This window comes from Anas platyrhynchos, chromosome 5 (assembly GCF_047663525.1).
Source record: "Anas platyrhynchos isolate ZD024472 breed Pekin duck chromosome 5, IASCAAS_PekinDuck_T2T, whole genome shotgun sequence".
Classification (NCBI taxonomy): domain Eukaryota; kingdom Metazoa; phylum Chordata; class Aves; order Anseriformes; family Anatidae; genus Anas; species Anas platyrhynchos.
In genome coordinates this window covers 8,891,890-8,962,979 of record NC_092591.1, presented here as the reverse complement: position 1 = coordinate 8,962,979, position 71,090 = coordinate 8,891,890, and the positions used below count along the sequence as shown (strand labels likewise).

Here is a 71,090-nt window from a genome sequence, read left to right as displayed (position 1 = left end):
CAACAGCTAAAGCTACTCTCCTGGCAATATCCCACGCACTAGGCTTGTGTTATCTGACTGCAAGGCACCTGTTTGGTATCACCTGTCTCTAAGCTAGAGTAATTAAGGAAATGGAGAACCTAACATTCAAAAGCACAATGCCACTGACATTCATCTGTCACCTAACCTGATCCCCATGGTCACATGCATTTCTTTTTGCAGTTGTGCAGGACTACTTGTGCCCAGAAAACAAGAAGTTAGGGTGATGGGGCTCCAGCCACTCTTGGAGAGCATGTACTACTCATGGATATGGAAGGCACATGCCCAAATCCCTTCTCCTCATGGCACAACACAAACATATCTAGCAGCGCATTTCTCTAACCCCCAGGCTACAAGATACTTGGGATAAGGGTTTTCCAGGAGCAGGGAAGGGCACCCAGTCTCCCCACATCTAGCTGGATCTCACACCAGTCCCTTGGATCCACGGAGGAAAGGAACAGCAACAAGGCTTTATTCCAAGTGCTTGGCTGGGTCAGCACCAGAGACCCCACAGGCTCCATCCCTCATGATCTGGCTCATTGTTCCCTAAATTAATTGATGCTGGTCCTTCTCTCTTGGTGGGTCAGGTAATAGCTGGGCTCTGCTTGCCTGAGTCACAGCCACTTCCATATAGTGGCTGCACTCCCCACCTGCACATCTCTTGCTAGTCGACAGCAGATTGCCACAACTTAGAAAATGCATGTAAGGGACTGAATTTTTAAGGAAAATCAACACTGTCTGGGTGTATGGAAATCCATGGGTGTTATTCATAGCCTCTCACCATCTTTATGCAAATGTTGCATGGAAAACATGACAGCCAGAACCTCTTGGGGTTTGTCCATGTACGACAGTCATTTAAATTAAAAAAAAAAAATTGTAAAAACTGGGCCCAGTTCCCTCAGCTTATTGCTTCAGGATCAGACTTTCTGGAATTCTGTGAGATCTTTCAGGATCAAAACAGCCTAACAAAGGTAGGGTGCTGTTACCATCATGTCTTCAGTTGTCTTATTTTCCCCGTAGGGAGAAGTAATTAGGGATGCAGTTTGTGTCTGGGGGCAGCATATTCTGCAGAAATGCTGCTTATTACTGCGTTGCATTTCATCTGCAGAGGGGAAAAGCGATGAGAATATGCCTGAAGGAGCAGAAATGTGGTAATATGAATCTAATTCTACTCTGCCTAGGAGAACCTCATGCAGACAAGGACTTGATAAAAGAGTCAACACTGAATAAAAATTCCCAATTACAGCCCTATCAAAAGCAGCACTTATGCAGCAAGATGTGTTAGCTCTCACTGTTTTTAGAGAAGCCTGTGTTACTGTGTGCTTACTTGGCTTTTTTATAATGTCTGCACGTCTCCTCTCCTGAAGTCATTGATTTCTTTCCACCAGCACACCGCTTTGAATAGCTGGGTGGCCTAAATTGCTGGGCAGTTGGGTAAAGGTGCTGCAAAGTCATTTTTGAAATGGCTTTTTTGGAAATTCCCAACCCCCAAATTAATGACTTACTGGGTGTGCCTCTGCTAAGAAATCACTCATTTTCATTCAGGGGAAAAGAAGTGATACTTTTTCCTCATTCTTTCAAATTTTATCATAGCATCATCGAAAAAAAAAGGCCAAAAGGGACATCTGAAAGTCATCCAGCGCTGGGACAGAGCCAGGACAGACCGAGCGTCTAAAATCCCTTTGGACTTTACTTGGCCTGGCTGTAGGGGCAGAGCCACACACAGCACTGTGGTGTAACAGCTGCTCTGTAGTAGGCAATTTGCAGGATCCTCCTCACCTAACATTCAGGCAGCCCCAGCACAGACCTCTTTCCCTCTGCACCCATGGAAGTTTAATTTTGAGGCTGAGGTGTGCCCAAGAGCAGATGCACCTCCCTCAAACATACTCCTAGTGGGGCTTTCACAAGACATCAGTGTGTTGGCACCAGGCAGCACAAAGGAAACAACCCAAACAACCACTTGGAGCTGATGCAGAGCCCCGAGAATCTCAGTGGTGAGGGACAGTGGGTGCAGCCAGCACAGAGGCTGCTGGAGGAGGGGAGGTGGTGCAGGGGAGGTCTCTCTGTGGATGCTCTCACCCCTTCATCACCATCAGCCCAGCAGGACTGCTGACTCTTCAGTATTGGAGATGGTGCTGCATGGTTATACCACCAGCAAGAGGTACCAAGCAAGTCCATCAGGCAAAACTACAGGTCTTTGCAAAGGGTGTCAGCCTGCTGTGGGCAGCCAGGTCCTTGTGTCTCCATTGGTGACCTCTCCAGAGAATTTGGTGTCCATGGTGCCATGCCTCTGTGGCCAAAGCATAACCACTCCTTCCCAAAGTAGGGTAAAGGTGTTTAAAGCTGTGCTCTAATCAGATACCTATCTTCTTTACAGCCATCAGATTTCCAAGCAGGTGTGTTTTGTAGTTTCTAAATCATCTGGGTGGGAAGCTGTGCGCTGCTAGCATTACTGCTGCATGAACCCATGAAGAACCCATTTTTCATCTCTCTCTCTTTTCTTTCTTTCTTTTTTTTTTTTTTTTTTTTTTTTTGGTAGTGTCCTTAATGCATCCTTGCTATGGGCACAGCATGGTGCCAAAGAAAAATAAAATCAATAAATTTCATTGAGGGCATATGACCCTGTACTAGCTTCCAGGAAGAGTGAGCATTTTTCATCTGGTATTTGAATTTAAAAAGTACTCATGATTGACTCTTGTTTTTTTCTCTCTACAGCCCCACAGACCTGCCACACCAGTCCTGTATCTTTCCTTCTTCTTGAGGAGCTCTGGAACTGGGCTTTGAGAGGACAAGTGCTCGTACCAGGAGAGGGAACGCTGCCTTCCTCCAGCCACAGCCACTGGTTGGTGAGCCCAGGGACTGCTCCTTGGGCAGGACTTCCCCGAGCAGGGATCCACCCTTTTCTGAAGTCACACCTTACAAAGAAGTGGAGTCGTGGGGAAGGTTGTGACAAGTGGGCACAGGGCGATCTAAAGCTGGTCAGCTACTGAAGGCTGTTTGGTCTTCACTTAATGAGTGAAGCGAGCAGTTCAGCCACAGGCAAAAGGTGTTGTTAGTCTCACTTCTGCAGTTTCAGGATCCAGGACATTTGTTTTTCTGCAATTTGATATCAACACAGAGCACTCAGATCACATCGATCGATGTAGTTAGTGCTGGTAACATGCAGCTAAGAGAGGAATCTTTGCAGTCCAAAGCAAATTTAGCAAAATATATAAATGTGAGGAGGGGGGGGGGGAAACTTTAAAGACATCACTTGTGTAAATATGTACATAAAAATTTAAGCCACTTCAATAAAGTACACACAAATAGTTTGCAGCCTGTCTTGAGCCCTAGCTGTTCTACTGTGATTTCTAAATAGAATATGATTAATGTTCAAAATAATCCAATAGATGAATTCTGCCTTTTGGATTGTTTTACCAGGTCAAAGGCCGTTATTGCAGTAATTGAATAATCCCACGGACCTTTGCTCCAGACATTCACTATGGAAACTAAGCAATGAGGACTGGCTATTCTATTTTCCGATCATCTAGACAGCATTTTAATGGGAGAGAAAAGTCTGATGCAGTTAAAAGCCCCTCTAAAAGCAGATTATGGGGAAAAAATAGATGCTGAGATGAGATGTAGGCTGGTGATTCACTTCAGAGTGCTGTAAATGTTAAAGACTCTGATAATCACTTTGGCAGGAATGCAAAGACATGTAAATGCTTTTTTCCCTTCCTTCTCTACCCGGAGAGGCAAGGGGGAGGGGTGTTTGCTCTCCACCAGACCAGAGAAAAGCTCAGATTTTTAAAGGAGAAATCAGAGTGTTGCTCTGAGAACACTTTGAGGCTATCAGATGAAAAATTCACTGTTGTTAGAAGCGTTGCGTGTCATATTTAGATAACAATGAACACAGTGTTGTTTATTAATTATAGGGTAGGATCGTCTAATGACCCCAGCTGAGACCATGACATGGTGTGCCAAGTGTTGTACACATATCACACAGGGAGCTGCAAGCACAGCCAGGGACACCTTACCTCGAAATGGACTCATAAAAAACCACTGCTTGTTTCACCTGCTTTTACATTCTTGCAAATCCATTGACTCCTGTTAAGATGCTCCTGACTCTCCTCAACTTTGAATGCAGATAAGCCAGAGGAAAATGCTATTGGTGTCCTCACTTTATATGAGAATGGAGCAAGGAAAAGATAAGCTATTTGTCTAAAGCCACAGGAGTAATCTATGGAAAGATGGCATTGACTCCAGCTGCAGTGTATTAATTGTATAGGCCTTTTTTCCTTCTGTCAGAAACTGTCTAAGCTCACTTCAGGATGAGTGAGAGTTTGCCAGAAACACTCAACTGTTGTTCAGTGTGGGGTCTCCAGCCCTTCTCCTCCCCACCCCTGGAGATTTTCCTGGCGTCCCGGTGGGTTCACATCCATAGCAGTCCTTTTGCAACCACCAAGAACGATGCTGTAGAATTTGGGAGATCCAGGGAAAGCAATTGCAAATTGAAATGCAGATGTGAGGCATGATCCAAGCCCTTGACCATGCACGGCTGCCAACACAGCGCTTCTTAGGCCGGTAACTGAGCCAGCCAGACTCAGATGATGTTGCTAAAAACTTAATGGAATTTGGTCGCAGGATTTAACCATGAGAAGTCCAGCAGCTCCCCAAGAGGCTACGCAGTCAGCTTTGAAACATTGCAGATCCATTTCTTTATACATCTTCAATAGACTAAAAAAAGCTAGGTCTGCTGAATAGGTATTGCTGCATTACCGGGAGGGAGCCATTTAAGATCTGGCATGGTGAAGAGCAAATGTTTAAAAGACATTAAAAGACAAAGACATAAAATACCTGTCAGTCTTTAATGAGGTTATGTGAGGACTGAGTGGTCATCACATTATTGAGTAATCCTTAATGCAATGTGCACTGAATCTATAATTAAAGCAGCTTCCACCTTTATCTCGCATGCTGAATCTCGATTTCTTCCAGTTCTTTCAAAACCCCTCTCCAGTTTAGAAGCGCACCTGATGTATCCATGTGCCTTGAAAGTATTCATTCCGATGAGCCTACTGGAACCATGAAGGGCTCACTCAGAGTTGTACAGGAAAAAGGGAAGCTCAGACCCAAAGTCACATTTCCTAACTCTATTTTAACTAAATAAACTGGGTTTCAACAGAGTGAGGTGCCTTTCCCAACTCTTGTTACCCACCGTGTCTCGATGCAGTATGGCTCCTGGCTGCTCATGCTCTTCCCCTATGGAGAAAGTCTTCTCTGTACCTTCTTTAAAAGCTGCTCTTTCAGCCCAGAGGCCCTCAGGTCTCCCAGAAATCTTCTTGCCTTCTTTCTCCCCAGTCAAAAACTCTCCCAACTCTCCCAGCTGAGCCATTGTGAAACACTCCAACAGCACCTGTTGCTGACAAAAGCAACTCAGGGCAAAAATAATTACCTATATTTCTAGAAATTACAGCTGGGAAATGCTTACTCAGGCTTAATGGCTGCCAAGATACCCGCAGAGATAAGAAAATGAAAGAAGCTTATAGGTCCTAGAGGGCAAATTCTCACAAAGCAAAACCAGTGAGAGTGGAGTTATGCCTGACTGAGCCCTCTGCCTGATTTTCTTGGGCAAATGTGTAATTGTTCTGAAAGCACAATGAAGAGGTATTTCTTTGTAGCCCAAGATGTCAGATAAAGTCTTCATAGTCCAAGCACTGACCAATAATTTGGGGATTTCCTTCAGTTCCTAACTCTACCCCAGCTTCCCTGTAAGACCTCCAACAAGTCCCTTAGATGCAGATCCCCCTCAAATACTGAGTTAAGCCGGCATGCATGAAGGACCTCTACAGTGGTCAAGGTCTTCCTCAGGGCCTAACCTGTACAACCTTTCCTTTCTCCTGATGACACTTGCTGACTTAGACACGCTGGTTCCGGGTGGCAGAGCCTGTCTCCTCTGCAGCATCCACCATACGAGAGCTCCGGTTTCTATTTAGGCCTCCAATTAGTCTTCAGCACCACAGCACAGTAGTCATAAAGTACAGATGGTGGCAATGCTTTCATGTCTAAGCAAGAAGTGCACAGAGCACTTTATCTTCCCGTAGCAGATAACCTAAATAAAGCCTTAGTTTTCCTCCAGATATTGAGCTAGAAGCGTGCGCCAGGCGTAGTTTCCACAAAACAGTAATTTATCTAATCATGTAGCCGTAGAGCAGAGCCATGTTGATAGCTGGCTCAGCACAAAGAGATAAACATGTCAAGAGTTTCTCCTCAAGTAGGAGCAACGTCTGGGCTGTGACTGTGGGAACCACGTTGCCATCCCCAAGAATTCAGGAGAACTGGCGCGATTTCACAGCGCCACTTGTGTGCAAAACGAGAGGCTTTTGAAGGCAGGCGAGCAGAGGCCAGCTTTCTAAACACCCCGAGTGTGTTACAAACAGCTCCCAAGAGCTGCAGCCAAGTCCTGCTGAGCTCTTTCTGCTGCGTGCCGTCCGAGAGGGCTCTGCATGTGCCGTGCCTGCTGCCCAGATCCTTTGGGTAACACCCAACCGATGGGATGGGGTCAGCCCTGGGCTTTGGGTGGGCTGTGGCATACAGCATGGACTTCTCTTCCAAACCAAGACCTGTACGTGGTCATTCTTCTCCCATCTACTGCGCCCATTTTCCACAAACATCCCGGGACTGTAAGCTGGAGGGTGCCTTGTTATGGCCTGACCAGCAGGGATGCTGGGGGACACCTCAGGGAGTCTCCCTGTCCCATGTGGGACATCTCTTTGGGGACAGATTTTCCTACCAGCCCTGATCCTCACCCCTGCCCTGCTGCTTGGTAAAAATCTGGGGAGCAGGAGGGCTGAAGGGAAGTCACCCACCCTAGAGGACTGCAGGGGAGGGGATCTGGTGAATTTGCCTGAGCAATGCAGCAGAAGTGGAATTGAGCACTTTGAGCAAACGGTCACATTTTGTTCCCTGCTCCTCTAACATATAAAGCCACTGCAGCTAACTGCAAAGGGATATTTTTGCAATTCACTTTTACCGAAATTAATGGGAATTAAGCATTAAGCAGCTAAATGCATTTCTGGCTCTGGCCCTAATTCTGTAATGCGTCCAGTGCCCCATTAAGAAGACAAACTCTTTAAATGCCACAGAGCCTCTGAAGCAAAGGTGACTGATGAGTTGGTAAATTGGAAAAGCAATTCATTCCGTCTTCAGTTAGAGAACTGCGTCCTGCATCTGACATTGGTTGCATTATATCAATGTTCTTCTGTTTTTGGACATTGTGCTCTTGGGGAATTTGAGCCATGTATAAATCAACCAGGTTTACATTTCATTTTTTTATTGTTATTATTAAATTGAACAACTACTGGAAGTCAGAGTTTTAGAAGAGTGCTTTCAAATTAATGTGAAGCTTGAATTATTCTTCTTCTGCAAACCAGTGGGAAGGAGTAAAGTTCTTTCTGACTGGCAGCCAAAAGCCACTTAAATTAAGGAAGAATCAAACCTTTTGCCAGCTTTGAAAAAGTCAACACATCTGTCTGAGTTATGAATTAGGGATGCAAAGTTTAGACCAAAAATATGGACAGAACTATATCTGGATCTTAACTTGTGATGCAGAGGACTGGTATCTGTTACTCCTACTTTTATGTTCATCAAAACAATGTTGAAAATCACCTCTACCTAAGTAACTTAAATAATTAGTGGAATACTAACAGTCCTGGAATCCCTTGATACTTCTCTTTCATTTAGGCTTTCTTTTGTTGGTTTGCTTACACTAAAACTCTGGTTTAAAATTAAGGGCAATTTTGCTCTGTACTGAAAGAACTTGGGATCTTCTGTTTCTTGGGGATCTGTTGCGTACATTGTCTCAAGCTGTGCAAAAATTAAATTTTAATAGGAGTTTTAATTATAATTTCATGATGATGTATATACAAATTATATGTATAATTTGATTATAATTTCATTATAATAGCCATTACCAGCCCTGTAGGTAACATTTACTATGAGTAGGCTTCAAAGCATTTCACAAAGGGAGTAAACATGTAATTAGCACCATTTTACAAATGGGGAAACTGAGTCAGGAGCTGACTTGTCCAGAAGAAGACAAACTGTTAGCACCAGGTACCAACCACATCTTAGTCCTCTGAGTGCAGCTCCTCGTTCTGAGCCAAGGGATGTTTGGATGCTCTTGCACCTTTCTGGCAGGATAAGCTAGGTTGTGGATTTGGAACCTGCAGCCTTATTTTCCAAATGTTCTCCTCTGTGCTTCTACAACGGAAAGTCCTAGACATCACCCACCCTAAAATAAATAAATAAATAAATAAAACTTTGGCGATGCGTGCTAATTATTATTGTGGCAAAACTTTCTATCTTCAGCAATCAGTCATGCAAGACATTGTAATGGAAGCCTTTAGTTACCTGTCTAGATGTTAAAAAACAACATCTTTGAAGTGACTAACCCTGTTTAGACATCTTGAGGCTTCCTCTGTACAAACCACTGTCCCACCTGTAAGCATTTTGCTACTGGGCCACCTCCCGTGCTCCCTGCAGCTACAGCAGCTGCTTATCCATGCAGACATGCCGAGAGCTGATGGTATTTTTTGCCAGGTCATCATACCAAAGAGATAAGCAGGTCTGTATTGGTGAAAGAAATGCATGGGCGAAGAATTCATCCTGGCTTAATTTGCTGTTGATAACCCACTTGCTGTGACATGGCTCTACGCCAAGTATTTGACTGAATACATTTTCAGATCTTATGAAAGCAGAGCTACATAACTGATCCACAGTGGGATCCAAAAGGTATAAAAAGGTGTTTATTAAAGAAAATAAAGCTATGAAAGGTTGTACAAGAACAGATAAGGATATATATATTAAAAAAAAAAAGAGAGAGAGAGAGAGAGAAAAAGCAGAAATGAAGGGTTTGACTGTGGCAGTAACTGACCTTCATGACATCTGAGTGATTAATGATGACTTCTGTCAGCTCAATACTAGCAAAAGATTGAGCTATGATTCTTTTTCATTACTTTTTAACAATTTCTCTTTTTTTCTTCTGCTCTGGTGAAATGACAGCACATTCTCTGGAAAAGAGAAGATAAAAACAGAGTTCAAATAAATTGAAAAGGAACGGGAAAAGTATGGAGTAAAAATACATCTGAATGAATCATGCATGCACTGCTGGGAAAGATGAATTTATATGGGAAGGTTGGCATATTTTTAAATTTTCCTGCCTAGATTTTGACAGCAAAGCTCACACGTGGCTTTTGCACCAACCCTTGTGTGTCCATGCTGGAGGCTTCTGTCCATGCAATATTCTCCTCTGCTGCTTTGAACAATCCTCCGGGTTCCAGCCCAGAGGGGAAGACGAACACAGTCGTCACAGCAGGCAATGTGTGAAACATGACCTGTGTCCTCGCAGTAACTTCCATTAGCCCAGGGAGGTGAGAAGGGAGGGAAAGGTGATTTGTGCCATTTTGCTTGAAGACCTTCAACACAGAGCATTGCACTGAAGCATAGGATCCCCAGCTCTCAATCCTGGCTCTTTATCAGCTTGCTGGGTGGCTTTGGACAATAAATAAATAAATAAATAAATGGAATAATTAATTAATTAACCACTTGGTATCTTTGCTTCCTTCTCATAAAGAAGAGACTGTCTGGATGTTGTTTGTGGATCATTCCAAGATTTCTGTGTGTGCAACGGGTGAATAAAGTCCAGCAGATGTCAAGCTCTTATCCAAGAGGAATATATTTAAGTTATGACGTGGTAGCATAGCATGAGTGAGATGGGATGGGATGGGATGGGATGAAATTGGGATAGGATAGGATAGGATAGGATAGGATAGGATAGGATAGGATAGGATAGGATAGGATAGGATAGGATAGGATAGGATAGGATAGGATAGGGAAAAAGGGGGGAAAGGTGCGGGAGAAACAGAGCATAAAACATAGGACCGAAGAATGACACTGGGGCCTGTCATGGTGATGCTGCATTGAGGAGAAAGAAAGAGAGAAAAAAAGAGAGAAAAAGAGGGAAAGAGAGAGAGAACGAGAGAAAGAGAGGGAGAAACAGAGAGAGAAAGTAAGAGAGAAAGAAAGAAAACAACAAAACCACTCAGTATTTCCCAGGTGTGACTTTCAGGATGAGGACATGAGAAACTCCTTGCTGTTGCCCAGCTCTTTCTCAGCTCTCTGCCCGTCCCCAGACCTCAATTGCAAATCTCCCGAGGGATGTTCCACAGGTGTAAATGCCTTAATCCCCTGGCTTTGGGAGTGAAGGGGATCACTGATCTAAGCCATCTGAGGATCTAGCATCTACATGTATGAGCCCAGAATGGTTTGACCTGAGAAGGAAATGCCATCCCAAACTGGGTGTGCCAGGGTGGTCAGAAAGAAACGAGCAGCCCGACAGGTGAAAGCTGTCTCAGAAAAGCTGATACTTCTGCAGAAGTTACATCATTTGCATTTGTTATTCTTCATTCATTCCTAAAATCTAGGTTCCGGGATGTCTCTGTGCTTTTGCTAGCTAATGGGAAGCCTGCGTGTCTCACTCAGACGTTATTAATTCCAAGTGAATACACTTGTTAGCTTTCCCTGCTTACCCTCCTCATGTTCTCACATAAAAATGACTCAAAAAAAAAATGTATTTCCTGGAACAGTCTTTGACAGCCTGTTTACCATCTCAAATTGATCACCCATCACAGACTCTTTCTCTGCCACTCAGTATTTCAGGGCTGGGCCAAGAGCTCCCATTAAGCAGGGAAGATTTGCACACCATGTCTCTGAGCCAGAGGAGCCCTTTGAAAGGTTAAACGCCGAGGTCTGTGGCTCTCTGCCTTGGCTGGAGGCTGACACGCTGCAGGCAGGAGCGAAAGGCAAAAACACTCTTCAGCAGGCAGATGCAGGCACAGGGACTGCATGCTCAGAGCTGAACGCTGGTGGAAACGGGAGCAGCTCTACTTCTGAAGGTGAACCGAGCAATTTCTGCTTCCCTTTTTTTATTTCCCCCCAACGGAATTTTTCAAAACTGCAATAAAAATGCGATTTTCATTTTGCCTTGATGTGAATAAAAACACAAAATGGGTCACAGTTGTCATTCTTTTTTTTTTTCCCTCCTTTTCCTTCCCCCCCCAGTTCCGTTATTGCCAGATAGGAGAATGCAGGATGGAAGAGCAGAAAAGAAGGAGAAACTGCCACACAGGACCTAAATGAGTGAAAAAGGCAAATGATATTGAAATGAGGAAAATTTTCATTTTACAAAATCAAAGCAAAATACAGTTTTGCTTTAAAACTCTGAGTGCAGAACACGTAGATAAATAGGAGCTCTCATGCTATTTTAAAAGTAATCTCTTATTTCAAGACCGCTGCTCACTGACAGTATTTCAGCTTCCACTCGAGTGCCTCTTATCCAAATTTCCATCCCGATTCCTGTGGCACAGAAGGTCCCTGGGGGTGGCTTGAGCCAAAGTGAGGGTGATGGGGGGATATGGGATATATGGAAATACACATTCCTGCTTCTAACAGAGTGTTACCTGGGGCCCCAGTCCCATTGCAGGTACTGACCCTTCGGTGTTGGTGGCCGAGCAGCAGCCAGGGGTGTGCATCCATGAAACGAAGGGTCTGTGAGCCAGACCTTGACCCGATGCTGCTTTCGGGTGCCAGGAACTGTGCTGAGTCAGTCTGGGGCCAGCACGTGATCTCGTAATTTCTTTAGAGCATTTACTTTCATTAAAACACACCGGAGAGCAGCAGGAGGCTCGGATCAGTCCATTTCTGGGTAGGCTTGTGCAGCCCTTTGTTTCCCGCAGCATTAATTATCCATGGCTAGCTGCGTGGGGGTGGCGTAAAAGCAAGCCTGGGGAGAAAGGGACCTGCAATGAGTAGCTTTTGGAGAGGAGATTTGGGGCTTTTGTGTGCAGTGAGACGTGAGCAAGCCTGGCAGGTAGGCAGCGCACAGCATGTGCTGTGCAGAGAGCAGCAGGCAGCCCGGGCACACACACATCCATAGCCTGGGGCTGCTGCCCTCGGTGCAGCAGTGCTGGGACCCAGGTCCTGCTCCCACAGAATGCAAACTTCTGCCGATGCAGGGTCTCTCTGTTGCATGGATGGATCTGCTCTCGGTCACTGCGTGGGTCCATCAGAGCTGAGCCATGCAGTGCCTGGGCTCCTCATGTTGCAGCTCCCCACTGGAAGCTGTGGGGCATCTACCCTGCAGGGAGTTTTGAGGATAAATCCATCAAAACTCTGGGTACTGCTCAAAGGAGGCCTTGTAAATCCCACCCATTGCTTCTGAATTATGTTTAATATGATTCAGGCCTTGTGTACCCATGATGTTGTTTTCAGAGGAAAGCCAGCGTGTTGTAAAACATTTCCTAGTGAGGACAAGCTCCTACCACTAACCCCTATGTATCTGGGTCCTGAGGACTGTTTTGTTCCAGCTCTACAAGCAATATAAACAGCGAGGTTAGCAGATTCGTCCTGAAATCCATATGGACCCGTTGTAAAAGCAGAGGCAGACATCCCTGGTTGCTCAGCCATCCCTCACCTGGTGCTGAGCTGAGCCCTTTGCCAGAGGTCCTGGGCGAGCCCATCAGTGGTTTGCAGCCCCCTTATACCATGGTTTGATCCAGCTCCTGCTGGACCTAGCTTGACCATGCCAGTGGTTTGTCCTGGAGCAGAGTCAGGCCATTCTGAGCACCAGTCCAGTCACCCCCACACTGCCCCTTAATCATCCCGCAGCCAGGCAGATTAATGCACTTCTCCCTTTCCCCCTCATCCTCTCCATGTTTCCCCACATGAATAGCCCCTGAGCAGCTGACTTTAGCATAATGTGGTGATCCAAACACACGCAGACACGGCAGGGCTTACTGGAAGACGTGGTCTCTCACCATCCATTATTTATAGCAGTCTTTTATGATTAAACCTGAAGCCATTAGGATGGTGAAAGCTCAGGCTGGAACAGTTCAGTTTGCTCAGAATCACATAGGCATGGCTGCTCCCCCAAAATACAATTGCATGCACTGTCTGTGGGGTGTATGGGGAAAGGTTAAGCAAGAAAACAAGAGGAGGGTGTGAGGCTGAAGGGCCTGATTTGATCTTGTGGGAAGGCAGGTGTCTCGTAGTGCTGGGGCCAGCCTGTCTGAGCAGCCCCAGCTGAAGATGTGGCCATGTCCTACTTCTCCCCAGCCTGGACCCGATTGCAGGTGCTCTCCGTGGAGACACCGAGTCCCTCTGGGGCACCCACACCCTGGTGTCTCCCACAGACCTCAGTGGGGAGCTCTGCAACTCTCCATCCCTCTAGCAATTACCTATGGAGGTGTGCAAATCCCTAATACTTGCTGCTGCTGGGCCCACAGGGAGCTTCTCGTCACACGTGGGTCTTCACACCTGTGAAGGTGTCATCCACAGCTGGCAGCTACAGCCCTACTGTATATTTATATTCACATATTCAGTCCTACTGGTAATATCTGGAGCACCCAGGACGCATCTAACTCCTGGAAGGTCTGAACCTTCAGCCCTCAAATCCGCAGGTAGGCCGAGGACTGCTTGTTCACAACCCCACTGTGCTCACCGGGCTTCATGCTCAGGCCGGTGCAACCCCATGGTGGGCTGGGCATGGCTGCTGCTGGGAGACAGCACGTGGACAATCTGTGTTCACTCAGCAGATGCTGCCTGAAAGTGACCAGAAAGCAAAACCTGCCTCCGAGATCACCTCTGAATAACCATCACGCTACAGCCCCTCCACGCCAACTTCCTCACTACAGATAGGCCCAGGTGCTTGTGGAGGGTCCAAAAACCCAACTGAGGTGCTCCTCAGCTGTACAGCAGCCTGTACTGACCATTTGGGGCTGGTTTGTCAAAGAGTTCTCCTTTCAGAGAGCCCTTCTTCCCATGGCACCATCAGCAAGATTGCACGAGCGAGCAGCTGCTCACAAGCAAGAAATTACTCTCTGTGTAGATGGATGGAGGCTTTTCCACCCCACCTAGCTCAGCTCCCAGGTGGAGCAGGGCTTTCAGCCAGCATTTGAATTATTTAGATAAGAGCTGTGATGATCCCAGAGGAGACTTAGAAATAAGCCTCTTCAAGCCATCTTCTTCATGCAGGGTCGCTCACAGCCCCAGCAAGTCAGAGGCACAGGGCGCTCTCCCACCCCACCACGCTGCAAGGGGAGCCCCCTCTGGCATTGAGATGGAGGTGCTGGGGCCTCCCAGAGGAGCTGCAGGAGGTGTGGGAGTGCAGGGGGAGGTGGGAGGGATTGCTGCTTTTCTCCAGCACTTAATCTCAGTGAATGAGGAGAGACAGCCCAGCAGAGCAGAAAGGGAGAAGCCTTTTTCTCTAACAGCACAAGGGCTTGTGTCAGTACAGCAGTTATCTGATGGCTCCCTGCCATACCCAGGGCTCTAGCAGACAGGAAAACTCATCTATCACTGGCTGCGGTGGCTCAACATGAGAGGTAGCAGGAATGGTTTTTCAGCATCCTTCAAAAATGCTTGCAGTGATGCTCTCCAGAGCCAGCCTCCTGATATCCCTTGCCTTGACCCCTTCCTCACCCAGGAGCTGACTCTGAATGGCTCCGTGTGCAGCTGGAGGTCAAAGGCCAGAAATTTCCAAACTCAGGGAGGAGAAAAATAAAGCAGAGGGGAGAAAAATTTAAAAAATGCTGGCAGCTGTTTGCCAGAGCAGTGAAATAAGAAATTCTCTATGGCAAACACCATCATGGCAGATTTCTCATCGCCAGCTCTACAGCTCAAGCTGTGGAGTCACAGTTTTTATCTCTGCTGCCTCTAGTTCAGTGCAGAGCAGAGACTATTTCAGTCACCCTGCTTTTGTTGGACATACCTTGCTTGACAAACCTTAACTCTGCTCCTCTGACTTTACCGGGAGCAAGATGGTGACCAATATGCTCAGGTCCCAGCACTGGGCAGAGTTTGATCTTGCTTTTTGGAAAACCAAAGAAGTTCCTCTCCTTCTGCCCAGAGCCACAGGCTGACAGTGCATAGAAAGGCTCAGAAAAACTAAGTCTAGACAGCATGAAGTGCAAAAATCAATGTGTTTCTGGGAACAGCCTCACCATCCCATAGAAGAAACCACCAGAGCACTGCCCCTAGCTCCCCTCTCTAACCCCAGTTGCTCTGTTTCCCTCTGAGATGAAATCCCTGTAGAGGATTTCAGCAGCAGCTTGCTGATTAAGGTAAAAACCACCTGTGGGTGTTAGCTGTGTGGTGGTGACAGCTCCTCAGAGATTGGGGCCAGGAGCTCGGGGACCAGGGCTGTGCCCAGGCTGTGCTGTGTCTAGGTCAGTGGCTCTCCGCCACTATAACCCACCTTGTTCGGAGCTGGAGACCTGTGTGGGCACCACAGAGCCCTTCTGACCTTGTTCCCAACTTTCCCTCCTGGGGAACATCTGACCTAATAAAGGAGGAGCTCAGTGTTGACATAGCTGGTGTGACACATCACATTTTATTTACACAGCCACTTGTGCATCAGAGAACTCCTTCAGCACACCGCTGCACTGGCACAAATTAGGAGTAGCAACACTGCAACCCAGAGACTTTGTCTATGATGAGTAACAGATTCCCTGGTAGTTCGTTATCTCACTGTAACCTTGATCCATCATTTCTGGAGAACAAATTCCTATATCAAACTTCAGGCCTGAAGTCTTTCTGTCACTGGCCATCAGGGTCAGTTATGCTGCTAGACCTCTAACACCATTTTAAGGGCTCATCTACAGCTATTCATAACTTGTTAATATTTTCATATTCTTATACATGTGCCTTCATCTGCCTGGCTGTAATATTAATAAACCTGAAAATATCCCAACTTTCGTTTTGCCTCATGAGGGCACATACATGGTGGACATAGAGGGCAGATGATTTTTCTGTACTTTCATATTCCTTTGGGATAACCTTTAGCTTATACAAGTCCAGTGGGGTCAGTGCCGTGACTCATACTCTTTTCAGATTTTGTTGTCAAACTGTTCTGTTCTTAGGAGCGTGGCATCTTGTTAGCCAGTCATGAGATGTCAACAATCAGGGCAAGCATTTGCTTGTTCTAATGAGCAAATCCACTCCTTGTGTTGGATAATTGGCTAATTTTCTATAACTCTAAACAATTTCTGGTGTTTGAGGTTCATTCTGTTCTTTCAGCAGCCCCCCAAGCCAAAAGATGTTCCAGTTATAACCCAAAGGAAGTGTGGTTCCAATTGCATTTCCACTTTTTTAAACTTCCCCAAAAATGTACATTTGTGCAACTCAACTAAAAGCAGAGCCATTCCAGTGATAACTGGGCATCAGCGGCCTCCTTCAAGTTCTTTTGAGCTGTACTTTGGGCTGGTTTATCCAAGAATTCATTACTGAACAACAACAAGAAAAATTCAAGGTGTGTCTCCTAGCCAGGAGACACAATTCTGTACACAGTATTGGGGTGACTGGCCTGTTGAGCTTACTTTTGCTGAGGTTAAATTTATTGCAGCAAAACAAAGTGCAAGAGCTGGTGAGTTTAAAAGTAGATGAAGCATCTCTCCCTGCATGTTGGGTCATCCTGAACTGACGTGCTGGGGTTTCTTGTACATCTCTTCATGGTATTTTTCCCTTTGAGTCATAAAGTGATTGATCCACTTCGTGAGGATTATTATTGGTTCAGGCATCAGTGTCTGATCTTCAGCAAACACAAGACTGGAAGAGCAGGTCTAGCTTCAGGTCCAGCCAGAAAGCTCACAAAGCAGGCAAGGCCTTGTCCTTCTCAGCAGGAAAAAGGTGAGGTGGCTTCCTAAAACAAAGGCACTATCAAATAAATCCTGTGTTCAACTCGGTGCAAGCACTCAGAGCAAGCTGGTATCTCCTGCCATAGCAGTCTAATTTAGCTGCCTCTGTATAATCCCAAGTAAATTGGTGCTTATGGGTGATTCCTGGCTATTCTGCCCCTATAATACTGCAGAAAATATTATGGGATTCTTGTGGGATTCTTGGTACCAGGGGGTAGAATAGCAATAAAAGGTAAGGACATGAGAAATGGTTGGAGGGGGTATGAAAGAAGGTTTTACAGTCACACGCAGTGTGGGGAAGGTGGCTGAGGAAGAGTTGTACATTATTTGTTGTACATGAGAACTGAAGGGTGCTGGGTGAAATGAGCAAGTAGCAGATCCATTTTTAAATAAACAAGGGGAAGTGCTTGTTCACACAATGCATAGCTGAACCGTGACTCATCACTGCAGGATGTTGTGGAGGCCAAAAGCCTACACAGGTTTAGACAAACTTGAGGAAAAAAAGCCCAGGGAGAGATACTAAACATGATAGCGCAGATGCTACCTATATTTCACAATTTCTGAATCACTGGTTGATGGGAATTATGCTGGGATGGCATAAGCAGGGGATAGGTAACTCAATACCTGCCTTGTTTCCTACCTCTTCCCCCAGGAATCTGCTTCTTGTTGGTGTCAGGGAAGGCTGTGCTAGCTGGGCTTTCTGACTTAGCATACATCTATGTTTTGCAACACCAGCTTATTTGTGAAACCAATTGTGGTCATGTTGATGACATGCTGATGGGCAGATTGCCAGGGGGGGTCTGCTGTGTGTGTGGGACACGCACAACATGCCTCTGGAGCTGGATAAGTGGATGGCCAATTACACATCTAAGGGTGGGAGTGCCTTTATTCATTTGCTTTGCTTCCAGGCTGTGATAGACTGTTGTGAGCAAAGTCTCCTCGGAGGAGTGCAGCTCTTGTCATTTACTTGGGGGTTTTACTGTGAAGGTGAAACTGGTGACAGCTCCACAAGGACCAGTTAGTTTTGCTGTCTGGGGTTTTTCTCAGAGGTGAGTGAAGGAAGGGAAATGCAAAAGTCTATTTTGGCACTGAAGTCATTTATAACAGGCTGTCTAAGCACGGGGGTGACATCTTACTATTGGAAAGCCTTGGTCTGACAGCTTTGGCAGTAGGTGATGTGATCTGCTCCCACGCCTGCACCCATTGCTCTCAGGGCAATGAACAGCCTGGACTTGATGCTGAAAGTTTCTGCTTGCAGCTTGTAGCTGAAGTAAACACATAATACCAGGGAATGGTGGCAGGGAAAGGGCAGGGTAAATGATATCATAATCACAGAGAACAGTGAGCCTCTAGCATTGCACAAAACACTGTACAAACAAACATCCCTACAGAGCAGATGGGCCTTCAGCTGTGAAAAGTATTTTCTTCCTCACTTTCAGGTGGAGAGTGAGGTGGAGAGACCTGAATGCCAAGGAAAATGTGAAGAGGTAAATCCCAAGGGCCAAGCTTGGGAAGACAAAAAAATAACACAGTGAAGTGTCTTTTTTTTTTTTTTTTTCTCAGAAGTAAATCTAGTGCCATTGTATTAGTGAGCTGTAGTAAAATGTTTTCTCTTCTGTCTTTGCTTTGGCTCATTGAGATTAGCTGAAATATCCAGTTCTAAAAACATGGAAAATTCATGTTTTTTCCTGTCATTTACTCTCTCCTGGCCTTATGCACAGAAAAAGGATATGCCCATGTTTGATCTGGCTTGGTTCTTATGTCGATTCTCTGAACATTTTATAGGTATTGGATCTGGTCACATTCACCCCCCTACAAGTCTAGAAGGGTTACTGGATCAGTCAGAGGGAAGCAGCTGTACAAATCAGTTATCAGTGCTAAATGTTTTGAAATGGTAACTACCAGGATCAATCAAGTTAACAGTTTGGTGTTTTGCTCCTTCTGCTAAATTAAAGGGAAAAAAAAAAAAAAAATATATATATATATATATATATATATATATATATATATATATAAAGAAAACCACTAGAAGTCATCCTCTTACTGCTAGGATTGCTCTTCATGTGCTAACATTTTGTTTGCCAACGCTGTCTTGTGGAATTAGAGTTTATCTCCCTGTGTTATTTGAGAATGTGATTTGTTGTGCAGTATTTTGGTGAGATGAAACAAATTGCAGGAAATTGAGCTTGGATGGGTGGCACCGGGTCCATACTGAATTCCTCAGGTTTTAACTAAGGGGCCTTTTTGATTTCATATTCATTTTCTCTGCTTTAAACCATACGGAATTAACTGTCCTTGGATGAGAAAGGGACGAGGTGCAGAAACTCGTCCAGCTTCGTTCTTTCCTTGTCCTGCCAGAGCTGTCTCCTGAAAGAGAGCATGGATCTGAAGCAGTCCTCTTCTCCAGGCAGTATAAAGTGCTGCACTGAGTCCCAACCACTGCCTTTAAGTCCTTTGAGACAAGAAAATCATTAAAGAAAAACCCTCTCTCAACAACAAATAGAAATACTACACTATCTTTGGGAATTCTTACCTCAAAAAGGAACCCCACTCCCTGTTAGCCATGAACTGAAGGCCGTGGCTGACCGTGGGGACTGGGTCCACACACTGATGCTGCAATATTTGTTTCACACACCTCCTCTGACAGTTTGGCACTACAGCAAGGTCACTGTCACCATCAGACAGCTCGGTGTACAAGGCCATCAAAAGGGAGAGGATGCTGGAGAACTGATATGGGGGAAACTAACATCCCTTTAGCTTTATGTCCTTTCCTACATAAGAAATCTTGCTAATGCACCAGCTCTACGAGCTTTCTTTTTAATGCTGCTCCTTCCTGCAAGTGCGCAGAAAGCCTCTAACAAAATATACTCACTTATAGCTCCCAGTAGTTTTGTTTGAAGAGGTCTTGTTAAAAATGAAACTCCTTATTCCACACCCAAAGGGAGGTTTGAGTTAAAGACAAATGACTTACTTAAGCCATCTGGGAAATACATATGTGCTTTGCTGTCTTGTTGAGTTCACAGCCACGCTGCTCAAAATGAGAGGATGGGGAGTCATGAGCTGCTCCCGTATCCCTCTTACAACTTGCAAACTCCAGAGCTTGCTCACTACAACATACTGAGCACAGAAAAAACACAAACAGTTTCAGCAACTGAAACATACACTGAGATGTGGGAACTGTACAAACCCTCAAAGATGCCCCCTCTGGCCACCTCTCATTGCCCATGACAGCTCTGCACAGTGGGATGGGCATGGCATTTCATCCTTTGAAGTCTTCATGCTTGTCTCCTTTTTTCGTCTCATCCCAAGACCCCTTTAGACTGGATCTATGTAGCTGTTCTTTCATAATGGAGGAAAAAATAAAAAATAATAAAAAAAGGCACTGTGTTTTTTATATTGCTATTTTCTCCAGGTTCACAGAGGAGATAATTTGTTCTGCTCAGCCATGCAAAATTTCACCAACCTGAACTGGCCTGATTACTTATCCAATTGCATAATTGTTTCAACTACAGAAAGCTAAATAGAGAGTTTCCAGAGTTTTTTTTTTTTTTTTTTTTTTTTTTTTTTTTTTTTTTGTGTGTGTGTGTGTGTGTGTGTGTGTGTGTTTTTGTTTTGGTGTTGGTGATGGGTTTTGTTGTTGTTGTTATTTTTTCCCTACATTTAGGTAGGTTTGAAGTACTAGCATTTAACTCAGCTTTGAAAAACAAAACAAAACAAAATAAAACTTCATACTTTGGAAGATGTTAACTTTGGCTCCTAAAAAGGATTAGCCATAATACTAAACACATGCTATCGTTACTCAGGAAATCAGAGACACACAAACTCTTTTTTTCAGTGATTTTGTACATTGTCTCTGTGTGTAACTTTATACATAAATAATAATTCTTTCTCTCTCACCCCACCCACGTATTTTTAATATTGTCTCTGGAAAGGCTTTTCTTAAACACGTTAAGGAAGTTTCTTCTTTTTCAAAGATTCTTCCTGCCTCTCTCCTTAAATCAGGAACTTGGGTGGCCTCTTTTCTGATAAAAGGGCGTCAGCCTTGTGAGCTTTGGGGTTTCAGCTCGTTCCCCAAGCATCTGTCCTGGCTTATGCCTGCACATGTGGTGAATGAAGCAGGTGCTCTAGGAAGACTCCAGGAGAAAATGTTATGCCAGCAATGTTCCCGTAGCAATAACTGCAATGAGCAGAAATTTAGAACTACCTTGGCAACAACACCCATGAGCACTTTTGATCCAGAGACTACCACATTTTAAGGATTAATGGTTTAAGGATGTTTTGGAGCCCAGATAGCCTTGACACCACCCCAACAACTTCAGGCAGTTGCTCCTCATTGTAGTAGGACAGGAATCCAATAGTGGCTCACCGTCCCTCGCATTAGCACTGGTTTATTCTTGATTCAAAAAGTTCTGAGAGGAGAGAGGATGTAGCAGACAGGAAAGTTAGGGGTCTGGAACAGGCGGTATGCAAGGAGGGACTGGGGAAACTAGCCTTGTACAGCCCTGAAGAGAGAAGGCTGAGGGGGATTTTACTGCATATCTTCAACCTCGTAGGAGAGGTTCTCCAGCCCCTTCAGCATCTTGGTGGCCTTGCATCGGACCGCTTCCAGTATGTCCAGGTCTCTCTTGTACTGAAGGACCCAGAACTGGACACAGCACTCTGGGTATCACCTCACCAGTGCTGAGCAGAGGGGAAGCATCACCTCTCTTGACCTGCTGGCAAAACTTTGCCTTATGTAGCCAAGAATACCATTAGCCTTTTTAGCAGCAAGGGCACATTGCTGACTCACATTCAAATTTGTGTAGCTGTGCCTAGTCATTTGCTCTGAAACCTGCATAAGAAATAATTTTGGCTGGCCCAGATTTGAGGACTGACTATCCTCAAAACCATTTGGGGATCCAGGAAATGTGGTCATTCTTTCACCTTCAGAGATGTCTCATTTATAAGTCACGGCTTGCTTGTTTCATTTGCCTTCCAGTCCCTAGACCCTCTATTCTGATGCTACAATAGCAAAAATAAATAAATAAATAAATAAAATCCCTCTGGAGATGAGCGTTACATACACTGGTAAGAGAAAAGGAGACAGTGTCATGCACTAGTAGAAGTGGAGCACTTTATTAACTATGCCTTCATGCAGGGACTTATTTCTGCAGTAGTATAGTTCTTCCTCTCGATTACTCCAACACACTGCCAAGTATGAAGAGAGAGACCTTGAATAACCCTTGATTTCTCTTAACTTACAACAGATTATCAAAAGCACTAAAAGGTAGACCCAAAGAGGAGCCTTTGTCTAACAGAAATTAAAGAGAATAAACATGGACTGCCAGTATTGCATCCAGCCAAGCAGGGAATGCCAGGTCCTTGCTGAAAAGAAGCTACATGAGATTCACTCACCTTTTCTGCTTTCATTGGTATGAAGTCACCAAATGTTCCTATTCCTTTTCTACATAAACATTTCCACTGAAGTCAAAATGACTATATAAGAACATGAATTAGCTCCATGCTTGCCAAGTCTTTGATATTCTTGGAAAACCAGTCTGTAGAGGTTTTAGCCATTATTTATTAACATGAGTATTGATTCTTGTATAATACAGTCTGCTAAGAATACTGTCATGTCACTGTTTAAGCGTTACGGTATTGCAACATGTACTTGCAATATAAGGCAGAACATGGGTTGTATTTGTCAGTCCAGGCATGTATGTGCACATCGCACCATCAGTACATGCTGGGGGCCGCCCATCTGGAAAGCAGCTTTGCACAGAAGGACCTCGAGGTCCTGGTGGACACCAACTTGAACATGAGTCAGCAATGTGCCCTTACTGCCAAGAAGGCTAATGGTATTCTTGGCTGCATGAGGTAAAGTATTGCCAGCAAGCCAAGAGAGGTATCCTTCTGCTGTACTCAGCATTGGTGAGGCCACGCCTGCAGTGCTGTGTCCAGTTCTGTGCCCCCCAGTAAAAGAAAGGCCTGGACATACTGGAGAGAGTCCAGTAGAGGGTGACTGAAGTCCCGTGGAGTGTCTCTCCATCACACAGCAATGTGCTAATATGCTCGCAGAGAAAACCACCATCACTGGTGCTCCTCAGGCTTCTTATGTGGGGAGTAGGCCCTCAATCTGTAGCCCAGGATCACCAGGTTGCTGGGGGAAGAGTAGAAAGACTTATTGTTAAAATCTCACCCATGTGCAGTGACGAGGCTCCCAAAACTTGCATCCCATCCCGTTGGGATCCATATCCTGCACCCCATCAAGAAAGGGAGCTCAGCACTTTTCTAAGTGCAAAATCTACTCTTTTCTCTCAAAACATGAACAAAAGCATTGTACTGAAGAATGTTTTGCAGGCAAAGTCTTCCATAAGGAGAGAGAATTTAAGACATGGGACATCCAGTGTCAGTCTCTGTGTACTGTGTGGGACAATCTCTCAGACCTTCAACCTCTGTTTTCCTGGGACTGTCTGTGCACTACACATGAAAATCATCTTCATTAGTTCCAGGAAGAAAGATTACACTAAAGTACTTATGATCCTCAAGTGATTACCTTGATCTTAACATTTGTTTTTGCTCTCTGACAAAATTTATCTTGAATTCCTCTCAAGTGAAAGCTGAGAGAGGCCTTCTCTTCGAGACCCAGAGGTTAGGGTTGTATCCTAGGGAATGTGTGACATAAGTGAGTAATGAACCTGGCTTTCCTGTAATCCCAGTGAGTGCTCTACTGAAGGGATTGGCACTTGTGGGAGCACAGACCTGGGTTTCCTGCCCTCAGGCAGCAGCAGCCTGTATGTGGTGGGAGCCCCCTTCTGCTGGAGCCTCCTCTGTGTGCTCCTTTAACTGCCCTGTGAGATGCACACCAGGAGTGCCAGGTTTGTAGATCTGCAGGCCCAGAGCATGCTGGCCAGAAGTCAGAGGAGTGTTAAGGTCAGGAAGTGACGGACCTTTAATGTTTAGATACTACAGACCTTGTCTGCTGAGGGAGGGTTGTCAGAGCCAGAGCTACTTGGTGGCTGACCACATTCCCTATAGGAGAAATCCTTGGCCTCCCTAACCCCGAATGTGGGGAGAAAACCATGCCATGGTGCCCACCAGCAGTTTAGTGACAAGGATGACTACAGACAGTGCTCAGATCCTGGTCTCAGCCTGTTTACTCACAGACAATAAGCTTGTATCTTAAACGACATGGGTCCATATTTCTATTTAGGGAGGCTCTGGGTTTACTTCACAGTGTACCTGTGCCCCCTGGGAGATGTTCTGTTGCTGCTGCACTTCCTTCTGGAGAAGCACTGAATTTCATTTTAGTATTTACACCTGATGGTGAGTAACAGGTATACCAATGCTGGCCCAGCTATGAGCACATACAATCACCCACACAAAGGTAATTGCTCTATCAGGTTATAAAGCCTTCGATGACAGACAGTATCTGCCTCATGGATAGAAAGGTACTTTCTAACAAAACCGGTCTGAACTCTTTCCAACTAAGTGCCATCTGTATGATCCCTCTGTCTTTATCTCTTTAAATAGGGTTTGCTAGGGAAGATTTTCATACCTGTGGTTCTACCTCCATTGCCAAAAAGTGGGTGGTTTGAACAAGTCTTTGCTACTTGAAATCCTGCTGAGGTACATCTCAGAGGAAAAAACAGATGAGTCCATCAGATAATGTCACAGCTGAAAGTGAAGAGAATCAACAGACATTATGCAATTTTTGAATGAGAAAAAATACTATTTATTGTAATTATGAAGATGAGCAACTCTGAAAAATAATTAACACATTCAGCTAATGCATATATTTCAGTGTCAGCACTTAAACATGCCATAGCATGAATGTAGTGGAATATGTGCACACTATGGGTGCACCATACAAGTTACATCCAAACATTTCATTCATAAAATCCAGATTGACCATATTGCCATTTCTGCAGGTAGAGAACAGCCCTCCTGGCATTCCTCTCTGCCCAGTCTTAGCACTTTTCTCCCCTGCAAGTCCTGGAAGCAAAACCTTTGGGCCCTGATCCATTGTGATGGCTCAGTGGGGAGTCTGCACCTCCAGAGAGCTGTCACCTGAGCAGGAGTCTGCCTATGAGGAGATTTGGGGGCATCAGAGCCTTGGTCAATACACGTCTGGAGCACAGACGTCAGCTGGGAATGACCGAGTCTGAAAATCACTAGAACTGTTTTCTAAACAACGTGGTGGATAATTAATGACTGCATTATAAAGAAATGGCTATGGTAACAACTTCAAATTGACTTTTGGCAGGCTTCTTTGGCAGAGTGGATCTGAAATAGCAGAGAGGATCTCCTGGGATCTGGATCTGTTTGCTGCACTCAATGTTCGCATCCATCAACTCCTGAGGATCTGTACAGATCACTACTGACACCCAAAGATGGATGACTTTGGAAAGACTTCTTATTTAGTGTCCCTCCTCAAAAAGGACTAAACTTTTTGGCATCCTATGCAGGATGTAGTCCTTGAAACTACACTTACCCTTACTATAGGTAAAACTTGGGCTTGGACCTACAAATGAACATTTGTGCAGACTTCTGCTAACGGCCCACAGGGATCTGCACCATGTGCAGGGCACTGCTGGCACAGTTCTTGGACTTGGACTCTTTGGGCAAGTGAAAAATGCCAGACTGATCACAAACATTTTCAAGATTGGCGGAAGACAGGAATGATACTCATTTCAGTAGCTACATTCAAGGCTTTATCAAATAAGTTATTTAAAGTGCGAATGTCTTCTCTTCTTTCCCTCTCTTTTCTCATTGTCTTACTATCTCACATGTGCTTTTGTAAGATGATAAACTAAAATGGAAAGCAACGGAGCCATCAACAGAGCATTGGAAACACTGTTATGGCCCATCAGATATGGGTCATACTGTTCAAATCTGTGATTATGCCACTAACTGATTTGATTTCCTGGAAGACAGTAAACAACGTGAAAAATATTCTCCAAAATCAGACCATTGAAACACTAATTTCTGGGAAGCCGGACGATCACACAGATATGAACAAGTATTCCTTTTGTGTCTGCCAAGCACTTACTTGCTCTGCCTTAAAATCACTTCTCCTGAGGCCCCTTCCAGCCCCAGGCTCCACACCACATTTCCTTCCTAGGCCTCTGAAGCTCAGTTTCTTGACTTGCTTTATAGTCTCACTGATTGCTTTTTCCTTCTGTAATTAGAGGGTGACATTTTTAAAGTTATTTTTTCATGTCAGGTGCCTCTTAGATGTTCTAAATATTCCAAAAGAAGACCCATTAAAAGAACACAGATCTTTCAAACTTCTCATTCTCAGTAGTCTTGGTCATAGTATGTAGTTTGCACAGCATGGTAGGTCCCAAACAATTTGCTATCACACAAAAATAATTAAAAAAATAAAATGAATAGAAGAGAAAATGATGTGTTGTGTGCCTACAGGAGGAAATGACACACATATGCCCCCTTTTTCAGGCCAGCAAACACTCTGAGTGGTTGCTTGAGTCACAGCTGCCCGAAATGGCTATGAGTAGTGAGCTCGGGACTCGCTAAGCCAGGAGCCAGAGAGATGCTGTCCTTTGTCAAAAATAGGGAGCAGAGCTGAATCAACAGTCAGTGTCAGTTTGGCCACATGAAGATACACATCAGTCTGTCACTTCATTCTGCATAAGCCCGCTGTTAAATACTGTACACAAAAGCCACTGCAGCCATAGCAACATTTTTTTTTTAAACAAACTATTCCTCAAAATAGTTTTTATAGATTGATGTAACCCCTTCTTTGGCAAATTTTGGGGGATGTATCCTTCTGTGTAAGTATTTAAATATGAATCTTTGCGTATTTAATATAAGTCTGTGTACATATGGGTACATATATGTGTGCATGTATAGTGAATGTACAGCTGTGGTGATGTGCTGCAAGGCACAGAGCTCTCACAGTATGCTCAATGGCTCGAAGCACTGCTCACAGCCTTGCAAGGGGAGCCCTTGCTCTTCAGGTCAGATCATCCTGTGTGCCAATTCAGCCACCAGCCTGGCAGCAACTAACCCAGTGGAAAATAACAGCATCCTTTTCTGCAATGTTAGAGAGCTGATGGGGCTGACGGGAAGCCCAGTGAGAACCAGAGCTGGCTGCGGAGAGCAGAAGGGCTGGAGGAAGGGACATTGCTCTTTCAGCATCTTCTCATGAGGTCAGTTCAGTGGATTTGCAACCCCAGCTGTTCTCCTGGAAAAGCCTTTTTCTCTTTCCTGTGATTGTGGAAAGAGCCAAGGGAGAAGAATCTTCCTTGTATTAGCCTTACTAAGTATCCCTCACAGTGCCTACACTAGGATTTACAACAGCTTAACCAAGCAGGTCACAGAACTGATTAAAGTAAATCCACGGAATCCAAGACGCATGAATTTCCACACTTTAACCACATCTGTTAGTTTTAACTTCTCATCTTTTCTTGTCCACTTTTGCAACAAGTCTAAGGCAGCGTCACATGGCCCTGGAGATTAATGGCTCTTTGAGCTGTTTCTGTTATTTGAAGGCAACTTGTAATGGGAGGGTTTCAGTGGGGAGCAGTGGAACAGCTCAGAAAGAATATTAACATACTTCAAAGTGGTATTGTATAGCTATGACAGCTAGAACAGCTTGGACATTTCACCTCATGCCTCTTGCAAGTCGAAAGATAAGAACACAGTCCCCCTAAGGCAAAATATTGTCATGTTTCTTACTTAACACTCTGTATACATGAAAAATGCCTCTCAAAATTACTCAAATAATGGGAAAATAAGCATTAAGTGTTCATCAAGCATGTGTTTTCCTTAAGATGACTGTTTTGCAACTTTATATATACACCATGAATCATTTAATCTGATTATTTAAACCACTGCGTATACATTTACTCTTTTAGCGCTATGAATCCACCTCTGAAATATAAAATTCTGGATGAAGTCATTCAAAAGCTCAGCCTGCAAGTCCGTAAAATGACTCGATTCATTTTTATATTATGGAAAAATGGTTGTCATTAATTGAAGAAAGATGTTGGATCATTTGGAACAACCAAAGCTTGGCATGAATTTATCATATCATACAATTATTTCATATATGATGTTAGGGTAAATTGCTATTTAAGAGGAGATAAGGATCTTTCAGTATGGATTTCCTGAGCTTGGTTATTATAGAATTCTGATAAAGTTAATAGGAAAACTGGGCAAATGCAAGAATTATTTTTAGTAAAACACACAGACAGGTTTATTTCCCTGTACCAACAGCTGAGGCCTTAGGGAAGAGTTCTGTAGGATAAAATAAACTTGGTATAGACACTGCTGTTGCATCTGGGATGGGCCAACCAGCCTTGGTAACTCATACTTATGGTAGAGGTGTGGATGAACATCAAAAACTATTAAGGTGCCACAGCCCGAGTAACAGTTCGTCCTGTTTGCTTTCCACCTGTTTCACCCAAGGAACAAAACACACCTGTTAACACAGCAGCAAATGCATATGGGATGAGTAACCAGGGATCAGCTGATGGGAGGTAGCTCCTTAAGCCATGAAGGTCCCCTTGTTCATGGAAGAGCTCTAAAAAATTTGGTGTTTTGCAATACACACGGTCCTCATATTTCTTGCTGAGGCTTGTTACTTAGAATGTCAAGGACTTTGGGAATCAAATAAAAAAATCATAATCAAAAGTCAGCAAATGGTCTCTAGACTTTTTTTTTTTTTTTCTTTTTTACTGTTGTAAAATTAAGATTCCATATCATTAAAAAAAAAAAAAAAAAGTATTTTAATTTCTTGGTTAAAGCATGAAGATGGAAAGGGGTATGGTGCTGGAGTCAATCCGCACTACTGCACACACGCCAGTTCTTCTAGATTTAATTGCTTCAAGACTCTATCCTATGCTATAGATCAGACATCTGAAATCAGTAATTTGGTCTGGCTGGTTGAATGTAAATGAAGCCAAATTAGCTAAGGCCCCACAGATTTTTTGGAGATGTAGCAAAAGAAAAGGGTAAAAATAACAGCAAAACCGAGATAGAACAGACAGACAGCTCTCTTACATAAAGAGTGCTCTGAATTGCAGACTGCTGGTGTGGCTGTCTGGTGAATGAGGTGTAAATCATCCATGTAGTCCTTTGGCTGAACCAAGTGATGGGTAATCGTATTTTTTCCTCATGCTCATGGGTGAGAAAGGGAAGAACACGAGCAGTGGCACCCATAGCGTACCAAGGCAAGGGACACAGGGCATATTCAAAACAAGTGGCATCCTCACACACAGCTAGAGGAAACCTGGTAGCAGATTGCAGCTCCCTGCACATGGGGTGATCAGCCAGCAGCCACATGATGCTTCCAAGCAGAGGAAGCCCAGCACTTCTCCAGGCCCACGTCTCACATGCTGCTCAGTTAGCCAAATCCCTGGCATGGGGGCTAAATCAGAGAGGCACACTGAAATTGAACAAAGCAGGATGCCCAGGTACCAACCCAAACCTTGGTCAGTCTATCAGGATGGAGGAATGGCTTTGTGGCACAGAACGTGTGGCAAATTTTGGCATGTGGCATGGTTAGCCTCGCATCCCCCCTACCAGCTGAACACAGACCTCCACTTTCACTTCTGATCACACATGACCACTGTCTGCAGTAGGTAGCTCAAATGTTGTCTTCACCAGCAAACATCTGGAGACTTACAGGGCGCACAGCTGGAACCTCACCAGCTGTTTGGGTGCAAAGTGTGGTGTCAGGAGGGCCTGTCCCTCACCCCTGCTGCAAGAACATTGCCATGGAGCAGCAGTCAGCCTTGCCACCAGCTTTCATGGCTGTGGGACAAGGCATTCACAGCAATGCCACAGTGCAAACCAAGAGCTGCTAGAGTAGCAGTGGCTAGAGCAGAGGCTCCCTCTGCACTTGCATTTTGGCTAAGCTGACGTTTCCCTTTCCAGCACTGTCTGAGGATCATTTTCAACCTGTAGAACAAACCTCAGATGTTTTTTCCCATGTTACAGGTTCTGCTTTGCTGCTTTTTACACTACACTAACAGCCTTTCAAATACTCAGCAGTCCTGAAATGAGAACTTCTGGGCATAATTTGCCCCACTGGGGAAGTAGGATACAACATGCACCCCATTACACCAGCAGGCTTAGACCCAGGAAAATTATACTGCTGTCCTGCCCAAGGCTTCTGCCTGGAAAATGGCAGCTTGAGTCTGACCATGGCTTGAAAAGGTCCCTTGCAGCAAATGCTGTCACGATGTGCTGATCCAGATGTGCTGACCGTGTGCATTTTTACCCCCTGATGTCATTGTCTTCTAAGTCTCCGTTTGGGATGTTCTGCAAGAAGGCGCTTTGTGCTGTTAAGATCCCTCATAAAGATGCTGTCAGATGCATCCATGGCCCTTACTTACTTAGCATAGGCTGCATTAACTGGCACTAAATATAGTCCAATATATCTATGCTGAAAGATGCTGTGTTCAAATGCAAAATTAATGCATTAAAAATTAAACAAGGCAAAGTTATGAAATACTAAAGTTACCCCACCAAACTCAATTCAGCCCTCTCTTTATTTGGAGTATTTTTGCCTAGCAGCCTTTCCATATTAAATGATTTAAATATAGAAACCTTGGTGTCATTATTTCAAAATAGAGGACCCAGTCTTTTTTCCAGTTACAGCTAATGGCCCAGTCTCGCTGACCATAGGGAGAACAACATCCAGGTGTTAGCTGTAAGTTAAAAATTGTAAGGCTCCCAGAAGCTTTCAAAACACCTCATTCTGCAGGTTTCTGCTCATAAACAGCATATAAAGCATTAATAGCTTATAAGTAGAAAGCAACTGGTGAACATTTAGATGGCTAGTACATGGTTAAGTATTTTATAAAATGTAATAGCTCAGTAAATTTGTTTTAAAAGACGGTTTTAGTTAGCAAAATGTATTTCCTTGACATGTTCATATCCAAGTAAATCATGTCTGTATTCAGGCTAATAATAAATTAGTGCCCTTTTATAAAATATTAAAAATATGGAAAATTAACATAAAATGTGACCAGACTTTTCAACAAGATATTTTTTTTAAATACATTTTTGGTGTGTCTATGCCTCTAAAGCTTACATTTTGCTGTATAAGTCATTTACATGATGCGCACACTTTGATGTTGCTTGAATTGCAACATCATTGGCCTTTTACTACAACCGTTTTCTTTAATGTAAAATGTGTGTGGCATGGTTCTCATTGCTAATTGCAACCTTATGATAATACTCCATAGAGCACTGCTAACCTCATTTACAATAGCATAAGAAGCCTAGGCCAGCTGCTAATAGATGCGTTCTTTCTTCCTTTCTTCCTTTTTCTTTCTTTCTTTCTTCCTTTTTCTTTCTTTCTTTCTTCCTTTTTCTTTCTTTCTTTCTTTCTTTCTTTCTTTCTTTCTTTCTTTCTTTCTTTCTTTCTTTCTTTCTTTCTTTCTTTCTTTCTTTCTTTCTTTCTTTCTTTCTTTCTTTCTTTCTTTCTTTCTTTCTTTCTTTCTCTCTTTCTTTCTCTCTTTCTTTCTTTCTCTCTTTCTTTCTTTCTCTCTTTCTTTCTTTCTCTCTTTCTTTCTCTCTTTCTTTCTCTCTTTCTTTCTATCTTTCTTTTTTCTTTCTCTCTTTCTCTCTTTCTTTCTCTTCCTTCCTTCCTTCCTTCCTTCCTTCCTTCCTTCCTTCCTTCCTTCCTTCCTTCCTTCCTTCCTTCCTTCCTGTCTCTCTCTCTCTCTGTCTCTCTCTCTTTCTCTCTTTCTCTCCCATAAATGGAAATGAACACAATCTAAATCTTAAAATGCAAGTACTTGGGCATTTGGGGAGAGTTTGTATCTAGGTCCAGGCTCTGAAGTCCCAGGCCGGACCCAGCTGTGGCAGCAGAGGTTCCCTGAATTTACGGCTGATTTGTTTTGCTCTCAGAAATGTGACCTCAGCAGTGGAGCCAATAAACCATTAAACACAACACATGCTGCCCTCTTGCAGCTTTAGCCGCGATAGCATTGCTAGCACAGGAGGAAGGGGTTGTGTGCTCTCGCCTGCCCTCTTTTGATCTGTTCCGTGAATTGTCCAACCTTGCAGTTACGGTGCTGAGCAGCCTCCTTTCCCCGTCCAGCTCCTCACAGCCAGCTTTAACCTTGTAGGTTTGAGTTCTTCTTCTTACAGAAGCCGATACACTGAGCTGTAGTTAGTTTAGCACTTTGCAATCAAGAATGAAGTTAAAGACTGCCTTATTAACTGCACGCTGCAAAGGGTAGCTGGCAACAAGGCTCATGGGGGTGGTTGAATCAGGCTTTAAAGCAGTCCCCATGCCATATGAATTCTAAAAATCGCTCTGTATCTGACTGAGTGTGGTACACACGGTATTTTTAGCAGTGACGAGAAGGAAGATAAGCTGGGAGCACTCTCAGGGAAGGCAGGAGGGAAGGGCATGTTCCTGCAGCCCTGCGCTGACAGCCTGCCCTGCCTCGCTGGGCTCACTCGCAGCCAAATGCAATCCAGGGTTATTTTATTGCAGCTCCACGAGCTGCCATCTGTCCCCTGGGCTGCCAGAACTCCTTGTGCACATTTGTGGCTCCCCCAGCTATGAGACGCACGTGTCCGACCTTAAAGCTCAGAGAGAGGTCCCAGAGAGCACGTTCTCACCTGCCAGATGTAAAAGCAGGCATCACGAGAGCTTGAAAGCTCAGCTGGGAGTTTACCTCAGCTTAAAAACTTGTCAGCTATTTTGCCTGGTAGCTAAACCCTTGCCTGCTGTCTATACCACAGTCATGGTGCTCTACCTGGTGGTGGCACCACCCAGCAGGAAAGGTAGATGACTGCCTTATGCACGTATGCAAAATTCACACAAATTTGGCCTTTCTGCCATTTCATTCCATGTTTTTATTTTCTAGCAATGATGGCATGTATTTTTCATTCATACTGCAGTGATGCCCTCCAAGGAATAAAATGACATCTGTACTGATGAGTAATTAATTCTACTTCACAGAATTTGTGACAAGGAGACATCTACCAGCCTCAGTGCCTTCTTTCAGGGATGGATACCTTCAACCTCCTTTCATTCTTTGTGTCACAGGGCAGGTGGATGGTGCTGATTCTCCCTCTGCAAAGTGAACTGCTGACCATTGCTCCACCTGCCTTTGGAGCCCTTACGAAGCTCACCTGGGGAAAGAAGAGGCAAGGTTCTTGTAATCTCTTGCATCTTCTTCAGAGATGCTAATTATTGTAATTTGGTGTTCTTCCAAATGTTGCTTGAAGGGAGGGACTCAAGTTTTTTTAAAAAAAAATCTTTGTGCTTTGTGATTTGTGGTTTTATTTTTTTCTGGATTTTTTTTTTTTTTTTTTAAGTATCAAGTGCTCAGACTTAAAGTTGAAGCGCAGCAATCCTAATGGAGTGCCTGACCTTTCAGCAACCTCACTGAAGCGATGAAATTTCCAAGCAGGCTAATTAATACACTGGTACGGCACCAGTCAGGTGTACCTTTAGCAGCTTAGCGCTCAGAGAGGATGAAATCCTCCTGCCCTCCACACACGCACATCTCACTAACAATAATGGATTTGGGGCCTAATCGGGCATTAAAACAGAGGATTAGCGAGCTGCAAACCGCAGCGATCACAACTCAATTTACAGTGCGTGCAGGGCACTGGCAAAAACTACAAGGCGTGTTTTCTATAAATTAATGTCTAGATATCTAAAAAAAAATTGCGGGTGGCAGAGACTGTTGGATTTATGGAGGTGCTCAGTGCAGTCTATGATGATTTGGAATGATCAGCAGAAAAGAGACACAGAACTGTAGCTTAATAGGAAATTATCAAAGAGCAAGGAGCAGGTGTAAGTTGGTGACACCGATTAGCACTGAATACAGCTTTGTTATGGTACCACGTGCTGCTGCCATACATTTAACAACCTCCTCTTTGAAGCTGTGGGATGTGTAGTATTTTTCTAGGAGCAAGTCCAGAGAGTGTAGGGCCCACTTTCAGCTGCATTCAGAAGGGAAACCATAAAAAGCTATGCTCCCAGTTTTTCTGATTTGACTGCACTCAGGGCAAGGAGTGGAGCTTTAAGTAGGAGAAAACAGCAATAAGAGAAAAATAAGAACACCTTTGTGGGGCCACGCCACCTAACCAGACAGCCCTCAAGCTGTACTTACGAGAACTGGATGTTGTATGGGTTCTACAGCTACCTAAAGGGATTTTACAGAGAGGAGGGCATCAGCATTTTTTCTTGGGTGACAAGTGATAGGATGCGAGGAAATGACCTCAAGCTGTACCAGGGAAGGGTTAGGTTGGATCAGGAGAATTTCTTCACAGAAAAAGTGGTTAAGCCATTGGAATGGGATGGCTAGGGAAGTGGTAGAGTTGTCTTCCCTGAAGGTATTTGAGAGAGGTGTGGATGTGGTGCTTAGGGACATTATTTAGTGGTGGACTTTGCAGTGTTAGGTGACGGTTGGACTGGATGATCTTAAGGGTCTTTCCCAAGCTAAATGATGCTATGATTGTATGACAATATTTATCGCATGGGTGGGAAGCAAAGCCATCCATGCCAGGTCAGGATGGGGCAGGCAGTTCATGATGGCTGCTGATGGTTTCACATAGCTGCTGGGTGAATGATTTCCCCTGCAGCTCACAGGGGACTGCTTTTAATGGTGTGCCAGCCCTCCCGAGCTGCCTGGTGATATTTATCACTTCCCTGCAGAGCTGGGCTCAAAACTAATTCCATCAGAAGCCTTGTGTCCCCCCTCACCAAGAAACAAGTACGGAAGAGCAGCACCCTTACTGCGTTGGAAACAGGAGCAGGCACACAGAGGGTGCCGCTGCCAGTCGTGGTGGGGAGGAGGCCAAAAAGCTATCTCACAGTGCGACCTCGGAGGGGTCTTCTGTGGGATCCAGGAATAGCAGCCCTGGAGCAATGCCAAAGCACTGACAGTTCTCCTGGTTTTGCAGCAGGGTGATAAAACCCACATGAGCAGCTGCTGACATGTTGTGCTTGCTTACAAGGTGCGTGCCTGCCACGCTCTCGGTGAAGTGCAATGGGACCTCAAGACCACCTTTAATCTCCTGAAATTTATGGACTGTTGCTTGCCATACCAAGAGCAGGCATGAGGTTAGCAGCCTCCTGCTTCTGCCACCAAATTATTCTGCTACTCAGGAGACATTTTGCCCCATATAGCAAGAATTCATGAGTGCCACCTCTTCCTTAGGGCCCCAAGCTGTAGCTCCCTGAGTTTTAAGGACGCTAAAGGCAGAAGAGAGAACAGTTGGCAAACGGGGAGTAGAAAAGAAAATCTGATAAAAGAAATGAGGGGTTCAGCAAGTGGGATTGCCAACAGAAGGGAAAACAGCTGAGGACAGGAAAGGATTTCAATCTAGAAGTGTCACTGGATGATGGAGTGGTGGCAAAGAGTTGGCAAATAGGAAGGTGCCTCTAGCACCTGGCCCTTTATATATAGCACAAGAACCACCTCAGGATGTTGCAGGAGCTCTGAAAGGTTCGAGTCTCCTTTTGGCACATGTGTTAGGTAACATGCTGGGGGTTCTTCAAGGAGTGCAGCCCACATATAGCTTTGGAAGATGGTGTTTCCATGAACCACCAGAGTGAAATGGCACTTCACTGCCTTTCCCCAAAAGTCATTTAGTTTGGGCTTTTTAAAATCACTCTGAAAACCAGAGTGATTTTCCACAGAACAGACTATCCACAGAAGTAAATGTGAGCTTTGTTTTGAAATGACACTTCTGGGCTGGACAGAATTGCTGAGGACAGCCACTGAACCCAGGGCACATCCATCTCATGTGTGTATCTTCCACACCCCAGGGAAGACGAGAGGGACCTAAAATACATCTTACATCTCCTGGCAAAGGATGTTGACTTTTTTGTAAGTAGGCCTTTCTACAGACAGACAGTGGAGGGGTCCTGTGAAATGGCTTTTCCGTGGTCAGCACATAAAGCAGGTGCTCCAATACCTCTTTAATGTAGTGTGTAGAGGGGATGACTTGCCTCGCACAGAAGCATCAATATTGTTGCCTGCATGCAAGAGACACAAGGGAGAGCTGCCACCTGCTGTTGAAAATACACTGGTTGATCCTTTAGCCAAAATACTAACTGCTAGAGGTGCCACAGAGCAAATATTTCATAGGGGTTGCAGGAAATCCAGACACACCTTGCAATGGGGAGAAGTGTCTGCCCTGAAGCACTGCCATCCTCATTTCTCAATCAGGAAAAAGACAAAGGATTTTACTGATATTTTGAAATATCTGCACTGTGACACCAACAGCAATGTGAAGCTGGAAGGTATCTCAACATTGTTGTGCCAGGAGGAAGTTTAGTGGAATTATGAACCGTACTGTCAAATTTGAGCCACAGCTGATCAATTAAACCAATGTTTAGAGACGACCTCTGCAATTTTTTGTTGTTTTTTTGTTTGTTTGTTTTATTTTGTTTTGTTTTTCAAAAAAATGAGCACTCCATTCTGCTGTTGAAATGACTGCTGATGTCCTAAACATCTGAAAACCTGGGTATTTACACTGAGAAAAGATTATTACTCATCTTCTGAAAAGACAGCTTATTTACTGAAAAGTTGGTTTTGAGTCACCCAAAATTGACCTTTCTTTTTACTTGCTGAATGTCATTTTAAGCCAGTGTAGATAAATGTAACATATTCTTTTTTTTTTCAAGAAAATAATATTTATTTATATTAAATATCCAATATTTAATATAAAGAAAATGTTCATCATTTAAATAGCAAGTTAATTTTGTTTAATGTTTCAATTAAAGGAAGAAAAAGAAATACTGAAAATACAAAGCTATTATTTGTTTTGTTTTTACCAGGAGGGAAAATGAATGAACAAAGCAGTCATCAATATCACCTTAGTTGTTTACAGGGAACCACATAATCCAATAATTCAGGACCAGATCACTCCACAAATGAGTGAAAATTCATATTACAGTGGTGTGGTACTGATTTTCTGTGAAGGTAAATATTTTTCAGCTATTCTATTGAGCTTCTTTATTGCAAATTAGGTGGTTTTGTTTTGGTTTTCCCTTTTCTTTTTTTTCCCCTGAAAGACAAAATGAAAAAGAATAATTCTAGAGTATATGTACTGAACTCAAACAATTTTCCAGGAGGAATGGTGGCAGGAGCAGCAATAGAAGCTGCCGGTTAGTGTTCAGTTAGATCAGTCATTTGTATCAGTGAGTAGTGAGGTTCTGCTCTACTACTTGTATACATTGAAGTGTATAAATATATAAATATAGTCCATGCTTGAAGCTTTTTGCAGACTGATTCTTTACATAAAGACTGGATTTATTTATTTATTTATTCATTTTCAATAGAAGTGATAGTTCAGAAAGAAATTACAGAACTAAAGCAGGAATTACAGGGTAAATCCCAAACCCTGTTTTATGCCAGACAAAGTCACAAGACTTACACACCAAACAAATAACAGGAATTTTGTCCCCAGTTCAGAAATCTGAGGGAAAAAACTGTTAATCCAGCTGTGATACTGCTTTCCATTTAAATTTTTGGCCTAGAAGAGGGTGTCATTTAAAACATGGATTCGCAGCTGCTGCACTCACAGCATTGTCTCTCAGCTGGGCTGAGTCAAGAGATGCTAATTCAGATGGGTCAGGTGGAATCCACTTTACCTCACGCTGATTCCCTCTGATTTTAAAACCTGCCCTAAATACCCAGAGGAGATATTTCTTGGGGTGATTTTGTGAGTTTTTAGCTGCCTTTGCCCGAGAGCGAGGCATTAGTAGGTGCGTCCAGCAGGTGGTGCAGCGTGGGCTCTGGGGCACCATTGCTTCTCCTGTACGGCCTCAGTTAGCAACTGGTGATTTCCCAGGTAGAATTTTAAGGTGTGTTCCTGCTCTTACAGTGGGGTTTCTGAGACCTGGGGCAGCTCCTGACTCTCACCAGCTCTTCCACGGCTCTGCTTACCCAACTGTAAAGGCAGCTTGAATTTGGCAGGGCAGACTCGGGTTTGCAAAACCCACGCGTCCCTTCCCCTCCGGATGCAATGCGTGGTATGAGGGGAGTGTCTCAGCCTTTGCACTGTCTGTCTGCTGCCTTTTGCTTTGAGGAGTGAAAATGTAAAGCTGTGCAAAACAATCTTGGCACTGAAAAAAAAAATAAAATAAAAATGAGCTCCCTTCAAAACTTAAGAGGGCCGCCGGAACCACAGAGGTCCCTGAAGCACAAACTTACTGCAGTGCAGGATGATGACGCTATCCTAAGAAGCTAACAAGTCAGAAGCTTTGGGACTGAATCACAGTCTCGCTGAGCTGGTCAGGTTTCCTCGGAGCTGCAGGCTGCCACGGGATGGCCATGGAGGGTAAGAAATGGCTCCAAAGCAGAAAGAAAACAAACAAACAAAATCTTTCAGAGACCTGCCAATAAAGTTCTTTTGGCTCTGCGTCTGGGCGTTGTTCCCAAAGTCAGCCTCTCGCCCTCAGATAAAACACTACAGCCTGAAATGAGAGTCAGATGTGTGGGAGGGGAGCGCACGTATCTGTGCCTGGGCTGAAAAACATATGTACTGTAATGCCTAGAAAATGCTTTTTATTTTGGGCCTTGCTCCAGAAAACCTTTTTCCTTGCTTTTACAACTGTCCTTTGTTGCTTGGGACTGCCCAGAGTTTAAACCCAGCCCCGAGGACAGGGAGTTACTGCCAACACCCTGAGGGGAGGCTGAGGAGTGTTCTTTGTGCTCTTCCCTCTGCCTCGCAGATGTGGAGCACAGCCTCGGGCACGCTGCCTCCAGCCCTTCTGCCACTCTCAAGAGATGGACGAGAAGGGACAGTCCCCTCAGGCTGGGGGGGTGGCCTGTCCCCAGGGACCCACAGCTTCCAGCTTTATCTGACACAGCCAGGGGGTCGAGTCCCAGCCTCAGTAAAGACAGGAGAAAGGGGACAACCTAGTCCCTCACAGGGCAAAATGAGGGAGAGAGAAAAAGATCCGGAGAGGCTGCAGCTGGCTTGTTCCTAGCGTTTTATCATGGGGTTATATTACTGGGTGGATTGAGGCTTTTTTCTTGTTGTTGTTGTTCTTTTTTGCTTTTTTGTTCAGTCTGTGTCCTGGAATTTTGTGATTATGTGAGAACGTTAGCTGCTCTCAAATTAAGAACAAGCATGAATCGCCACCATCAACCAGCACGTCCCTAGCTTGCCAGATTACAGAAACGAGAAAATATGAATACTTTTTTTTTTTTTTTTTTTTTTTTTTTCTTTCATGCCATGAGTTTAAAATCGATCTCCTGGCTCTTTCTGGAGGGTGGGAGTTGACTTCCACTCCCTGACCCAGGGAGACGAAGGTGAAGGCCATGGGAACAGCAGAGGCCCCGGGGCACAGACAGTGGATGAGAGAAGGACCTGTTGATCCAGAGAAGTGGGAGAGGATCACAGAGTGGTTTGGGCTGGAAGGGACCTTAAAGATGATCCAGTTCCAACCCCTGCCATGTGCAGGGCCACCTTCCACAGCCCAGGCTGCCCAAAGCCCCATCCAGCCTGGCCTTGAGCACCTCCAGGGATGGGGCACCCACAGCTCCTCTGCGCCCTCAGCGCGAAGCGTTTCCTCCCGACACCGAACTATGGAGGAGCGGGGACTTCACCAGGGCAACAGCCGAGAAAGCTGAGGAGGAGGTGGTGAAGGGGAAGGCGCAGATGTGCCGGGAGGAGGTCGGGCAGGGGAGGCAGGCCGCCGCCAGGCAGGCACACCTCGTCCCGCCCATAGCGACCTGCGGCCACCTCCCTCCTGGGCCCGGGCCGCTGGATCGGCGGGGTAAGGCTGCTCCCCCCTGCCCGACACGGGCCTGGAGGCCAGGGGCTGGGGGCTGAGGCGAGCTCGGCTGCTGGGGGAGCCGGGCTGGGCTCGGTGTGCCCCGGGGGGAGCCTGGAGGGAGGCTGCGGACACCCCCCCCCCGCCTCCGCCGCTGCCCCTCGGAGCCACTCGTGGGGCTGGAGGCGCTCCGGGGGTGCCTCTGCTCGGGGGTGAAACGCCGGCCTCACGGAGCCCCCGGGGAGATTGGAGGGTCCTGGGGGGCTGTGAGGGGCTGTGAGGGGCTCCCGGTGCCCGGTCCGGCCTCCCCAGAGCCCCCCCGGTCCCTTGGAGCTGTCCCCAGCCCAGGTGGGTGTGCGCCGGGGGTAGTGCCTGGCTGCTCCATCGGGGTAAGCTCTGAGGGAAAAAAAAAGAAAAAAAGAAAAAAAAAATCAAGATTTGTTCTGTTTCTCTGCTGAGAATGTCTCATAGTGACCGGTCTCTATAAAACGTGGTGTTACTGCAGCTCTGAACGCCCCCACGCCTGCCAAAAGCAACCCCTCGGTGGGAAGGATGCTTGAGGAGTTGAGATGGATCTGAAACGACAAAGGCAGCGTCGCATATGTAGTTCACAGATGCCAAATTGATCTTATTAAATCACTCTTAATTGCTTAAATAGTTGGAGGCACTATTGCTTTTCACAGCATTGAGCTGCTGGTTCCTGTGTTGCTGCAGGTCACATTTGCCTCTTCGGTAATCTTTCGGACTGCGAAAGCCCAGGCAAACAAAAAGAGCCCTGTCTGCAAGCAGTCCAAGCTGGGTGAAACTGTTATAACGTTGGATATTGGCTGTAAGTATTTCTTCTTGTCTGCTGTGTGTATGCAGTAAGTACTCAGTTAAGATCCAACAACTTCTGTTAAATATTTTGCAAATGTTGTTATTAATTTCACGGTTTTCTTGTGATGTGGGCAAAATTATTTGAAATGTATACTGAAGTGCTGTGATTTTTCAGTTGCATAATACTGGAACGTGTTTATTTTAACTTGAGCATTCTTTCTACTACCTTATCGACTCTCTTTTCTCGTTCCTACACAGCCCTTATCACAGAAGTATTTATTTACAATTCTTTCATTTCAGGCTAATATCTTACACAGAAAGTGAGACTGAATAACATACACGTGTGGATTTCTGGAGGAGAGGCTGAAGGACATCCTGTTTTGATTTAGCAATGGGGGATGAAATGAAGAATTTGGTTATGTTTTGGAAATATTCAAATTTCTAATACAACTGAAGTTAACTAGCGTTTGGTTGTTTTTCGGTACAGATTTCAACAAGTGATGTCTAAATGTGGGTTGTTCCTTTTAAACAAAGATGCAGAACCTGCCACTAGTAGAAAGTTGTAGTACTACAGACACATCACCCTGCATGTCTGTGAGAGATCTAGCAGTTGAAGCAGGTGGTATGTCTCTCGATGGGAGTGACTGTAACATGAATGAGAGGACAAATAATGAAGAAATCAGTAACCCTGGGGTAATGCAGCAAAGCCTCTCTGTAGTGAATAGCAGCAGAAGTGAAGGGGTTTCTGAGAGCGGTTATTGTACCTCAGAACCCAGAGGTTCCTGGGGTGATTTTGAAGGCTTCAGGGAGTCCTTAGGCAAATCAGAGAGATTCGATCATAATCCTGAAATTTCAGCGAAATCTACAAAAACTTCTGAAGGCGATACAGACTGGAACGGAGGACATTGCAGTACTTCTGCTGGTCACTTGTGTTCTGAGCCATCTCTACACAGTGGGACACAGGACGCTTCGAGCTCTTTAAATGAGGTAGGTGTTAATAGTAAACCAAAGACTAGAAATGTTTGCATTACTGCTTCCTACATCTTAAGATCTGTATCTGAATGTCTGCTCTATGGAGGATAATGCTGTACAGGGAGAGAAACTGTCAAGCTACTTTGCAGTTAACTCAAGTGGAACAAAAGCAACTTCTTCACAGTGTTTGACAAATACTTAAGTTATCCTGGTAGAGAGCTTTAAAGAATGTAATGTGTTGCTTTGCTTCTGGAGACTAGGAATACATAAACCCTTCAAATGCGATGATGAACCTTGCCCTGAAGCATGTGCAATTTAAAAGCTGGACAAAATGAACATAGGAAATAAAGAATTGGGAAGGCGGGTAGCAAAAATAGGGTGGACAAAAGTTCTCTGAATTTCCTGCAAGCTTATTCAAATAAACCAACAGAAATTTGAGTTAGAATTTGAATAAAACATTAATTTCTGTTATTTAATACACTTCTTTAATAATCCAACAGTCTTTCTGGAATTTTTGATTGGTTGTGGGTGGAAGTTAATGGAAAATGGATAAAAATAATTTAATACCATTCATTTTCTGGCGTAGGGTGTCACAGTCTCTTATACAATGTTATAACTAAAATCTGAGTAAATACTAAGTTAAACAATGTGTCCTTTAAAAAAAAAAAAAAAAGCTTCAGTTTAAGGGTTATACCTTGTTGCAATTAAGGTGTTTTACTGTGTACCAGACAAAGTGAAGCAAACTAACAAAGGCTAAATAAGAATGTGCAAGTACAAAAAAAAAATGAAAAGCCTTCATTTTTTTAATGCTGAATTAAAACACTCATAAAAGGAAGGGAGAGTGGTCAACTACGACTTTCACAGAGTTAATCAACAGCAGTAATAATTTACTGCTTATAGTCTGCTAAATGAGTTCTGATATGTGCAGGAACTGAGAGTTTTCGGGAGACAGGTTTTCTTGTCCTTGGCTGGGAACTTATTACAGACATCTTACTAGGGAAAGCACAACAGTGCACGTGGGGTAAGCTGTCTAGCAGTGGTAGAATGGAGATCGCAGTGTACCTGGTGATGAGCTGCTGGTATGCACAAACAAGATAAATTGTTTGTTGTGCTGGAAATTCAGATAAGAAGCCTTATGCTGAAAAAGGAGGGTGTGTAAGGACTGGAACAGAAACAGAATATAACAGTTTCTTTCTAAAAGCTGTGCATCTTAATTGTACCAAACCCTTTCCTTTATTTTTGCGTTTATCAGAGTCAAAAGGAAATACCTGGTATGAGCTGAAATGCTAGGGAGGGTTAATATGTTTACGTTTATTTTCTTTCATTTTTTTCAGGGTTGAGAAGCAGCTGTAGAGCAGTTGATGTCTTTGGATGTAGAACATACATATAACTTGTCCTTCATTCATGAGCTTTTTGTATTGTTATTTTGAGATCATAAACTTGTCAGGTTGGGGCTGTCTTCTCTATGGTCAATGGAGAAGCACCTAGGGAGGTTAGAAGGGACTTGTAGAGATTGTCAGAAGTCTGCCCCTCATTATCTAATGCTTCAATTAATTAAATGATAACAGGCTGCAGCAGAGTTCTGTATTTTAAAATGAAAACAGTCATGGATTTCTTTGCAGTAACAGGATACTTTGTCTACATGATTGAGCAACTTTAAGGGTTTTTCATGTTAATTAAATACTGGCCATTGTGAGTGGGACTAGTGCACTCGCTTAAGCCCTAGAGTATTCTGGTATAATAGGATATAGAGGATTTATTCAGAAAGCACAGATCTGAAATTAGTGCATTCATATTTTTATAATCAGTACAAATCTCCAAGATAAAATTAATACAGAAAATCTTGTGATTTTACTGTATATATTGAGCACTTCATCTGGCTTGACTAAACTGTAATTTAGTGACTTGTTTGTAATTTCTTCTTACAGCTGCTGATGTTACTCTGATACAAATACCAGGCAGGCCTGTGCTTTCCTCTATTTGCTCTTTAAGAAGTATGTTTTCATAGAATTTTGCCTTTCAAACATGTTTTTCCTCCATATATTATTATAAATTAACTAAAGTAATGTATAAATCTAAGTATTATGATACTTAGTGCAAGATTCAATGGATTTTACCCAGGAGTCTTTGAATGTTCCCACAGTCACCCATCATGAAGAGCAGTTCAGTAAGGTCTGTACTTCAGCGTGGGCACAAATTGTATTTCTGGAAGCATACTCAGAAGTACAGAAGCCCTCTGCCTCTAGTTGATTGTGCCTGCTCTTAATACTTTAAATATTCACTGTATTTGCCTGAATTTAGTATGAAGAAACTGTGGAAATAATCTAAATTTATTTCAGTCCTTTGAATTCCATTTAAAGAAACCTGTCAAACTGTGAAGTATCCACGTTTATGTATTTTTTTCAGATTAAACTGATGATTGGTAGGCAGTGAAAGTGAGCTGTCTGGTTTCATTCTCTAGTTTTCACACAACATCGCTGCTCCTGGATTGCAGTCCTCCTGCGGGGTGTTGAAGTCAATTAGCTGCTCTGATTTAGAAAACTGCAGCTATTCGTTCTTTGAAGGAATAAAAGGAAAAAGCTTCTGGACCAGATGGCAGAAGAACATCCCTTTAGGATAAGGTGTAAATGATGTGCATTTATCTTTGTATGCACATTTTCTGGTCTTCAGATCACCTTGTTACTTCCACTAGGCCTGTTCTCATGAGTTTGGATCACTCACCTGGCTATGTTCACACCTCCACGCCTTCTCCGTACTGCTGCTGGAGGAGGAACAAGTATGTAAATCTGACCAAGCTTTTTAATATAGGATGGAAAAGGTTTGGTACAAACACAAGTATATAGAGACATGCTTTGGACAGTACAAGTATTGACTGGCAACCGTAACATTTAGTAGTTATGTTACCTTTGGCTGCATTAGCTGCATTAGAAATGCTGTTGGCAAAATGAGCTTTAATTGTTTTTGACCTGGACTGAATTTCCTTGAGGAGAATAAGTCTTGACTGCTAGTAGGCAAAGCAATGTATAACTTTGTAGTTGTAAAGTTAAGAGAGCAAGGTTCATCAGAAACTCCTGGGCTCTTGCTTCTCCTGCTCTAATTCTAGGTAAATACTCAAAATGCTGAACGATGGAATCACTCCCTCTGCGCCATTAATATTAATACTAAATTTAAATACAGTTAATAATAAAATCTATGGAAACATTGTAGTCTTTGGACCAGATCCTTCATGAACTGCAGGGCTGGCCTGTATAATATATGTAATAAGTCTGTTTTTTCTAGGCAAACCACAGCTATGAGGATATATTTAAGTTGGGCTTTCCAGAAGTCTTTGTATCACAGTCCAGAGAGAACATAAGAAGCTTAGATCAAGTACTTCATACAAATAATGAAGATGTTGGGATTCCTGGGCTTATGAAGAATCAACTTTGGTAATGAGTTTAGATCAATAGCCACTGCCCACCTCCCCCCCACCCCCCAAAAACAAACAAACAAACAAAACACTTCCTCAGCACTTAATTACATTTCATAATTTAAAAATTTGTGGTACTTTCTGAAAAACTTATAAACTAAACCACTGTGCTTTTTCAGAATACAGATCTTACCATTTATGTATTGTGTTGTTAAAGGAAATGGATTGTTTTAGCTATGGGAAAGCAAGGAAGGGAATATAACAAAAGTACAAATCTCTGTTTAGAGTTTTTCCTGCTGTTGGTGTGACTTCGTATGACTAAGCTTCTGGAATGCCAGAACACCCAACAAGCAGCCTGTTCTTCCTGTTTGTTTCTCCTTTCTTCACAACACGTCTGACTTAATTCCTCGTCATCTGAAGCAGGAGCATTGCTGCTGCTTCTCCTGACAACTCACCCTCATTTTTTTTTCCTCCCTTCCCCCTTTTGTCAGGTGGTGATTGCTCTTCGTGTTAAACTAGATTTGCTTTAGAATCTGTGGTGCATCTGGCTTTTTTCCTGGGGTTGTGTTAATAGCAATTAGTATCACTTAGCTTACACTTAAGACAGCTGGAATGGTTTTGGATTTATTACATGTTTTTGAAGGATCAACAGCTTCTGAAGAGAACTGCAATTACTAAACAGTTTTGTAGTTATTCTTGCATACATTTGAGGCTTTGTATCTAGAAAGTTTTGTTATGCTTTGGAAATGTCATAAGAATTGCAAGAAATGTAATTAAAACACTTACTGTGGGCATCCCTTCAGCAAGTTCCTTGCATATGCATTAGATCTTATTCAGCCTAAAACTTGTGGAGAAATATAAGAAATACATATTTAATATATATTTAAAAGGACTGCAGTATTATAGCAGAGTACCAACTAAAGATGAAAAATCCTCAATATACTGTGATGAGTAACTACACAAGATCAGCAATACTTTTATGCTGCACTACATAAAAAGCATTTGGATTTATACAGGATTAATACAATGTAAGATCCTGAAGCAGTACATAGAGGGAACTGTCTAATTCCCACCATTTGAGTAGTGTGTGCCTTTGGCTTCGATTCTCTATCGTGTAGTACATCCATGTCCAGACCAGATACCAGCAAGTTGACCTGTAGCAGGCTGCTGGGACACCATATTGCTGATACAGAGGAGAAAGGTCTGAGAGACAGATAAAGCAGTGTACAAAATTAATAGGGCTGAACTCTGTACCCACCTGTCACAGAAATGATTAATTAATGTGTGTTGCGGGCATGTAACAACTCTGAAGTATGCTTCTAAAGCACTTCTTGTCTGAGAAGCCCAAACACACAGTTATGGTGACTGACTGTTTCCATTAATTGTCATGCAATTTTATTAGTGCATTTGGTTGATACTTTGGACAAATGTAAAAGTTGTTTTAACACAAATTGCTTTTTAGATTGAGGGAAGCTACTATACAGTTCTCTGTAGTGAAAATAACTAAAAATTATACATGTTTCTACTGGAAACTTTGTACACCGTATAACCTCAAACTGTGTTTTCTCTCCTAGCATTGATTCTGGAAACATATGGAGAACTCTTAGAGACTTAGATAATACCTCCAGATTAAGAAATCCCTGGAGTAAATCTCATTGCCAAGAAAACCTCTTGAGTGTTCTTGGAATAGATGCAAATCAAACGGTAATTGAACAAAGATTTCCTAGTATGCCAGTATAGACCTTTGATTACAAATCAATTTTGTATAAGCTATACAAGAGATGAATGAGGAAATAGATCATGATTAGTCATAAGCTTAAAGAGAATCTTTCAAAATGATAGCCTGATGCTTTCCCATCATTATATGTAAGTATGTGTGAAATTGTGCTGGGATCAAATTTTGATCCTCTTTACATTGAGGTCTTCATTATGTAGCAGCCTGTTGCATTAGATGGTACAGTCAACTTTAGGAATAAAATGTAGAATTAGGTTTCAGATGTGTGTATGGTTAAATAGTTTTCTTTTTTACTCAGAGTATGAGGAAAATGGTAGTCTAATATCTTTCTATTAAGTGAAAATTGGATCTGAATCAGTGAGGCTGTTAAAGTTATTACTGCAGTAAAAACATTAAGTTTTTACTGTATATGAACTGAAAGTGTGTTCCACTTCCCTTTTCCTTAGATTACTGTCTACTTTTGCAAGGCTTGAGGAGAGAAATGTATTTTAAATTGAATCGAGAACAAACAGTATTGAAAATCTGTAAAAGAAATGTCTCTGTTTAATCTCTTGTTTTGAGAAGATGAAGTCATCAGGGATGCTTGAGTATTCTACCTGGTTATTTAGGTGGCATGAAGCAGTTGCTTGTGCTTCTCAGAAGTAACTGTTCCAATCAATAATTTGATTGCTGTGGTGGGGTTGCTGTGTGCAGTTTCATTTTATGGACATATTTGACCTTTCATGCAAGTTATATACAAACAGAGTCACAGTGCTGAAGGTATAGAACTTATTCTGCACTTGATAGTCATTTTTATAGAAATGTTATCCAACAGGAGAGAATGGGAGACATTTCTCCAATGTAGTAATCTCCTCTTCTGTCCCTTGCACAAGCAGCTTAAACTGGTGTCATTACTTCTTTTTCTGTTACTGGAAAATTATATTGCTTTTAACACTGATTTCTCAGGAATTTCCTAGTTCAGCTGAATTTCTGAATTCTATGTGTATATCTATTTTGAAATTGCCTTTTTTAATTTTAAGTCACGATTTGATTCACATTTGTAGAACTTGTTTTGACATAGGATTTTTTTTTTTTAATGCAAAGGAGAACATGATAAATCTAAATACAGCTTTAGGACGTAAAATTTAGTGTTTGTTATTTGAGGGAAAACTTCTCTTTAGGTTATATGCCTAACCTATGTCTGGCTTTGCCTATAGTCATTAGTAAAGGAAATTTAACTTTTGCTTTATTAGGACTCTTCAAAGAGCCAGGATGATATTTTTGAGGAATCAAATGTTAAAGATAACGAGGACTCTGGATTTGATGGATTCAGTATTAATAACTGCAAAGCACTGATCCAGACCAAGGTAAGAATTGCTCTAAAAGTAAGTACTTTGGAAAAGCATACAGTGTATTTTATATGTTTGGGTCAGCTGTTCTGGGTCTGTCCCCTCCCAGCTCTTGCTGCAACCCCAGCCTGCCTGCTGGCAGGAGAGAGTGAGAAGGTGAAATGTCCTTGGCTTGGTGTAAGCACTGCTCTGCGACAATTAAAACATTAGTGTGTTATCAGCACTCTTCTCATCCTAAGCCAAAACATAGCACCCTACCAGCTACTAGGAAGAAAATTAACTCTGTCCTAACTGAAACCAGGACAGCAGCCTGGACTGGTCAAGCTGTTTACTGGTTGAGAGAGAGCAGCAATATGTAAAAGAGGCAGGATGCTCTGACGACAAAGGAAAACTGTCAGGTTAAAGGATCACTGAGATCCTGATGTCGATCACTGAGAATGATCACTGCGGCTCACTCTTCAAAAATACAGTAAGGGAGACATCAGAAGCAAAACTGGTAAAAGAAGAAATTTCATTCAAGTTTGCATTTCAGATGTTCAGAATGATTCACATTTGGTTTGTTCTCTATAGAAGACAGGAACTACCTAAGAGGAAGGTAGAATTGATGTTACAGTTACAAGGCCTTAGAACATTAATATTTTTAAGCTATGTTACCAAACACAAAGAGAATTCTTTCTTTTTACTAAAAGATTGATTTAGGATCAATATTCTAGTACAAGTTCCCTTCTTCAGTGGAGAATAAACTTGAGCAAGTGTTGCTGCTGTGGGGTCATGTAGTTTGAAGTACGTTTTCATTGCAATGTTTATTGTATTTGCAATGTTTATTACTATTTACTGTATTGGACACTAAAGTATACTGTTCTGGGAACCTTGTACTTAAGAGATGATAGGTCAGAGAACTCAGAAATAAAATCAAGAGAGACTATTGAATATATTCCTTCCTAATTCAGTTCTGCTTGGATCATACTAGCTGACACATACTTGGAGCTTTGGAAGAAGTGATTCAAAGTGAATTAAGGAGGAGTAAAAGTAGAAAGAATCATGATACAAAGTTAAGGTAAATAGATAAATTTATTCTGGAGTAGCCTCTGAAGGGAAAGAACAAGCTCTGAAGCTTCATATCTCAAACCAAAGCTCGTTAGAAAATGTATGTTGACACCCTAATTTGGAAGCAAGTTAAATCATATGATGGGATCTTTTCCATTTATCTTCCTGGTTATTTCCTTTTTTTTATGTTGATTTTATGAAATCTGTCTTAAAAATAAATGGAAACATGTTAAGTGATGAACTTACTGTAGTATGGAAAAAATTAATGTTTTTATTTTTTCATTCAGCTTTCTGTATCACCAGATTCCAGACATGACCTTTTCACCTGCAACCTTTTTTTGAAAACCACATCATCAAATGGAAACAAGCGATATATAACAATCCCAAGAAAGAAGCACATTTTCACTACCCAAAACCTAAAAATGAAATTTTTCAATAATGATATTTGTTGAACTAAGTGCACTTTTTAATTATTTTTTTTTTCGTTCTTTTTGAACTGAATGCAGTTCACCTTCATTTTCTTACTGGCTTGGTACTAGAGACTACGTATGTTCTTCAGGAAAGTGACAGGTACCTAAAGCCATGTTATTAGAAAGTATTTATCCTATCTAGTTGTGAAGTCAAAGCTGTAATTTTGTCCTGCTGAGTTTTGCTGCTGAACCATGTCTCCTACAGTAAGTCCAGCTGCAATCACACTGCAATCACAAGGATTGTCTGGTGGACTACTGTTCTGAACTACTGATCTTTCAGGCCTTAATGTCTTTTTGATAATAAACCTGTTTTCCCTGCCAAAATCTAAACACACCTCACGTGTGTTGTGAAGTGTGCCTTGTTACTATCTCTTCTATTTGGTCCAGTCAGGATCAGCTGAGATCTGGTACTTTGCCACTGCTTAGCACAACGAAAAGTGAGCCTTCTACATCCTGTGGCTTTTGTTGGGGTTTAGGAAGATAGAACTTCTATGTCTGATAGAGCCTGCTGTGGTAATACGGGTAGTGTCAGTGGCGTGACTGGATTCATGGTGTTTTGAGCTGGTGTTGGTTTCTAACTGAAATAAATCACACCTCTGAAGCTGACTGTAACCAGACTTTTGGATTCATTCAGCTACTAAACACTTGCACCACCCATAATCATGCTTGCTAAAGCTTAACAGCAGTGTAGTTCAGGACTTGTACTGCACAGCGCTGTAAGCTGTGTCCATAAGCCTTTTACAATTTGATAGTAATTATTAACTGTTGCCCTCCTTCCTGCACTTCACTGACATTCATATAATTCATTTGTCTTTGTCCATTAGCAGCTTTATTTATTCATTGATAATACCTTTTATGCAAGTTACTCATTTATTTACTGTTCTGGCCATTCTGAATACGGGAACTTTGCACAACTTCTTATTTTAAGGAAGTTGCTAAGCCTGACGGCTTTTTGAACAGAATGCTAAAGCACTACGACAGATACTCTATGTATTGAAAGCATGGAACAAACGTTGATATTCAAGAACAAAGTTAATTAATGATATGCCTCATATATTCTTAGAATTAAGAAACGGGCAGATTCCAACTCCTAATCTAGCAAATTGTTAAGCAGTGAAGTCATAACTGTTATAATTTACTGAACTTAAATAATGTTTATGATATCTCATTGCCATTAGCATAACATGAACTGTGTATCAGTTACTTGGTGAATGGTAAGAGACCATTTGGAAAAGTGCTGTTTGAATGTAAGTGGCTCAGCAGTTTCCTTCTCAGAAGTTTTGCAGGGCTTGTGGATACAAGAGCAGGGTTAACTTTTTCACTTAACACTGGATTTGAATTTGTTTTCGAATTTCCCTTTTAAGTCTTTCAGAGCACTTAAAGGAGTATTAAATGGATTGTAGTAAGAAACTCACAAAACTGTAAATTGCTAGTAATTGATGATTGGAAATAAACACCTGAAATCAATTATAAGAATAAAATCCCACTCTTATTCTTTCAGACAAGAAGGGCCCTGCAGAGGGGCTTGAAGGGGCAGTTTGTAGCATGTATTACCAGCAGCTGGTGCACAGTACCTCAGAGGCCCCCCCCACCTTTTTTTTTTTTTTTTTTAGATTTTAAAGTTTGCCTTTGCTTTCCCTAGCATTGGATGAATGTATCAAAGAATTTTTTGCACCATTACTCCAGGGGAAGGGCAAGTACATAACGTCTTTCATAGTAGCAAGTCTTAGAGCCCTAAGATAATGAAAAAAGGGTTTTTAGTCATTTATGATTCAGTGAAGCAAAAACTACTGAGGTTTTTAAAAGTGGTGAGCTCCACTTTTTCTTTTGGACAGTTTTGTGTTGTTTTTTTTTTTTAACTACCTGAGTACCTTGATAAACACTGGCTGCACAAGACAGTTGAGAGACCTCTGACTGAGTCCTGTCTTCAGTCTGAGTTCTTTTATTCAAGGAAAAAGACTCATAGATTTGAAATTACAAAGTAAATCAATTCAGCTTCAAGTTTGCGGAGTCCTGGCTGCCCTCATCGGAGCTGGGACACAATCTGTCCATTTGGGGTTATTCACAAAGACAAAATTATGCTCTGTTTCTCTTAAGCGACAACAAAGCATGCCCAGGGAGACAGGCCTCTCATTTTCAGGCATACTGCATAGTAGAGACTAGCCTTGCCTTCTATTCTTATCCTCAGAAATGAGTGGTGACGGAAAACCCTCTGATGTGTTTTGCACAAATACTCACTGTTCATTTCCTTTTGTCATTTCCTTGTTGCCTTCCTGGGCATCAAGCCAAGTGTGCTAACAATCGCTGCTCACCAACTCTTGAAATACATGGTTGTATTAAGTAGTAGCAGGTGTTTATTCTGTGAAAATGGTACAGGGAGGAAACAGAGCTTCTGTATCTTAGTATGTTTTAAGCTACGAATTTCGTTATTTTCAGTCTTAGTTGTGAGCTCTCAGCTGTGAAATACTTAGTTTTTGATGAACTAGGTACTGTACTCTGTGCTTGTGGAAAGTAAATACCCCAGACTTTTGGCATTTGCTTAGGATTTTAAAGAGAAAAACTAAACCAATTTAAGAGTTTTAAACAGCAGAGCTAGACAGAGATGCCTTTTTTTTCTGATTTGAAATGAGAGTGCAAACGTACCCAAGGAACAAAGTTTCTAGAAGTTTAAATGAGAAGCATAGGTACTGAAATGTTCTCTTTATAGAAAGAAGGCTGTACCAGTTTTGGGAAAACAAACAAACAACCTTATATTGTGAAAGACTGAAAATATTTCAATGATACTCTGTAAATGTTATGCCTTAAGTAAACTTTTAGGGATCTTATTTCCAAAAACAAACAATCTTTGAAATTGAACAGAGTAAGAAGGTATAGTTATGGGACATTATTTTTTAAAAATAAAAATAAATAAATAAATAAAATTGGTAAAATAAACAGCAATCCAGACCCTAGTATGAGTATACCTCTAAGTATACTATCTGAGTATTTCTAAGTATACCATAGGCCCACCATTTTTTAGGTATATGCAGAAGTCTTGGATTAAAATACAACAAAAAACTAAAATTGTGAAAGTTCCTTGGAATGCTGACCATATTCATAACCAGATTTCATGGAGCAAAACAGAAAATACAAGAGAGCTAAAGTGAAAACTAGTTTCAAAATAAATCTTGTGTTCAAAAGGGAAGAGACTGGTATCAGTCTTTTCTGGCTTTCTATAAATACATTTCTTGAGAACTGGCAGGATTGTCTGATTGGGCATCTTTTTCCTGAGAGTTCTCCAATGGCAAAAATTGCGGGCCCTCAACCTTATTTAAAAAAAAAAAAATTTTTTTTGGTCTGTGCTGTTCAGGAGATGAGACTGGAGAACTGTTCTTCACTTACAGCTTTAAGTTCTATCAACGAATAATAATTTAAATCCTTTCAATATTCTGTTATTAAATATCTACACACATTTTTCTTCCGTTCAGAAAAACTCTTCCTCACTTTTAAAACATTGTTAGCTATTAATACAGGAATGAGTAGATTGAGGGAAAATTAGGCCCTAAACATATCCAGAGGTTTTAATGTCAGATGAGTCTTTACTAACATCACAATGTTTTTAACTTACCAGAATATACCAAACATTTCTTCTTCAGCATGCTGACACCAATTTCTTATAGAAACAACAACCTCTCCTTCAAGGCTTCAAATAAACTGTTTGTATCTAGCTCAAGAGCTGTACTTTGTCCATCCAGCTTAGATTCACCTGCAGAGTCTTTACACAACTTTGGATAATATTCACCCAGTGAGACACCACAAGCTGAGCCAGGATCACGTTGATTTAGCAACAGAGAAGGTGGTTTACCCAGTGCTCAAGAGCGCTATGCCTCAAGCTGTACTCACACTCAAGCAACACATACTGTAGTCCGTTTGGCTCCACTCACTTTTTCCAGGTTTCCACGCAGCGAGGTGTATGGTTTGTATGGCTTCTGGGACACTACAAGTATCCTCAAAGCACTGGGTCATTTACAAGCACACTGGCATTCTGGTAGTGAACATGGGAGTGCTCCTGGAGTACTTACTCCTCCGGTTAAGACATTAAAGGAAATCTGACTAGAACTGAGCTACGAATTGTTAAAACCCAAACTTCACTGGATTTGAGTTCAGCTTGCTGGATCCACTCTGCATGAGTCAGAGGAAAACAAGAGGTTGTTTTTTAAAAAAGGAACTGCCTCCCAGCAGCTGTAACAGGCTTGCCTCAGTCATGTCTAATAGGAGTTCTCCATTTTACTGAAGCACAAATGTGAACCTCAAGAAATTGTCATCCCACAGCCCAGCTCCTGTGCTAAAGCACAGCCCATCCAGCACAGGGCTCTGCTGTGAGAAACTCGTCCTAATGAGGGAAAAAGGTATGGAAGGTTGCAGCCCCTCCCAACCCTTCTTTCCCCTTTACTGTAAAGGGGAGATGCCTATGAATAGTGGGTAAATACTCGAAAGCCAAAAACCTTCCAACCTGAATGTCTGGATTAATCTGTACTTCTAGAGATTCACCACTGCGTCTTAATAACTTAACTCTTCACTTTTAATACTGGTTTTTAATAGCTCAGAATTAGTTCTGCAACTAATTATAACTCATTTTCCTTGCAGCACTAATGCATAGGTTACTTTCTTGCATGTATTTCACTCCTGCCTGAGCTGGAAGGCAACTCTTTTGCGTATGCAGAATATTGAGCCAGGCGTAGTGCTGAGTCCTGCCTACATGTCCTTGGCCAGCCACATTTTAACCCAGCACAGCACCGAGCTGTGCTGCTCAGCATACTTTTGAAGTTCAGATCCTTCAGCGGCTAAAGCTGGGGAAAGCATATGAAACCTGATGTCACATTTAAAGTTTCAATGTGATCTGACTCCCTGATTTTCTGAAGAAGCTAAATTGCACTGTACCTTTATAAAGGCAGCTTTCCTCCCACTGGATGTCAGGACCCCTCCCAGGAGTGGGTGGGCGCTGCAGTGGCAGTAGCAGCCTGCTCCAGGAATGCAGACAAGTGTCACACTGGGAGCCGCCTCACAGCCAAAGTGAGATTTCTGTGGAGTTGTTTCTCGATCCGTGTTCTTCCAGCTGTGGTCAGCAGGCTCCAGGGCAAAAGGCAGGAAGAATGCCTCATCTAGACGCAGCAGTCAGTACAGTCTAACCAATAAAATGAAGTTAATTGCAGAAGAGTCAGGATCTCTCATTTTGAAGATCCACAACAGGAAGAGAATGGAAAACTTTAAACATGAAGTCATTGGTGTAATTTGCATTAGCAAATCAGTCTATTCATGGTATAACCAACAGTTTTCCACCAGCACCCAGCCTGGCAGTACACAGGACTGCTGTGGCCAAAGTGTGTGCATCAAGAAAACTTGGGTTTGCCACTTACTTTCGAGCATGGCAGCTCCAGAAGCAGTGCTAACAACTGTGTGGGCCAGTAAGACTCCACAGGGTAGCCAAGACAGAAGTCTGAGGGCAGCTGAAGGCTAACAAACATCACCTGTTCACAGCAGGAATCCCCCCCACCGCACCCACCAGCTGGAAAAAATGTGCAACATCCCTTGTTCTGTGGGGACGAGACTCACGTGCAAACGCGATGAAAACACCGGTGTTATGTATTTCCAAAAAAAAGTATAAAAGCAACCACCTGGGGGAAAATGTTTCATCTTTGTAAATGAAAGGATGAAAGACGGGTGGCAAGGTAATTGTTTGTTTTTAAAACAAATACTAGAGGCTTCAAATATAAATGGTTAAACTGCAAAACTGTGGCTTTTATTTCCAAACATACAATAAATAGGTCCACCACAACTAGCCTCTAACTTCATTTTACATGGAAGGATTTTAAAATTAGTTTGTGCATATTTAAAAATTAATCTTCCCTTTGCACATAATTCCATACATTACCGAACTGCATTACATACCAGCTTTATGGTCTTGGCACTGTGATGCAAGCAAGCAATTAGAAACAGAGCTTTGTGGCAAGCAAAATCACATTTTGTATTGTTGATAAAATGTACCAACAATTTCATCTATTTCTGAAGTGTACAAAAGAGTTCAGCATGTAAATGCTGAAAAGGAAGTCTTCTCCCTGTTGGGGCTGCAAGGTAAGTGGATTAATTAACTGTTCACTATTTGCTACACGATATAATTTTAATACCAAAATATCTTTACTGCATAGTAACATTCCATATTTTCAAATGCAAGAAGAAATTAAATGCAGTCTTTTTTTACTTTATTCCTCATCACAGAATTTAAAGACATTTTTAACCACAACTCTGCTTCATCACAGTGCAGAAGGCCCTTAATATTTCAAGGATTTATTCAGGCATATCTTTAATACAAAAGTAGAGGCTGAGGAAAAGCCAGAGTAGTCTATACACAATGCACAATCTGTGTACATTCTGAAGCTGTACCTCTTCAAGAACTACTTATACACTCTTCAAACAAATCCCTTTATCCAGCAATTCAAAATACTTTAGATCAGAAGTTTTATATTAGAATCAATACATTATATGCATATAAATACATTTATACCCTTCGGTTGCTAAACAACCCAGATGGCTGCAAGGATGTGACCTGAACTGGTTCTCCACTGGTCTGGGAAACCAAACTGTATTGGCAGCTAACTGTTAACCAAGAGTCACAGTAAAAAAAAAAATAATAATAAAAATAAAAAGATCTTTGCACAAGGTAAGTGTGCTACAGCATCAGTTAAGACTAGAAATAGTAGGTGATACCCTGGCACCATCAATAGGGCCAGGACTCCAATGTCTGTGAGATGCAACACACAGTAAATGTTTTCTTTCTCTGCAGATGCCCCATTCTTGTAAAGTCCCAGCAGAACAAAAACAGAAAACAAACCAAAGCAAAGCTTTTACAACTACAGATTTTCTTATGAGACAGATGCTGCAGCTTTCAAGACCAAAGTAAAAGTTTTATAGTTAAAAAAACAATCAAAAACCCCTAAAAAATAACTAGTGTGCAAGTGTGTACTTCAGAAGACAATAGCAAGGATCAATACAGACCTCAATTCAAGCTGAAACAGTATCCAAACTGTCTTACAGAAAAAATAGTTCTCACTGCAAATCTCATCTTCAGTTAACGAGTGCGCTTATATATACTTATATACACACCTGCCACACACACATGAACCCTCCTTCGGCACTGCCTGCAGCATAGCCACCAGCCACCACCAGAACGCTTCCGAAGCACGGGCAGGCCCCAGTCCTGACGCTGCATCCGAGCAGTCAGACCCCTGAGCTCCCACAGACACAGCTGCAGGAAGGTTCTTAGTCATCGGCACTGACTCACCGCCTACCAGCGAGTATTCCAGGAGCATTCAGAACAGCGAGCACTGGTGGGTGCAGCAGGAAGCCTTCTCAACTTCGTCTCTTAAAGGATACGGAAACGGTGACTCTGCGAGTATCCTCCCAAGGTGCTAGAAGTTTTAAGTTTGAAGCGTTTCTTTCTACAATGCCAGGTATACAAACGTGTATCTTTTTAAATAATATTGCACATAAAAATCATCTTAAACTTTGTAGTGAAAGCAGGGCTGAAGGACAGTGTTTTCCAAAACAGATTAAAAAGCTACCTGTACATAGTAAAGTTTTAATTTAAAGAACGCCAAGATTATTCAAAATCTAAGCACATAATACTGACGGAAAATTGTTAAATTGCACAATCTACATATAAATTACATTTGTAAATACTTAAAAGTTTTTAAACATTGAATACCCTTGATTTCACAAATCAGCTAGGTCACTGTCAAAGGATCAGCTTAATGAGTTAGAAGTACTTTCCCCCAGAAAAAAAATAGAAACAAAAAGATCTGCAGTCTTAGACGAAGCACTGGAAAGAGTTAAAGCATTTCAGCTCAGAGGTAGTGCTAAACACATCCAACTAGAAGTCCATTATATTTGAACTATGATGAAATAACGTAGTAAAATGTAGAAAGACTATAAAATTTACAAAAATAAATAGTTCTGAATGCTTTAGAAAATGCAAGAGACTTTGTTGACAAGTGTCTTGATCTGCTTTTCCGACGAAAAGAAAGCAAAGCGTGTCTCATTTTTAAAATATACCCATCTCTAGTAATGTGTCTGCATCCAGGCAATCCAACTATGCAACTTGACATATGCCAACCTGGCATAGACTCTGATATTAAAAATAAAGTGGAGGCTTTGTAAAAGATCATCTCATATGAAATTTGTTTTGCATGTAAATTCTTCTGACAAATTAAAAATTGCACATAAAAAAGTTTATTGAAAGAGGCATGAGGGGTGATAAGGGTATGTGCCTATAGTTCCACATACACCCTGGAAGGAAAAAGATGATTGCACAGTTCTGATAAATAAATATTTCTTTAAAAAAAAAAAAAAAAAGAAAGAAAGAAAAAGAAAAGGACTGCCACTTTTCTGGTTTATAAGTTTTGGAATTATTTAGAGAACCCCACTATGGACAGATTATTTTTTTACTTTGTGTTTTAAATAATTCTTTACAACTTTTCCAGTGGCTTTTATCCTGAAACCAAATGAAAGTGGCAGTCAAAAAGTATCTTTGGGTAAAACAAGTATCAGGATCCAACGAGAATTTCCATGATGTGGTCCAGCTCACTCAGATCTGTTCTGCATATTTGAATGTTGTTTGCTGAAGAAGAATTACATGATGGGAAGGTTTTCAATGGTTCTTCTGTAGCAAGAGGTGGTGGTCTGGGTGGCGTTAGCGGAGGGCAACAGAAGTCTGAGTCATACATTGAAGTGTCAATATCTTCAAAAATGTCATCTATTGCCAAATCCTTCAAGTAGCTAGTTGAATTCGAAATCTCAAAGGAACCAAAGACGCATTCGGCTCCCTTCAAATCCTGTCTATCATCTTCTAGCTTTAGACCGGCATTTTCTGGAAACTTTGGCTGGTCATCTCCAGTAGGAACCAGACAAGTAGGTGGGCTTATGTCTTCTACAAAGTCTAAATCCTTCAGAATTGATGAAATAGCAGACGACATATCATCGTCTGAAACTATCAGCAGGCTATTTTCTATCTGGTCTTCTGCAGACCGCAAGTCACAACAGTTAGACTCTTGCTGACTAATACCTGAAGGCAACTGTAGGGAAATCCCAGATGACTCCATCCCTGTGTAGCTGTGAGTACTAGGAGTAATGCCAGCGCAGACATTAACTGGCTGCTGATTACTCTCTTGTCTCATTTCCTCTTGAATTTGCCGCACCGTGTTGGCTATGAGGACAGAGCGGTGCAAGTTCGGTTCCACCAGCATTTTGTATGTCTGTAACTTGGTGAGGCACATGTTAAGCACCAGCTGCCTCTTAAGCGGATATGGCAGATTTCGACTGGAATCGAAGGCACTAGAGAGACCAGCCATATTCTCCTCATAGTCACTCAGCTTGCGTTTTAGACCTCTCCCCAACATGAACCTGAAAGAGAAACACTCTGAATTAACCTTGGGCAAGACTTCTGCAAGATCCCAACAGGCACTTTCAAAAGTCCACAGCGTACAATTTATTGGTTGACTTAGATTCTAATGCCATAGAGCACTGAAAGACAGTAAAATCCTACGTAACACTCTCATTGAGAAGATGCACTTTCCTACTCTATTGCTTCACAGGATTTTCTTCAAGAGAAAACATGACAAACACAGTAACTGCTGTCTAAAAAACAGTATTTAGAAGTTCTCAGACTGCTTTTGAAGGTTTACTTTTAACTCTGCTATGAGGATATGAACATAATTATTTAAAAATATGCTAGGTTATCTGTGTTTCTTAACCTTACCCATTTAAATTATATGGAATACAAAATTCATTAGTGATGAAAGTCGTATGTCCATATGAAATGAAATAGATGCTTATATTTAAACATTTTAAATTTAATATTCATTCGTTACTAGGCACAGTAGCTTAGAATGTAAAACTAGTTTTAATGCCCATTTTTAATCTCATTAAGGTATTCTCAACGTCTTGCTCAGTGTCTCTTTTATAGAACTCACTTCTTGGGTGACTTAAAATTGTTTTACTACAGTAAAACCACACAGCAAGACCAGTAACAGGGCCTCTTAGGGGATCCTTCTGCCCAATTCATGGCTGGGCTGCAAACTCCAAGGATTATCATCACTGCTCATGGCTACTGGTTTACAACCTGCTACTGACTTAACTCTAAGAACATCCAGCAGGAGGTTATTAAACAGAATTTTAGAAGCAACCAATACTGCTAAATAGATACAAAAAAGAAGTAGAACTTTGTTGGTTCCCACTTGCTCTATGTGCTTTTGCACTGAAATACAGGCAGGTCTGTAACAGTGACACCAAAACTAATTGTGGGCATGCACACCTAAAATACAGGTGATCCAAGCAAAATACATGCTTGAATGACAACTACCCAGCATCGAAATACAAAGTGTTTTATTTAGTAGGGACAACGCACACTAAGCAACCACTTGTACACACAAGGAAAATAAGTATACCATGAGCAGGAAACACTGGCAAAATCTTGATTACATACATCATGTTCCCATGGAACAGAGACCTCACTCCCACACAATTAACAAAAATTAAGCAATCATAAATTAGACACCCCGTGGCAGATTTAGGGCAGATCCTTCATACACAGCGATCCAGACACTGCATGCTGCAGAGGGCCTCCCAACTTCCTTTTCACGTGAGCACTGCATACTGCCAGCAACAGCTCAGCTGATTGCTGCAGCTGCCAGCTGCCAGACTTTTGGGGACAAGGAGATGGCAGCAGGATAAAGCTTCTTTTACTTTTGGGATTTCTCCAGATTTGCAGGAAGCACTGCAGGGCTCCATGGCTACATTCATCTGCCTGGACTAGGCTGGTGGAGAACTCAGCTCCTCTGGAGGAACAATTCTGCCGAAGTTGCAAACTTTTGAAGTTCAAAATGTAAGTTTAAATTTTGTAAGTTTGAAAGTGTGCTTTACTCCAAAGTTTTCTGCTGAACCTCCACAGCAGCAGCTGAATCTCTTAAAAAAAAAAAAAAAAAAAAAAAAAAAAGGTTTCTGAATGTGGCTGCCTCTTCATATCAGTGATCCTCCCACCCCATCTCAGCATCCTACCTAGAACCAACAGAGCCAGGCAGCGCTGAGCACTCAGAACATCAGCACCAAATACAATAATTGGAAGGACACTGGGGGGGCTGTGTGTGTGTGTGCGCGTGTGCCAGGTATCCCCAGCAAAGCTATCAACAATGCTGCCAGCAACCGGTAACTTCAGACACAATCTAAGGAAAACTACAAGTTATACAGGACTTTGCAATAAGACCGTTACTAAATATACTAACTCGTGACGTATCATGGAGATAAATACTGTCTGCAAATGATTGGAAAAAAAATCCAGAAAATTATTAATTCTCCATTTTAAGTAGCACTTAAATGCTGTGCTACCTAAGGCATGCCCAGACTGTGTATGAATAGAGAATAAAACCATACATCAAAACAGTTACGTGCTCTCTGTGTGCCATCCTTCCCATATTAGCTGTTTTCCTTTTCTCTCCACTAACGCAGACCAAAGTCCATGCTCGTAAGGCAAGTAAATGAAGACCAGACACGGAAGACTAATTCTGTCATTTTATATATTCAGAAGACTTGTTTTTGCCACTTTACTGCTTTTAATACATTTTAAAGTATATATTTACACTATGTTATACACACAGGGAAAACTAGACTTATCTGTTTGAATTATATAAATAGTTAATTTCTAACATATCAAAAATGTGGTCTTTACTTTCTGTACACAAGCTTAAGAGCAAGCAAACTTGCATAAGCGAGGATATATAATTTCACAAGAACAACTTAAAATCAAATGTTTAACTTTTAAAGTCATACAGTAGTCTAATTAGACTAAATATTTAACGCTTATATACACAGACACCTTTTCCTTTCCTCAAATTTCCCTCATAAAAAATTGTCCTTGAGCATTCTAGAAATACATAACAAAGTTTGAGTGTCACAGTATCTTGAACTATAAAAATTAAATTCAAGAAACTTTATTTGCTCCAACTTCAACTGTTTCTAGTTAACAGATTCCCCAGATGTCTGAGAAGGTGTTTTACAAACATGCTCCTATTTTACGTTTCATAAATTCTGCCTGTTTACTATGACTTTCCCCTAACTTCAAGTCTCCCCTCCAGGAGGGAGGTGATTTCAGAGGATACATAAAAATTTGAAAAGAGCTAATAAAACCAGAGTACCACTGGTACAGTGGGCTTGAAAATGACTAGTGTCATGGTTGCTACAGGAGACATTAAATTTCAGTTCTTGTCAAACACACTCAGCTGCTGACCTACAAAAGATACAAAGCCCCTTTGTTACCAGCTAATCTACATTTTATCAGGCCTTTTGCTTTACTTTTTAGCATAAGAATTTCTGACAGGGTCATATTCTTAAACTACCTCATACTTTATAAGCAATTTGCCCTTTTGTAGCATTGTGTGTTAAAACACAAACCCCAAAACCAGAACTCCTAAGCCAGTCAAATACTCTCTTTTGGCAGTGCTACTTTGTGATATATCAATCACATTAATTAATTATGCAGTGTTCCCCTCGTTTCAATTTTTATTACTAGTAAAAACAACTGAATCCACACAACAAAAACTACGTTTCCATGTCGATGCATATTAGTGCTTGCTGGGTGCAGCTGGCAGTCCTACCAGAACCACACAGCCCACTTCAAGAAGCACAAGTTCGGCACGGTAAAGTACAAAGAGGGCACCTAGAAATCACACTTTCCTTACTCCTGTCCAATTCTAGGAACCTACTGAGATCTCAGAACACTGCATCTGGTGACAGGATTTTGGCACACGCCAATCTGATAACTCTGTAATTTGTAAGAAAATAAACTGAACAAAAATTAAACTTTATGCCAAGTTCTAACGTGAAGTCTACGTGTAGCTGTTCAACAATAAATGAGGCAAACTGTAATTCTTTCCTTGACCATTAAGAAGTTAAATGACCACATTTTTAGAATCTTTTGTCATGGAAAAAAAATAATAATTAAAAAAAAAACCAATAAGGAATGGAAGATCTCAGAAACTTTTTCTGTTTTTTCTCATCTTCTCTCATTGTAGTAATGCAAACTGAGCCACGGGCCATTTATAGCAAAATGCTTTTTTATTTTAAGTTATTCTGTGGAAAATGAAGCAAAGTGAATTCAACATTTAGAAGTGCCAAACTTTCGACTTATGTCAATGAAGGAGTCTATACATAAAATTCTGCCCCTGACAGCACGTTCCTCATTTACTTCCAGTTCCATGGAGTCCATTTCATAGAAACTCCTCCCTGCTAAGATGAGAAGAAGCCTCCATGCTCTGTAATCCTACACTGTACCCGAGCTGGAAAAAACTTGGAGGGAAGAGGCACGTCACTGGCTGGCAGATCCGCACGGAATACCAAACAAACAGGCCTGGTCAGAGCTTGCAGCTACTCAGAAGAAACATTCCAGCCTACCAAGAAAAATTCACATTGCGACGTGTTGTGGACAATACAGGACTCGTGCCACCATTTCAGAGGAAAAACACAGCTCCATCTGTCACGGGGTCTGATAGTGCAGTGCAGCTGCCACTGACACATGGTTAGGAAGTGCAGCTGGAAACAGTCACAAAGAAGAACACAGCACGTGAAAACTCTTAATTACTTCTACTTGGGCAAACTACTAAATTTCTTCTTCCTCACCTTCCAAAAACATTTTAAGAACAAGTTAAACAACATTTAGAATCTGGAACTGCACAGAGCTTTTCATTTTTAGCACAGAAAAGCTTCAAAAACCATGAGCATATAAAACATGACTGGCACAGTTAAAGTTGTCTAAACACATACTTTTCAGGCATAAAACAAGCACTCCAGCTAACTACACAAGAATTACTCATTTTCCATTAAAGACTGTTTAAGTGGCAAGATCACCAACAGAGTGCTTGGCCTGCACTAGGCGGGAGGTCAAAATTATTTCATCAATAGCGGTCCCTTCTGGCTTCTCTTCCAAAGTTATTAAATTCAAATTTGCTATTTCTTGTCATACAGACAGCATTGCATTTTTCAGCCTAAAATTGTCTCGGGTGATAAACGACTGTTCCTCACGAGACGCAAGTGTTAGATTTGAGTAGGCGCAAGCACCCCAGGAGTGAAAGCTGTCTGTCCAGTTTTCAGTAAGGGAGATCTGCTAACTTGTATTCACATCAAAATTAGAGACTCCTTGCTATTGTAATTTAGGTAATTCTCTTTCAGAGTCTCCTTTGGCTCATAACCATGGAAAATAACTAACAGTAAAGCCTGCTAGGAGTCTCCTCAGATCAGAGGCTCATGTTAGTGACTGACTGAAGCTGATTGATAACCTGATTTGATGCTCTCCTCTCTTCCCTGGACACATTTCACAAGCACGCATCTATCTGCAGGGAACGTGAAGGAAGACAAACATCCCCACAGCTAATGGATATTTCTCAGAATTATTCAACAGATTCTGCAGACTGGTTTTAATGGTATCCTTCCCCTATCCCCCATAGGTTTTAGCATAGGTGACAACTTCATTAAGCTTTAATTAAGTGGTGGGATGGGTCTTGACTAGTACTGCCTGTATCAGAAGCTGCCCAGAAGAAAGGTGAGGCTGAAGGTACAGTTAACAGACACAGCAGAAATCCTTTCCTCCCATCCGGACTTAACACTGATCGCTTAAACATGACTTACGTAACCCTGTAAGCCGTCAGACTACACAGAACAGCCTATCTGATCTGGTGTCCTCAGCAAACGTTGGAGATCCCCACACCACTACTCCTTGGCTGTGAGCAGAAATCAAGAGGAAGGAGGGGAAGGAAGGGAAGGAAAACACCTTTAAAAGACATGAAAGGAAAAAGTAACCTGGACCAGAATACATTTTTAAATCCACAAAGATGTATTTAAGTCTCCCCCTCCCCGCCCTGCCCCATTTTAGCCAAGATGAGTAACTGCTGGAGGTGGCTAAAAATGTACATATGGGGAGGAGTGCAGTCCTACCAGCTTACTCCCATACCTAAGCTCCTATGTAACCACGTCTCCACAGGAGTTAGAAACAACCAGAAAAGAGCTGCTCAGAGAAGGGAGAGCTGATGTCAACTTCTGGTCACAAAATCCCAACCTGTAACACACCTAGGTCTTTCTGTTACTGCTGAAGCAGCTAGAATACAGAACCAAGACATGCTACTGTTAAGACTTTAAAAAGAGTAAGAAAACCACCAACAACAAAAATAGAAAACATACCTATGGATGCACCTAACATCCCTTCCCACATTTTGCAAATAAAAATATGCGGAAGAGTATTCATTTAGAACAGGAAAGAAACGAGAGGAAGAGTAAGCCAAGCCCAGCATTACAGCCTGGAATTCATAACCTTCCCACTGTCACTTCACTATTTTTGGAAGAAGTGAACAAATATGTATCATACAACAATATTTCAGGGACTCAAATACTGTTTACCAAGCACTTCTGAGTGAGTTTTACCTTGATTTAGAAGTTAGACGGAACTCCCCCCCCCAGCTATTTGTATCATGTCTAATTAATTTTGAAAATTCCTGCATTTAAAGGTCATCTTTCTATGTTCCTTACTCTCGCTTTTTTCATACAGCACTGGTAAGAGATTTGCTTTATAAACTACCATGACTATCTTAGTTTCAGGGCCCAACATTTCACTCTGGACAAGAAGGTCCTCTGTTATGATGTGTACTTTCCACGAGTTAAAAACAAGTGGCTCTGGGCCATTTACAACAGTAAATGAAACATATTCTTAGCAGCTGATATCTGTCACTAGAGGCTGATGTATAAATGTACTGAGGCAATATCAGTGTTAGGCAGAGAAAAACTTTCATACTTACACAAACACAAAACCAGTGTCACTCCTCTCCACTTGTGACTGTAGTTCCACACCAACAAAGCTCACAAACGTATGTTTTTAATACGTGTGTGTTTAGCCGGTATTTTTCAGGAAACTGATATATTTTTTTTCTAATTTTTTTTTTTTTAAGCAGAAAGAATGGTCTGGAATCATTTAATCCAAGGATCAATAACAGGTAGCAAAGCTACCACCTGATCAAGAGTTACAAAATCTGAAAACTTCACAAATAAAACAAGATCATAATTAAATGAGTACCTACAGGAATCCAAACAAGCATGGTTCCACCTAAGCAAAATCTTACTGAAGAGAACTATAAATGTGATGACAAACCTCTTTAGAGCTTGTTCTAATCAACTGAACAATTCTCAATTTACTTCAAATAGAGAGATACTGAATGCATTCACCTAATTAATACTGGCATGTATTTTAGGGTTACGGTGACCTAAATAAAGGTCCATTAAGAACAAAAGTCATAGCTTATAAACAATGTCAAATTTGCATGCCCATACTTAGAAATACAAGATCAGACCATTAACAGTAAATGCAACCAAAAAAATACCTTTTCCTGATAGAAAAACAAACAAACAAACAAACAAAAACATTAATCTTTAGCTCTCTGTATGGGATATTCATGTAACTTTGAATAGCCAGCTCAGAAATCACTTCCATTTTCCCTAACAGAGCTGCCTACAGCAACCTTTCTCCAGTATCCAAAGTGCCTTCTCTCACAAGAAGCCTGTAATACTGTGCAAAGTCCACGGGCACGTGGTAGAAAAACTGCATCAGCTTCAACAGCTGCACAGTGGGCCTCGCTATAAGATTGGGGCCTTTGTTAACAAGGATCCAATGCAATGATCTTTATTAAGATCATTTTTACTAATTTTTGTTACGTTATAGCACTGTCTCATTATAAAGGAAAAAATGAATTAAAAATTCAAATTCAGAATGTTCAAACCAAAGAGCTTATACTATTCAACAAGCCTAAAGCACTTCACTTCAGATTATATACCACAATTTTAAACATTATTATTCAGTTTACCATTCCAACCCACAAAAATAACATCTATAGCTGATTATCAGAACATGGGCTATCCACGTAAGATATGATTCAATAAAAGTACACAAGTAGTTACCCTCAGAAAATTGAAAGGAGTCCAGGCAGGAAGATTCCAGATTTTGCATAAAGTGTGGTCATCCAAGAGTCTTGAACTATGCACAAGTCCAAGCCATCCACAGAGGTAGGAGGATGTGACTTAAGGAGAAAAACAAAGAAAAAAAAGGAATATTTCATTACTATGATTGTTTTTAAAACCTGAATTATTAAACAAACAATTCAGTACAACTTTAAAAATTATTTCTGCTAAATCCCACTAAAGCAGTCAAACTGAAATAAGAAAAAATGAAGTTCATTAATGAACTGAAGTAAGAGAACCTCATAGTTTCACCTATGAGCACATGAAATGTGTTCATAATTTAATACTACAGAAGAGAATGCTGATCCTCCAAATGTTAGGCTTTGGAGTGAAAACTTGCACTGACACCTCTTCAGGTTCCTGAACACTACTGGAATTTGTAATAGTTTCAGAAATCATGAATCAGGAGAGCCTATACCACGAACTGTAAATAAGTACATTTCAGAATTAGCCCCTAATGTTTACAGACTGTAAAAGTTCAGTTTTTATGAAATTCCCCAGATTTCCTCATTTTCATCACTCACAAAACCCCTACAAGAAGATAACTGCAGTATACTCTTTAATTGCAAACTATATTCAGCATATCATCATTTTCATCAAAACCCTGATAAAGCAGCATTTGCAATTTGCCAACAGAGTACACAGATTAAATCATGGATTAGACCAAGGCACTGGAAACTGTGGGACACATAAAAAGGGTGAAGTGACTGTAAACTATGAAGGAGGCTAGGAGATACAGAAGGAATTGTACAATCCATGCCCTTGAGGTCTCACCTCTACCTGGAGAACCCACGTTCCTCAGTTCCAAGGATAAAAGCCCTTATGCAGGCTAGCAGCCCTCTGTCTGTATTGCATCTGACACGTTTGTGTGTGTGCAGCGTAAGACAGGTACACACAGAGACCCACCCCCCAGCTGCAGTGCTCCAATCACTTTACAAAGTTACCACAAGAGCAAAGATCAATAGTTAGCCGGATGATTGTGAAAGACTGCATTTAAGAAACAAGAATTCATGTTATTTTACAACTCTTTAGTGAAAGCCAGTCTTGTATTTAGGCAGATGGAGCAGTAAATGAATACAGTTCATTTTCCACAGCGACTCATTGCCTGGTGCTACCAAAGGGCTCCTCCGTTTACAGATTCTTGGAGCTGAAAAGATGCAGTAAAACAGCAGCAAGATGCCCCTGACCTAACAATGCTAAATCTAACCCACAGTAATAAATACAGCAGTAGCCCCTTCCTCCTCTCAGAAACTGGCTTCTTTCCTATCCTAAGATGATCCATATTATATGTGGTTAAAAAAATAAGGAAAAAAAAGAAAAACAGAGAAATGAAAATTCATTATCTTTTTTGGCTTGAAACAGCAAGAGCTTAAAAGGTCAATACTGAGGTTTATTAAAGTGTACTTGCTAAGTCACAGGGGGGAGGAGAACACTCAGTGACTGCATTTTCTCTGCACTTAAAACATTTGTCCTTTCGTTTTCAAGTGTGAAATCTTTTGAGCATTAAAGAACTCTCTCAAAAAAAAAAAAAAAGGCTGACAAGTGCATCAGAACATTTAAAAGTTTTTGACTCCAGCACCTTAGTTAAGAAAAAGTCCAAAAGTCTTTGATATAAAAATGAATGCTGTCCCCTGTATTTTAAAAGTCTGACCTTTTACTAGAAGAAGGTGGAGTCCAAAGAGTTATCAAATTTGACTCCTTCATTATATAATGCACAGAAATTGTTCAGAATTAACTGTGGGGGTTGTGATTTTTCCCCTACATTTTTTCATAGGGGAACGAGAGACAGCAAGGAGCACAGAGGTAAGGTTACTAGATTTAGATTTTACAACCTGTTATTAAAAAAAAAAAAAAAAACTTATACAAGACACACGGTAGCTGTAAATCGCTATGAATAATACACGCAGCAGATTATTTTTTTCCCCTTTCATTTTCCTCCACCGCCTTCCCTCGCACTCCTCAGCTACCTGTCTTGGGGTCCCTTCAGCGAGCCGAGCCCCCAGCCTTTATTTTCGGGGCACTTCCCAACGGGGCACCCGGGGCCTAAAGCGGGCAGGACGGGCTCCGGGCGGCGGGCACCGAGAGTTCAGCTCCCCCCTCATAATTCCAGTGGGGTCCCCTCAAAGTTAGGTGCCCCCCCCCTCCCCCGGCAGGGCCGTACCGGGCGGTGCCCCCCCCTCCCTTTCACCCCGTGCAGGGCCCGGCCCGGCCGTGCCGCCAGGCTCGGGGCCGGCCCTTCCTGCACCCCCCCCCCTCCTCAGGTCCCCGCGGCCATCCCGGGCGGCGAAAAGTTGCGCTCCTCCCCCTCCCTGCCCCCCGGCGCTAATTATAACCGCGCTAACAACTTCCAGCCCCCCCCCACCCCCTCTTCACCCCCTCTTCCCCCCTCCCCCTCCCTAACGGTCCCGCTCCCCTCAGGGGCTCCCCTCAGCGCCCCCCCCTCCCCTTTTTTTCAGCCGTTGCCCCCCTCAGGGCGCCACCGCCTCACCTGCGAGCCGCTCCGCGCCGTGCCAAGGCAGCCGGCCGGGCTCCCTGCGGCGGGGCTGGGGCTCCGGGAGGCGGAGGCGGGCGCCACCCCCGCCGGGCCCCGGCAGCCTCCGCCCCTGCCGTCCCCTCCCTCCCTCCGCCCGCCCAAGGCACCACAGCGGCGGCGGGGTGGGGAATGAGGGGGGGGGTGAGGGGGCAGCGCACGCCGCCAGCTGGCCGCGCTCCCATTGGCTGGCGGCCCTCGCAATCTGCCCGGCAACCATTTTCTGACTGGTCCGCGAGGAGGGAGGGGAAGGGCTGCGGCTGGCCGCCCAATGGGAAAGGGAGGAGAGCGGAGGTGGGCGGGGACAGCGCGAGGCGTCGCCCAATCAGGAGGCGGGCGCCACTGAGTCCACCCCGTCTCCCCCCCCCCCCCCCCCGGGCCGCGGCCCCTCCCTCACGGCGCGGCCCGGGACAGGACAGACCCCCCCCCCCCGCCTCAGAGCGCCTTGTCCCAAACCCGCCCGATTTAACCCCAAAGCAGCGCTCCCACACCTCCCGCTGCCCGCGCGGCTGGCAAGCGAGGCGCGCACGTCTCTGCCCAGCGATAACACGAGGGCAAACATTGCGAAACGCTCCCCGAAATGCGCACTTTTACCCCTTTTTCTTCATCCCCCCCCCCCCCCTTCGTGCCCCCGCCCCTGCTGCCCCCGCTCCCCCTGAAGCTCTCGGCCCTGTGGGGTCAGTTTTGTCACCCATTTCGGTTTTTTTTCACCACAAAAGGGCACTCGTGCCTCCTCCAGCTGTGTTTTTTGGGGAAAGTCAGTTCGGTCTCGTAGGCGCCCTGAGGAGGCTGACATGGCCTGGGTCCAGCCCATGGCTCTGGGTTTACAGCCCCCAACCTCCACAGAAGCGACAGCGGTTGTTGGCAGAGGTTTCTGTCACTTTTTCCGCTTGTGTGAAATGTCAACAGGAGGATTCACGCAAGAGCACTGGAACCCAGCTCGGTGACTGCTCCATCCCACACAACTCGTGCCCTGAGCCAGAGCACGGTGCTGCCTCATGGGCTCCCAGAAACCGGAGCTTTTGCCTCAAATTGTAGAGCTTGCTTGACAAAACCCGTACTTCCTCAAAAGATACCATGCTCTACCAGTCCTTAATGCTCTCCCACATCTTCTAACAGTCCTAAATGCTCTCCCATTTTGCTTTAAACTAACCTAGAGGCAAACAGGAGACCCAGCAATATGAATTTTTTATGATTAAAACACGGTCTTTCAGTCTGACTCGCAGTCACCATCGCACACCAGGATACCATCCTCACACACAGCGTTTTTGCTTTTGCAGCGAATTTCGCATGAACCAGAAAAAACACACCCAGGGTCTCTATATAACTCATCCGAAAGGACTACTGGGGGTCTGCCGCTTCTACTTACCTTAGCACCAGGCAGCTAGACAACAGTTCCAGGAACACAGGAACTACTGAAGACTGGTTTCTTATGGATTTATGTCTGTGATTAATTGACTCTGTGTCTAAGGTACTTAAAAAAATGTCTCTCTGCCTTATCTGGATTACTGGATGTCAGTACAGTACACGGTTTCTTGTGCTCTTTCACCTGCGCACTTGTAAAAAATAGTTTTCTAAACATACAGCAAAATCCAGTTAAATTAGCTATTCTGAAGCTGAACGGCAGAACAATCATGCTATGTCACACTCCCACAGGAAAACGGGGAAGAAGAGTGCCTTGTTAGTTTTACCACCTCCTTTGAAGCCTCTATGAACTAGTAACTAATCCTACACTTACTCAAAATTAAAAAAAAAAAAAAAAACAACATGATCCCAGATAGAAATTTTTGTTTGAAAACACATTATTGAAAATTTGTCTGAGTTTTAAGTTAACCATTATTCTGTTTTGCCACAAGTAGCCTGATTAACAACAAAAGGTGCTTTCTCTCCATACCTTTCAAAGCAAGCAGAGGCACAGAAGCAAACCACATTACTGGGCTTCAATTAAAAACATAACCATTCAAAAATTTAATCCTAAACTTCAGTCAATTCACAGTAAATAAATAATTAAATCCACCTGGTACTCGTCTCACATTTCCCTCAAACACACAGAAGTGAATTTGTTGTAAGCACTGCTTTTGTCCTCTGAGCGTTAAACTCTTTTGGTGTTTCTTCAAACAAGATAACCTACTCTTCCTTAGAGTCTCATTTTGGAAATTTGCACAACCGGAGACCAAAATTACATTTTCTTGATCTCCAAAACTTGTCTGTCAGGGGCACATGAGAATTACGATGCACGGTTCCC

The 71,090-nt window shown here is 42.6% G+C and overlaps 2 protein-coding genes and 1 long non-coding RNA gene across 9 annotated transcripts; 1 reads left to right on the top strand and 2 right to left on the bottom strand.

Moving 5' to 3' along the window:
• Nucleotides 1–36,729: 36,729 nt before the first annotated feature.
• Nucleotides 36,730–38,030, bottom strand: LOC119717018 (uncharacterized). The gene is made up of 2 exons (XR_005265949.2): nucleotides 37,892–38,030; nucleotides 36,730–37,803 (listed from the first exon to the last, which is right to left on the bottom strand). It is a non-coding gene; the product is annotated as an uncharacterized lncRNA (long non-coding RNA).
• CLBA1 (clathrin binding box of aftiphilin containing 1) lies at nucleotides 37,881–49,566 on the top strand. Of its 4 annotated transcripts, none has more exons than XM_013105119.5 (7): nucleotides 37,881–38,018; nucleotides 40,174–40,288; nucleotides 40,576–41,262; nucleotides 44,527–44,675; nucleotides 46,231–46,360; nucleotides 47,624–47,737; nucleotides 49,054–49,566. In XM_013105119.5, exons 3-7 carry the CDS (start codon nucleotides 40,810–40,812, stop codon nucleotides 49,216–49,218), a joined length of 1,011 nt encoding a protein of 336 aa, XP_012960573.4. In that variant the 5' UTR covers nucleotides 37,881–38,018; nucleotides 40,174–40,288; nucleotides 40,576–40,809; the 3' UTR covers nucleotides 49,219–49,566. The 4 variants fall into 4 exon arrangements, with proteins under 4 accessions (XP_012960573.4, XP_021132048.4, XP_012960571.4 ...); XM_021276373.4 differs by lacking the exons at nucleotides 37,881–38,018; nucleotides 49,054–49,566 and adding exons at nucleotides 39,343–39,462; nucleotides 47,829–47,894; XM_013105117.5 differs by lacking the exon at nucleotides 37,881–38,018 and adding an exon at nucleotides 39,351–39,462.
• A 5,420-nt stretch (nucleotides 49,567–54,986) lies between these two features.
• On the bottom strand, nucleotides 54,987–69,131 carry LOC101799320 (SERTA domain-containing protein 2). Of its 4 annotated transcripts, none has more exons than XM_038179373.2 (3): nucleotides 68,804–68,975; nucleotides 66,256–66,374; nucleotides 54,987–58,671 (listed from the first exon to the last, which is right to left on the bottom strand). In XM_038179373.2, the coding sequence occupies exon 3, from the start codon at nucleotides 58,665–58,667 to the stop codon at nucleotides 57,816–57,818; it is 852 nt and encodes a 283-aa protein (XP_038035301.1). In that variant the 5' UTR covers nucleotides 58,668–58,671; nucleotides 66,256–66,374; nucleotides 68,804–68,975; the 3' UTR covers nucleotides 54,987–57,815. The 4 variants fall into 4 exon arrangements, 3 of the variants coding, with proteins under 3 accessions (XP_038035301.1, XP_038035302.1, XP_038035303.1); XM_038179374.2 differs by lacking the exon at nucleotides 68,804–68,975 and adding an exon at nucleotides 68,283–68,461; XM_038179375.2 differs by lacking the exon at nucleotides 68,804–68,975 and adding an exon at nucleotides 67,090–67,113.
• Nucleotides 69,132–71,090: the final 1,959 nt, after the last annotated feature.

What these genes read in the sequence shown, in the direction of transcription:
- LOC101799320 (XM_038179373.2), bottom strand. Translation starts at nt 58,667, where the DNA reads ATGTTGGGGAGAGGTCTAAAACGCAAGCTGAGTGACTATGAGGAGAAT.
- CLBA1 (XM_013105119.5), top strand. Translation starts at nt 40,810, where the DNA reads ATGCAGAACCTGCCACTAGTAGAAAGTTGTAGTACTACAGACACATCA. An exon ending in CTTCGAGCTCTTTAAATGAG is followed by an intron (nt 41,263 to 44,526) that starts GTAGGTGTTAAT and finishes TGTTTTTTCTAG; the next exon opens with GCAAACCACAGCTATGAGGA. An exon ending in AAGCACTGATCCAGACCAAG is followed by an intron (nt 47,738 to 49,053) that starts GTAAGAATTGCT and finishes TTTTTCATTCAG; the next exon opens with CTTTCTGTATCACCAGATTC.